This window comes from Mobula birostris, chromosome 11 (genome assembly GCF_030028105.1).
Source record: "Mobula birostris isolate sMobBir1 chromosome 11, sMobBir1.hap1, whole genome shotgun sequence".
NCBI lineage: Eukaryota > Metazoa > Chordata > Chondrichthyes > Myliobatiformes > Myliobatidae > Mobula > Mobula birostris.
The window spans coordinates 31,592,215-31,664,303 of record NC_092380.1 but is presented as its reverse complement, the minus strand read 5'-3'; positions in this window follow the sequence as shown (position 1 = coordinate 31,664,303).

Genomic DNA, 72,089 nt, shown 5'->3' with positions numbered 1-72,089 from the left:
ACCCACCTGGCTTCACTTACCACCTTCCAGCTATCCTCCTCCCTCTCCACCCACCTTCTTATTCTGGCATCTTCCCCCTTCCTCTGCAGTCCCGAAGAGTCTCAGCCTGAAATACGGACTGTCTATCCACTTCCATAGATGCTGCCTGAGCTGCTGAGTTCCCTCTAGCATTTTGTGCATGGTGCTCTGGACTTCCAGCATCTGCAGAATCTCTTGTGTTTGCCCTTTAAGCGTTGTTGTACCTGCCTCAACTTCTTCTGTCAGCTCATTCTCTACACGACACGATCAAGAACTTGCCCCTCATTTCACTATTAATTCCTTCCCCTCTTATCCTAAACCTGTGCCCTCTAGCACTTGACTCCCCAGTTTTCAGAAAAAGATAGTCCATATTCACCCTATCCATGCCCCTCACGATTGTATTCATCTCCGTAAGATCACCTCTCATTCTCCCATGCTACAGTGAGAAATAAGTCTCTTAACTCACGGAAGTTAAACTGCCTGCCTCACCGCTGCATTATGAAGTTTGCTTACTCTGTGACCACGTAGGCTTCCCCTGGCCACACAGGTTTCATCCCGCATCCTGAAGATCTGCTGGCAGATTAATTGGCTACTGTTAATGCTGCTCCTTCATGTAGGTGGGTAGGGAGTTGCTCGAACTGTGAGAGAGACATCAAACTGCAGAACCAGGGGAAGGGGGAGGAATCGGACAGATGGAGACATCATGGATTTGCAGATGCTGGAATCCGGAGCGAAAAAAAAGGAATGGTTGATGTTTCAGTTGGAGATCCTGCGTCAGAACTGAGAGTGTATAGGAGAGATGGCAAGAGGGAGGGGTTTACAGACAGGAGGTGGAAGGCGATAGGTGGAACAGGTAAGGTAAGGATTGATTGGCAGGTGGACCCAAGTTGGGGAGGGAGGGGTTTAGAGACAGGGCTTGGTAGGTGATTGGTGGAACAGATAGGTTGGGGATTGATTGGCAGGTGCTGGTGGGTGACTGTCTTCTACAGGAGACAGCATGGACCCAACTGGCTGAAAGGCCTCATTGTTGTTGTATACCTTCCTTTGGCTCCTTCCTCTGGATTCTCAATGTAAAATGTTTTGATGCCGTTAGAACCACTTTCTTTGTTAGCTCAGAGCTGAGAGCACACAGGCAGCTATTGTATCTCCAGTACAGCAGAGTAATTAGATCGCTCTCCCTGGCTCCACCTCGCAATAGCAACAAAGGCAGTGTTGTAATTCTGGAATCCCCATTAACATTCAGAATGACCGCCGGTCACAAGTTCCAGAGCTTTGCAGCTACGGTAATATGAGACATATTTCATAAAAGTGGCTGCAATTTTCCAAAATGAGATTTTGGGAAAACAGGGAGAAATTACTGAACTAGAATAATAGAACAAAGTATCTCATTAATATCAATTCTTGCCCAAAGGTATTGGTGTTAAAGCTTTAGAGAGAGAATTGTGAAGTAATCTTTGATTCTTTATCATCAGAAATGGAAGGTACAGCCGACCACTCCTCACTGTACATACATGGCTCCTTCTCTGTGGAGAGAGTTAGGAGCACAAAGTTCCTAGGAGTGCACTGAATGGATGATCTCACCCAGTCCCTCAACACCAGCTCTTTTGTCAAGTAAGCACAACATATAACCATATAACCATATAACAATTACAGCACGGAAACAGGCCATCTCGGCCCTTCTAGTCCATGCCGAATGCTTACTCTTACCTAGTCCCACGGACCTGCACTCAGCCCATAACCCTCCATTCCTTTCCTGTCCATATATCTGTCCAATTTAAGTTTAAACAACAACACCGATCCTGCCTCAACCACTTCTGCTGGAAGCTCATTCCACACAGCTACCACTCTCTGAGTAAAGAAGTTCCCCCTCATGTTACCCCTAAACTTTTGCCCTTTAACTGTCAACTCATATCCTCTTGTTTGAATTTCCCCCACTCTCAACGGAAAAAAGTCTATCCACGTCAACTCTATCTATCCCCCTCATAATTTTAAATACCTCTATCAAGTCCCCCCTCAACCTTCTACACTCCAAAGAATAAAGACCCAACTTGTTCAACCTTTCTCTGTAACTTAGGAGATGAAACTCAGGCAACATTTTAGTAAATCTCCTCTGTACTCTCTCAATTTTATTGACATCTTTCCTATAATTCGGGTGACCAAAACTGTACATAATACTCCAAATTTGGCCTCACCAATGCCTTATACAATTTCAATATTACATCCCAACTCTTATACTCAATGCTCTGATTTATAAAGGCCAGCATACCAAAAGCTTTCTTCACCACCCTATCCACATGAGATTCCACCTTCTGGGAACTATGCACCATTATTCCTAGATCCCTCTGTTCTACTGCATTCTTCAATGCCCTACCATTTACCATGTATGTTCTATTTTGATTAGCCCTACCAAAATGTAGCACCTCACATTTATCGGCATTAAACTCCATCTGCCATCTTTCAGCCCACTCTTCTAAGTGGTCTAAATCTCTCTGCAAGCTTTGAAAACCTACTTCATTATCCACAACTCCACCTATCTTAGTATCATCTGCATACTTACTAATCCAATTTACCACCCCATCATCCAGATCATTAATGTATCTGACAAACAACATTGGACACAGTACAGATCCCTCAGGCACACCACTAGTCACCAGCCTCCAATCTGACAAACAGTTATCCACCACTACTCTCTGGCATCTCCCATCCAGCCACTGCTGAATCCATTTTACTACTTCGATATTAATGCCTAATGATTGAACCTTCCTAACTAACCTTCTGTGTGGAACCTTGTCAAAGGTCTTACTGAAGTCCATATAGACAACATCCACCGCTTTACCCTTGTCAACTTTCCTAGTAACCTCATCAAAAAATTCAGTAAGATTTGTCAAACATGACCATCCACGCACAAATCCATGTTGACTGTTCCTAATCAGACCCTGTCTATCCAGATAATTATATATACCATCTCTAAGAATACTTCCCATCAATTTACCCACCACTGACATCAAAATCACAGGCCAATAATTGCTAGGTTTACTCTTAGAACCCTTTTTAAACAATGGAACAACATGAGCAATACGCCAATCCTCCAGCACCATCCCCGTTTCTAATGACATTTGAAATATTTCTGTCGGAGCCCCTGCTATTTCCACACTAACTTCCCTGAAGGTCCTAGGGAATATCCTGTCCAGACCCGGAGACTTATCAACTTTTATATTTCTTAAAAGTGCCAGTACTTCCTCTTCTTTAATCATCATACTATCCATAACTACCCTTCTTGTTTCCTTTACCTTACCCAATTCAATATCCGCTTCTTGAGCAGAGTGAGGCGAGTGAGGCATCCCCTTTTTCCTACCAGTCTAACCACGAGGGTGCCCTGCCCAGCTGTATCACTGTCTGGTATGGAATTTCCAAGGCATCTGGGTGCAAGTCCCCACAGAAGATTGTGAGGACTGCTGAGAAGATCATTGGGGCCTCTCCTCCATCCATTAGAGATATTTTTCAGGAGCACTGTGTACGCAGGGCCCTTAGTGTTGTCAATGATCCCTCTCATCTCTCCAACAATCTCTCTGACTCCCTACCATCAGGCAGGAGGTATCGTAGCAATAGGACCAGAACTGTTAGGATGGGAAACAGGTTCTGCCCCCAGGCCAGAAGACCACTGAACCCCCTGGTCTCATCATGTATGAAGTGCCAGTAGCGTTATGCTGTTTACTTTTTAACTTGCACCTTAATATTTGTAAATTTATTTGTAGAAATATTACTTTATATGTTATGTGTGTGACTTATATGTACTGTGTTGTGCACTTTGGCCCAGAGGACCGTTGTCTCATTTGGCCTATATATTACATATATTGAATGACTATAAACTTGAACTTGAACAGGAGATCAAAAACTCATCAAAGGCTTAGAACAGGGGTTCCAGCCTGGGGTCCATGGTCCCCTTGGTTAATGGTCGGGGTCGATGGCATAACGAAGTTGGGAACTCCTGGTTTAGAAAGTGCTAAGCCTGATTCTCAATGCTGGGCTCGGTTTCAAGTGGGGAGCTCATGACATCAAACCAGCTTGGCTTCATCTACCAGCTTCTGGCCTGTCCTCCTTTCCTCCTCCTCACCTTTTTATTCTGGCATCTTCCCCCTTCCTTTCCAGAGACGAAGAAGGGTCTCAGCCCGCAACGTTGACTGTTTATTCATCTCCACTGATACTACTTGACCTGCAGAGTTTCTTTTGCATTTTGAGTGTTGGAATATTTTCATTCTCGAGTCTCAGTAACACTCGTCACGGTCTGGTGCAGCACTCAAATACGCTTGCACTTCAGAGTGTCGGAATGCAGAATGCTGTGAGCCCAGAACTAGGAAGCAGAGTGTTGTGAACCCAGCTGAATATATCACCAGCGCATTCCTCCCCACCATCCAAAGTACCTAGATAAAGTGCTGCTTTGAAAAAGCAGAATCTGTCAACAAAAGTTCCTAACATCTGGTCTATGCTTAGTGGCTTCTTCATTCCTAATACAGTGGCCAGTGAGTGTGTGTTCATGGTCTTCTGCTGCTGTAGACCATCCACTTCAAGGTTCAACATGTGTGTTCAGAGATGCTCTTCTGCACACCACTGTTGTAACGTGTGGTTATTTGAGTTACTGTCACATTGAACCAGTCTATTCATTCACCCCTGACCTCTCTCATTAATAAGATGTTTTCACCCACAGAACTGATGCTTACTGGATTTATTTTTTTGTTTTTTTGCATCATTCTGTGTAAACTCTGGGAGATATTGTGCAAGTTTGGTCTGAACAACAGCTTGACCTCCTGACCATGTCAGCATGCTTTTAAGCATTGAGTTGCTGCCGCATGATTGGCTGATTAGATATTGCATAAACAAACAGGAGTACGAGAGTAACAGATAAAGTGGTCACTGGGTGCATTTTACTACCAACAGGCAGGAGGTACAGAAGGCTGAAGTCCCACATCACTAAGATCAAGAACAGTGACTCCCCCCACCCATTCTTGGATTAATGTGTGCAATTATAATCATTACCTCCGTGTAACAATACCATAACCATTATGGACTACAATGGACATGTTTTTTGTGTTTGAATTCTGTCTTTTAATGAAACAATTATGTATAACTAATATTTAATTGATTTTTATTTTTACTAAGCGATACAGCACTGTAACAGGCCAATGAGCTCGCACTGGCCAATTAGACCCATGTGATCAATTAACTTACTAACCCGTACATCTTTGGAGTGTGGGAGGAAACCAGAGCACCCAGAGGAAACCCAGGCAATCAGGGGGAGGATATACAAATTCCTTTTTGACAGCAGCGGGAATCGAGCTTGGGGTGCTGACAATGCAAAAGCATTACAGTAATTACAGCACTATTGTGCCGCCCAATGGTTCTCTAGTGAACATTGCATCTCTAATGCTGTGTGCTTATGATGCAGCTGCCAGCAAGTTTTACATTGCACTCGTGCACACATGTATGTACATATGAATGTGACAATAAATGTGACCTGACTTTGAGTGAGGCAGATAAGGTTGAGTTGAAGGTTGGCTGAGAGTCACCAGTTAACTTCCATCTACCTATCTGTTGCTTCTTATCATTGTCATCAATTGAATTGCAGAGGCATGAGCCAGAAGAGCTGGCCAAAGTTGACTGGAAGGGAACACTAGCAGGGATGACGGCAGAACAGCAATGGCTGGAATTTCTGGGAGCAATTTGGAAGGTGCAGGATAGATACATCCCAAAGATGAAGAAATATTCTAAAGGCAACCATGGCTGAAAAGGTAAGTCAAAAACAGCATAAAAGCAAAAGAGAGGGCATATAATATAGCAAATATTAGTAGGAAGTTAGAGGATTGAGAAATTTTTAAAAACCAACAGCAGGCACTAAAATTCATAAGATGAGAAAGGATGAAATATGAAGGTAAGCTAGTCAATAATATCAAAGAGAACACCAAAAGTTTTTTTCAGATACATAAAGGGTTAAAGAGGGGTGAGAGTAGATATTGGACTGCTGGTAAATGATACTGGAGAGGTGGTAATGAAATAGCAGAAAAACTTAAGAATTTTGCATAGAAATTCACTAGCTTTATACCAGAAATTTGAGAGTGTCAGGGGACAGAAGTGAGTGTAGATGCTATTAGTAAGAAGGTGCTTGGGAAGCTGAAAGGTCTGAAGGCTTATCTGCCTTAAGACTTATCTGTCACTTGGACCAGATGGACTACATCCCAGGATTTCGAAAGAGGTAGGTGGGAGATTGTGGAGGCATTAGAAATGATCTTTAAACAATCTGGAAAATTGCAAATGTCACTATGCTCTTCAAGAAGTGAAGGAGGCAGGAAAAGGAAATTATAGGCCAGTTAGTCTGACTTCAGTGGTTGGGAAGATGTTGGAGTTGATTATTAAGGATGAAATTATGGAGTACAAGTTATTAAGTGTGTTTGAAGCAGAAGTTGATAGGTAAGGGTGTCAAAAGTTATGGGGAGAAGGCAGGATTGAGAGGGATAACAAATCAGCCATGATGGAATGGTGGAGCAGACTCGATGGGCCGAGTGGTCTAGTTCTGCTGCTATATCTTATGGTCTCATGGTTTTTGGGTCTGGTAATCCTGGCAATGATGCTACGTAGCCTCGTTCTTGATGGGAATGGGACAGACAGTCCAAGAGTAGAGTCTGTGAGTTCCTTCATGATGTTACTGGCCCTTTTCCAGCACCTTTCTGTATATATGTCCTTGATGGTGAGTAAGCTGGTGCCAGTGATACATTGGGCAGTTTTGACCACTTGTTCCAGAGCCTTGCTGACCGCCACAGTGCAGTTTCCGTACCAAGCTGTATTGCAGCTTGTTAGGATGCTCTCTACTATGCATCTACAGAATGAAATGAGTATGTATAACCGTTTCTCTTCAGAAAGTGGAGGCTTTCCTGATGAATTCCTTTTGCCTGTATTTTCCATGTATCCCTTTAAACCTGTCCTATTCATGGATTTGTCCAAACGCCTTTCAGATTTTGTTATTGTACCGGCCTCGACCACTTCTGCTGGCATCTCTCTTCATATGTTGTACGCACTACCCTCTGCATGAAGAAGTTGCTCTTCAGGTACCTGCAGTCCTGATGAAGGGTCTCGGCCTGAAACGCCAACTGTTGACTCTTTTCCATAGATGCTGCCTGGCCTACTGAGTTCCTTCAGAATTTTGTGTCTGTTGTAACCTCAGCCAGTTCCATCATGGACACAAGCTAACCCACATCGAGCACATCTGCAAAAGGCGATGCCTTGGGAAGGTGGCATCCATCATTAAGGACCCCCAACAACACATACAAAAACTGCTGGTGAACGCAGCAGGCCAGGCAGAATCTATAGGAAGAGGTACAGTCTACGTTTCGGGCCGAGACCCTTCGTCAGGACTAACTGAAAGAAGAGATAGTAAGAGATTTGAAAGTGGGAGGGGAAGGGGGAGATCCAAAATGATAGAAGAAGATAGGAAAGGGAGGGATGGAGCCAAGAGCTGGACAGGTGATTGGCAAAAGGGATACCAGACTAGAGAAGGGGCATTATTGGAAGCTGGAGAAGTCAATGTTCATGCCATCAGGTTGGAGGCTACCTAGACAGAATATAAGGTGTTGTTTCTCCAGCCTGAGTGTGGCTTCATCTTTACAGTAGAGGAGGCCGTGGATAGACATATCAGAATGGGAATGGGACGTGGAATTAAAATGTGTGGCCACTGGGAGATCTCCTCCCCCCGCCCCCATCACCCAGGACATGCCCTCTTTGTATAGCTGCTATCAGCGACGAAGTACAGGAGCCTGAAGGTACAATCTCCAGGTTTTGGGAAGAGCTTCTTCCCCTGTGCCTATCAGATTTCCGAACAGGCCATGAACACTGCCTCACTTTTTGCTATAAGTTATTTTTGTTTACTTATTTATTTTTAAAATGTATTTCTTATTGAAAGTTATATCACACTTTTTAATGCATTACACCGCACTGCTTTCGTAAAACATCTAATTTCACGACATGCCTGTGATTTTAAACCTGATTCAGATTGTGCTGTTGAGAATGGATGGAGGGGTGTCGACGTGACCTAACTTTAGATGGTACAGCTTTAAAGGGTGTTGGCAGTACAACAGGCTGCGTGGGCAAGTTTCATTCAGAACCTCAGTGTCTGAATTAATCAATCCTCCTCCCTCCGCTCCCACCGATCGATATGCCATAAACTTGCTACTTATAGCCAGCAGTTAATAAGGAGGGAGCCTTACAACGTTGCGCAAGTGACATACAATATTAAGTAGCTAAAGCCTCCTATAGATTGCCTATAATTGGTTTGCAAAGATGTTGAATGTAGCGTGCTACTCCCGAGGAGAAATCACAGCAACCCGTCTGCGGGAGTTCGCCAGCATTTCTGCGGCAGCCTGACAGTGACGGATGGAGCAATTTCCGCAGACGGAAGGCAGCTGCGAGTCCTGCGGTAGACGCGTAGGCAGTGAACGGGAGAGGAGGCGGAGGCGGGCCGGGGCTGGGGCCGGTGTTACCCACTCCCTGCACTGTAGTACTTCAAAGCCGGTTTAGCACGTCAGCTCACGGTATTCCTCCTGAATCCTGTCTGTGCAGCGTGCTCGTGTGGCAGTGAACTGTCCTCGTTTATTTGTTGATTCGTGGGTTCAGTGATAGAGACAGACAGAGTGACAGAGTGTTCTCCCTCTCAATATCAGACTGACGAACGCAAAACTCTATTTATCGGGATATAGCCAGGAATCGACCCTTCGATCCTCGCCGCTCAGCAACCTCCGATACAACACTAGCCCAATAAAAAACCCGATTTAACCCTTGCCTAGGCTGATCACAGGACAATTTACAACGAATAATTAACCAACTAACTAACTTTGGACACAAACTTCCTACAGAGGATGCTAGAATTGAACTCTGAACTCCCAGACCCCGAGCGGCGACAGCGTAGAGCTAACCGCTGCCCCACCGTACTACTCAAAGGCACTTAAGTGTCTTTGAAAAGGACTGACTGGGATCCCACAGGGTATCCGTCTTGTTTGTTGGTCTATGGCTCATCAAACGCACAGCACAGAACAGTATAGCCCAGGAACAGGCCCTTCGGCCCACAGTGTCTGTGCTGAATTAAAATGAAATCTCTTCTGCCTGATTCATATCCCTCCAGTCTCTATCGTGTCTGTTTCTGTCACTCCCCCACCCCCCACGGCCCACACTGGGCAGTTACCACCCTCTGTGTAAAATGACTTGCCCCGCTGGCACATTTTTATTTTATTTGGAAATACAGCGCTCTAACAGGCCCCTGTGCCCTGACACCTCCGTTTCTCTCTCCACAGATGCTGCCTATCCTGCTGAGTCTTCCCAGCACTGAAGCTATGTTGTTCTTGAAATCCGTTCTTGGCTGATTCAACAGGACAAAAACAAAATCAGCCACAGACTGAGAAACGTCTACTCACATTCTGGCTTGGTAGCCTCCAACCTGATCTCTAACTCACACCCCCCACTCACCCCGACTCCCCCACCATTCAGATGATTCCAAACCATCCCTTGAGGGTCCAGAGGGGGATCTTTTGCAGGGCCATAGAGGTGGGACTGATGGAAGTCAAATAAGCAGAAAAGAACTCCATGGCCTCCTGAGTTGTAAGGGGATTCACCAAGGTAAGGAAGGGGGAAGAAGTCCTTACTTTTACCTTTTCCACCTCCCAACTTTCCACTTCATTCCATCCTCACTTGGCTTCACCTATCATCTGCCAGCTTGTGCTCCTTCCCCTCGCCCCTTTTGGCTTCAGCCCCTTCTCTTCCAAAGCTGATGAACGGTCTCCGCCCAATAAATTGTCTGTTTATTTCTCTTTTTCCTCGTGCAGGACACCCTAAAGGGTAATTTGCAGGTAGAGTCGGTGGTGAGGAAGACAAATGCAATATTAGCATTCATTATAAGGGGACTAGAATATAAACGCAAGGATGTCGTGCTGAGGCTTTACAAGGCCCTGCTGAGGCCTCACTTGGAGTACTTTGAGTAGCTTGGGGCCTATTATCTAAGAAAGAATGTGCTGACATTGGAGAGGCTTCAGAGGAGGTTCATGAGAATGATTCCAGGAATGAAAGGCTTATTATATGAGGAGCGATTAACGTCTCTGGGCCTTTACTCGTTAGAATTCAGAAGAATAGAGCGGGATCTCATTGAAAACTATCGGATGTTGAAAGGCCTAGATAGAGTGGATTTGGAGAAGGTGTTTCATGTAGTGGGGTAGTCTAGGACCAGAGGGCACAGCCTTAGAATAGAGGGACATCCATTTAGAAAGGTGATGGGGAGAAATTTCTTCAGCCAGAGTGTGGTGAATCTATTGCCACAGGTGGCTGTGGAGGCCCAGTCATTGGGGATATTTAAAACAGAAGTTGATATTTTCTTGATTGGTCAGGGCCATGAAAGGTTAGGGGGAGAAGGCAAGAGAATGGGGTTGTGAGGGAAATGGATCAGTCATGATGAAGTGGCAGGGCAGAATTGATGGGCTGAATGGCCTAATTCTGCTCCTGTGTCTTATGGCCTGTAAGTGCTGCTGAGTTCCTCCAGCCTCATGTGTGTGTGTTACTCTGGATCTCCAGCATCTGCAGAATCTCTTGTGTTTACCAGCGTGAGGGGCTTCACATTGTAAACATTGAAAGCCTTTACAGCTGCTATTTGTCCTTTATTGTATTTTAAGCACCAGCTATTGTTTCTGTTTTACTAAAGATTAAAATTTATCTACCTATTTCCTCTCACATTTGCCAGACATAGCTGCTGAATCTGTTGCTGCTACAAGATATATGTTATTAAGAAGATATATTGACATTATTATTAATAAAAATTAAACATGTGTCCTGCAGATCCCCGTAAAATTCTCTCTGGCATCAAGCAATTACAGAAGGCTGAATAGATGTGTTATCTTAACTATTGATCCATTAAACATTCTTTTCGTGTTTACCATGAAGCTGAATGCCATTCAAATTACAATACAAAGGAATAATAGAGTTCATAAAGGGAAGATTACACCACCTATAAGTTTCAAGATTGCAGTCTATTTTTATTAAATACATTTTTCTCAACCCTGATGTTTCAACGGACAGTGTAATTTGTGCTGGCTTATTTTCCTGCGGTTTTTAACAGGATGAAAGAAGTAGGTGTCTACAAATTGAAGCTTGTCCTCCGTCCGTGTCCAAGACCACATGCTATGTAAAACACTAATGCTCAATTCAAAATTCAAAGTAAGTTTATTATCACATTGAATACTGTATTATATATAGGCATCCGTTAGTCTCGTGAGACCATGGATTTGCACCTTGGAAGGTTTCCAGGGCGCAGGCCTGGGCAAGGTTGTATGGAAGACTGGCAGTTGCCCATGCTGCAAGTCTCCCCTCTCCACGCCACCGATGTTGTCCAAGGGAAGGGCACTAGGGCCGATACAGCTTGGCACCGGTGTCGTCGCAGAGCAATGTGTGGTTAAGTGCCTTGCTCAAGGGACCAGCACACAGCCTCAGCTGAGGCTCAAACTAGCGACCTTCAGATCACTAGACCAACACCTTAACCACTTGGCCACGCGCCAATACAAAATACTGTATATGTCACCATATACAACCCTGAGATTGATTTTCTTGTGCGCATTCACAGTAAGTACAAGAAACACAATAGAATCAATGAAAGACCGCACGCAACAGGACAGACAAACAACCAATGTGCAAAAGATAACAAACTGTGCAAATAGACGAAAAAGAGAAAAAAATAGAAAACCATAATAATAATAAATAAATAAATAATAAATATCAAGAACATAGGATGAAGAGCCCTTGAAATTGAATCTATAGGTTGTGGAATTAGTCGGTGCTGAGGTGAGTGAAGTTATCCGCACTGGTTCAGGAGTCTGATGGTTGAAGGGTAATAACAGTTCCTGAACATGGTGCTGTGAGTCGTGAGGCTCCTGTACCTTCTTCCTGATGGCAGTAGCGAGAAGAAAGCATGACCTGGATGGAAGAGGTCTTTGATGATGGATGCTGTTTTCCTGTGATACTGAGAAATTTTTATAATTGGCCATAAAATTCCTTAAAAGCAGAACCATGATTGTCAAGCTTAGCTTGATTAGCTTTATCTGTGACATGTGCATCAAATTATTGAAACATCCGGTGCATCAACGTCTACCACAGCCCAATTATGTGCTGGAGGCAGCCCAGTAAGTGTCACCATGCATTCAGCGCCAACGTAGGATGCCACTTTCTGAACAGAATCACTTGGCAAGAATGAGTCCTAATCAAAGGAAATCCTGCAGGTGCTGGAAATCCAGAGCAATACACACAAAATGCTGGAGGACAACAGCTTGTCAGGCAGCATCTGTGAAGGGGAATACTCAACTGATGTTCCAGTCTGAGATCTTCATCAGGACTGGAAAGGGAGGGGCCAGGAACCAGAATAAGAGGAGGAGGTGTACAAGTGGTTGGGGAAGGTAAAGAGCTGAAGGAGAATGAATCTGATAGGAGAGGACAGTGGACGATGGAACAAAAGGGAAGAGGTGAGGAACTAAAGGGAAGAAGGTGAAGGTGAGGGGTAGGTCGTAAGGGTGGGGCAAGGGAAAGAGAAAAGTAATGAGCTATAGAGGTGAAGAAATGCAGGAAGGGGATGGGGAACAGAGATATGGGGGCCAACGGAGGGGGATTGATATCAGAAGTTGGAGAAATTGATGTCCATGCCATTAGGTTGGCAACGATGAGGGCAGAGTATGAGTTACTGCTCCTCAACTTGTCAGTCAATGTATGCTTTTTTTTGGTCCTGTTTAATCAGCCAAGAATAGATTTCAAGAGCAACACATCTCCACTAATGTGAAGAGAAAATGCTGGAAACACTCAGCAGGTCAGGCAGCATCTGTGGAGAGAGGAATGAAAACAATGTTTCCAGTTCCGACTGTAGTAGTCAGTTCTAATGCAGAATCTCCCACCTAAAGCATTAACTCCGTTTCTCTCTCCACAGATGCTGCCCAACCTGCTGCTTACTAGCAGTAATTTTATTTCAGGTTTCCAACATCTGCATCTTTATTTTCTCTATCTTTAGTGAGACATTCAGTAGAACAAACACAGTGATAAAGGGAGGATAAATCTGCACTCAGAGGCCTCCTGTACCTAATAAAGTGGCCGCTGAGGGTATGCTCATGGTCTTCTGCTGCTGTAGCCCATCCACTTTATGGTTCGATGTGTCGTGCATTCAGAGATGTTCTTCTGCACACTATTGTTGTAAAGTGTGGTTATTTGAGTTACTGTTGCCTTCCTGTCAGCTTGAATAAGTCTGGCCATTTTTTTTCTGACCTCTCTCATTAACAAGGTGTATTTTCCTACAGAACTGTTGAGGGATGTTTATTTTACATTTTTCACTCTAGAGACTGTTGTATGTAAAAATCTCAAGAGATCAGCTGTTTCTGAGATACTCAAACCACCCCGTCTAGCACCAACAATCATTCCACATTCAAAGTCAGCTACAGTAGATCACATTTCTTCCTCATTCTAATGTCTGGCCTGAACAACAACTGAACCTCTTGACCATACCTACATGCTTTTATGCATTGAGTTGCTGCCACATGATCAGCAGATTAGATATTTGCGTTAACAAGCGGGTATACAGGTGTACCCGATAAAGAGGCCACTGAGTGTATGTTGAACGCTGTAGGTAAGGTGCTAATCAGCCAGCGACTGCTGCTGAATTCTATGCCCCAAGTTACAAATCGCCATAGCTCACTGGTTGATTTATTACAGTTACCTTTTGCTTTTCCCAACCTCTCAGTCCTTTCAAGGACTTTGCTTGACATGTGCTTTAATTTCCTATTAATCAACGCAGAAAATAGGGCTGATAGTTAACAGTATAAGCATCTTTTTAATGAGAAGATAATTGCTAATACAATGCTAATCAACTGTTTCCAGCAAGTCAGGTATTAAAATTACTTTTTGCCTCAACATAGTGAAGTGTAACTTAATTATCACATGTTCAGAGACTTGCACCTTAGGTCCCACACCACCAAGTTCAGGAACAGTTGGTTCTACCTCAATGCACTGAAATGCCCCAAATATATCTTTCTCTACCACCATCTCTGGCAGCGATTTCACACACTTCCCATCTGGCTGTGTAAAGGCTTTAGCTCTGACACTCCCCCTATACTTGCCTCCAATCACATTAGAATTATGCCCCCTCATACTTCCCTCCTGGTTGTCTACTTGATCTATATATCTTTTCTGTAGGCACTTCTATCCAGTCACCTCTCATCCTCTTTTGCTCTAAAGGGAAAAGACCTAACTCACTCAACCTCTCCTCATAAGAGTCACCAGATTCAGGAAGAGTTATTACTCTACAACCATCAGGCTCCTGAACCAGTGTGGATAACCTCACTCTCCACAAGACTAGGAAGTAGCCCAGTCTAGGATGTAGCAAAGCTTTCTCCATTACTGAGCACATCTTCATGGAGTCATACCTCCAGAAAGCAGCATCCATCTTCAAGGGCCCCCACTATCCAGGCCCTGCTCTCTTCTCGCTGTTACCATTGGGCAGAAGTTACAGAAGCCTTCGGTCCCAGACCACCAGGATCAGGAAAAGTTAGTACCCTTCAACCATTGGGCTCCTGAACCAGTGTTGGTAATTTCACTCACCTCAACACTGAACTGATTCCACACACTATGGACTCACTTTCAAAGACTCCACAACTCATGTATACCAGTATTATTTAATTTTTTAAATACGTAACTTGTCTTCTTTTGCATACTGGTTGTTTGTCAGTATTAATGTATATTCTATTGTATTTCTTTATTTTTCCATAAATGTGTGCAAGAACGTATACCTCAAGGTAGTATACGGTGATGTATACTTACTTTGATTCTAAATTTTACTTTGACACCAATTCACTGATTGAGCTTGATAGATCGGTCTGACACACTAACCGTGTTTCTCTATCCACAGATGCTACCTGGATCCGATCCGTATTTCCTGCACCTCCTACTTTTATTTCAGATTTTGAACATCTGCGTCATTTTGCTTGTTGGTCCAGCCTAAGGCCTCCAAATGCTGGATGTCAAATTATTACACAATGCATTGAGGTAGAGCACGGTAAAGTAATCACAATGCAGAGTAAAGTGTAAAAGCGACTGGAAGAGTGCTGTGTGGGTAAACAAGGAAGTGCATAATCATAATGAAGTAGATTGTGAGGCCAAGGGTCCACCTTATCGTCCAGGAGGCCCATTCAAGTGTCTGATAACAGTGGGGTAGAAGCTGTCCTCGAGCCTGGTGCTATGTGCTTTCAGGCTTTTGTTTCTTCCACCCATTGGAATATCTGGGGTGGATGGAGTCCTTGATAATGCTGGCTGTCCTACACAGACAATGAGCAGACAGAGACAATTTCTGTGGTGTGCTGGCTCACAACTCTCTTAGTTTCTTGCAGTTGTGCAGAGCAGTTGCCATTCCAATCCATTAGATTAGATTATGAGGACACGCAGTCCTCTTTTATTGTCATTTAGTAATGCATGCATTAAGAAATGATACAATGTTCCTCCAGTGTGATATCACAGAAACACAGGACAAACCAAGACTAAAAAAACTGACAAAAACCACATAATTATAACATATAGTTACAACAGTGCAAAGTAATACTGTAATTTGATAAAGAACAGACCATGGGCACGGTAAAAAAAAGTCTCAAAGTCTCTCGAAAGTCTCATCATCTCACGCAGATGGTAGAAGGGAGAAAACTCTCCCTGCCATGAACCTCCAGCACCGCAAACTTGCCGATGCAGCACCCTGGAAGCACCCGACCACAGCCGACTCTTGAGTCCGTCCGAAAACTTTGAGCCTCCGACCAGCCCTCCAACCCCAAGCACCAAGCACCATCTCTGCCAAGCGCGTTGACCCTGGCCCCAGCAACAGGCAGTAGGCAAAGCCAAGGATTTGGGGCCTTCCCCTTCGGAGATTCTCAATCGCACAGTAGCAGCGGCAGCGAAGCAGGCATTTCAGAAGTTTCTCCAGATGTTCCTCCGTGCTTCTCACATCTGTCTCCATCAAATCAGGATTGTGCACGGTACCTACTTAACAAATATAATATCATTTCAGAGCGGCCACGCACGCTGTGTTGGGGAAATGCCAAATGTCTTTAGGCTCCCGAAGAAGTGGACATTCTTGACCATGGGCTAGGACCAGGACAGGCTATCAGAGATGTCCAGTGCTAGAGACTTGAATATCTCAACTCTCTCACCCTCAGCACCATTGATATTTTCAGGAGCAGGTGCACCACCCCTCTTCCTACAGTCAATGACCAGCTCGCTTGTGTTTCTGACATTGAGGGAAAAGGTTGTTGGCATGAGACCAGAATCAGAATCAGAATTAGATTTACTGTCACTGATATATAGCATGAAATTTATTGTTTGCTGCCGCAGTACAGGGCAATATATTAAAAAAACTATAAATTGCAAGAAGAAATATATTAAAAAATAAATCAGTGGTGCAAAAAGAGAGCAAAAACAGTAAGGAAAGTGTTTATAGCTTCATTGTTCATTTGGAAATCTGAACGGACGAGGGGGAAGAATTGTTTTTAAAACATTGAGTGTGCCTTCAGGCTCCCTAACCCCCTCCCTGGTGGTCATAATAAGAAGAGGGCATGTCCTGGGTGTTGGGGGTCCTTAACGATGGATTCTGCCTTTTTGAGGTGTCACCTCTTGGTGCTGGGGACTCTTGTGCCCATAATGGAGCTGGCTGAGTTTACAACTTTCTGCAGCTTTTTCCAGTCCTCTGCAATGGCCCCTCCATGCCAGACGGTGATGTCACCAGTTAGAATGCTCTCCATGGTACATCTGCAGAAATTTGCTGGAGTCTGTTGTGACGCACCAAATCTCCTCAAACTCCTCATGAAAGATAGCTGCTGATGGGCCTTCTTCATAATTGCGTGGATATGTTGGGCCCAGGATAGATCCCCGGAGATGTTGACACCCAGGAACTTGAAACTGCTCGCTCTCTCCACTTCTGATCCCTCTATGTGGATTGGTGTGTGTTCCTTTGACAATCATCATTATGCCATGGGATTAGTAGGCAGCCGGCGATCCCAGGGGATCATGGGTTTGTGCCGCTGGTGGACTGTGTCCTCTCCTGGGCGGGAAGGTTTGAAGAGCCGGCTGTTGCCCTCGCAGCGGGCTCCCCCTCTCCACGTCACTGATGTCGTCCAAGGGAAGGGCAGCTTGATACTGGTGTCATCACAGAGGTTGCCAGAGTGAAGTAGTAAACAACAGCGCACTGCCATGGGGACCCCGGCTCCGGACCCATGGGTGGGTAGCGGCGGCGGTTTAAAATCAGAGTTCTCCTTCTCCTAGGCGGGCTGCCGTCCAAGGCTGACCAGCCGCACCTGCCCGAGCCATGGAATACATTTCTCAATAGCAAGCTGACTTACTTCACTCCTTCGCTCCATAACCGGTGCAGCATCTGAGAAATAATCGCAAGTATTGACCGTGTCCTTAAAAATCCTCGCGGAAACTTTGGTGTCCGTTACTTGAGGAACAGCCTGACACACGTTAGCGTACTTCGAACTCATCACCGTCCAAGGAATGCAGGCTGCTCAATCTTTTTTTAAAATCTCAAAATACAGTACTGGAGTAAATGAGGTTGAAGGAAGCATAACTGGATTCTGGGAAGGGAGCGGAGTATTTCAGCTCGGGCTGGGAAAGTCTTGGGACTAAGTAAGCGTCTCAGCGGAAGAGAGGGGTAGTTCTCCGCAGTGGAGAAACACAAACATAATGAACAATGGAAACTTTGGCAGGGCTTAAACCAATAAAACTCACGATCAATTATGATGCTTCGCAAACATCCTTTCGCCATTACTGCGGCCCACGGGCTTCGGAATGCCCAGAGCCGGTACAGCTTATTAAGTTCCACACTACAAGTCACATTTCTTAGAAATTCAATTTGAGGTTTAGCGTTGATGCCATGAAAGGATGTATTGTGAATACTAACGTAAAATGACAAACCTGTCTGTATCAAGTTCTTTTGTTGCTCTTTTTGCTGGAGCTTCTGAGCACTGGTAATATCACATTTCACAAGTCCAATTCCTAAAGGTAATTTTCTCTTACATTTCCACATAATTGAGATTTCTTACCTTTTTGAATATTTTTTATTTTTCCCCATGAGATGCAAGTTCCCCAGCCAGGCTGGTATTTATTGCCTGTTGCTTATTATCCTTGAGAAGGAAATAGTGAACCGTCTTTTGTGAATGGTGCATGGTGGAGCCAAATCCCTCTCCACCATTGAACACATCTACAAAGAGCACCGCCACAAGAGAGCAGTGTCCATCATCAAGGACCCCCACCATTCACTGCTGCCATCGGGAAGGAGGTACAGGGGCCTCGGGTCCCACACCACCAGGTTCAAGAACTCTTATTACCCTTCAACCATCAGGCTCTTGAACTGGTGTGGATCTAACAAACTACGGACTCACTTTCAAGGACTCTGCAACTTATGTTCTCAATATTACTTTTTTAACTTGTTTATTTTTAAAAATTGCTCAGTTTGTCTTCCTTTGCACAATGGTTGTTTGTTCACCAGGACTGCAGTAATGCTGTCCTGGAGGCTCACCACCCCACAACAACCCTTGTCCAGGGGTAATTAGGGATGAGAAATAAATGCTGGCTTGGGCAGAGACATCCACACCCAGTACATGAATACATCTTTTTTTTTTCTCTCACAGCAACACCCAAGATGCTGGAGGAGCTCAGCCGGTTAGGGAAATAGACAGTCAATGTTCCAGCCGAGACCCTTCTTCAGGACAGGTGAACATTTTTGATAAAGTCTTTTCATTGGCACTTTGTCCTTTTTCCTCCATAGGTGTAATTGCCATTGTGAGCTTTATTCGCAAGTGTGTCGAGGACTGCGTATCTTTATGTTTCCACCTACACTGTGCCCTTCCCTCAGTACTGCCTCTCTGACAATGCAGTATATCCTCAGCACTGGAAAGTTAGATACTCTTCAGTCTTGTACTTTTTCCTGGAATGGATTTGAATTCTTGGCTGAAGGTGAAAGTTTTATCCATTGTGTGGGCTGATCTCTGTCCTAAACGTGTCATGTTCCTGACTGAACAGTTACAGGCATCCAAGATCCAGCACTCCAATTCCCCAGGGTATGGTTAGCTGTTACTGTCCCTTAGAGTCTCAGACTGCCAATTATTGCCGGTCACATCCCTTCATGGAAAGTCTGTACTTAAAGGCCGCATGCCGAGCACTCAGTGCTCAATCATAGGAGTTCCATTTCTAGTACTAGTGCTTGTGATTTCATTTGTGTCATTTTGTTTATTTCGAGCCTGAGTCACAGTTAACTCTAAATGTTACTGTGCACTTGGGTTCACTTCCATCCATAGCTCTCCTGTCACATAAATGCATCTCACTACTTACTCATTATGATGGTATTAGGTTCACTGCCTGCAAATCCCTAAGCTCAAAAGCAAATTTTAAGCCCCATCTGCTTTAGGTATCCACGAGTCTCCTCATTATAGGAAGGTAATACTGTAATTACTTACTCTTGAAAGACTAGCTTTCTTCCCTGAAGGTCACTATGGCAAAGTCTAGCTTCCTATATCCACGCGGGAGTGGTGGGTCTCCTCTCCCTACCACGGAAAAGATATTTCTAGCTAACAAAGTGGTTTAAACACAGTTTATTTTATTTTTAAGGATACATGTTTAAATTTCAACAAATAATTCTTAATAAACATTTAACACTCACAGAGAATTCCTGATTTATGAAAGATTTCTGAATTACAGAAGATTTATAGACTTCAGAGGATTTCCAAACACTGGCACAACTCTTACAAACTAAAAGAACATTTTTTTTCTTTATTTATTCATTTACAGGATGTGGGCATTTCCAGCTAAGCCTGCACTTATTGCACATCCCTAGTTGCCCTTGAGAAGGTGGTGATGAGCTGCCTTCTTGATCCGTTGCAGTCCCTGAGGTGTAGGTACACCCACAGTGCTGTTAGAGAAATAATTCCACGATTTTGACACAGTGACAATGAAGGACTGGTGATATGTTTCCAAGTCAGGATGGTGAATGACTTAGAGGGGGTTTCCCAGTGTTGGTGTTCCCAGGTACCTGCTGTTCTAATCATTCTAGATGGTAGTGGTTGTGGGTCTAGATTGTGTTGTCTTAGGAACTTTGGTGTGTTGTTGCAGTGCATCTTGTAGATAGAACACACTGCTGCAACTATTCGTCAATAGTGGAGGGATTGGATACTCGTGGAAGAGGTACCAATCAAGTAAGCTGCCTTGTACTGGATGGTGTCAAGCTTCTTGAGTGCTGATTGAGCTGCACTCATCAGGCAAGTGGTGAGTATTCCATTACACTGATGACCTATTGACAAGTTGTAGATGAATGAGTAGTCCATTGCAGAAACCGAATCCTAGTTCTCACTTCCATCACCCCATCTTTCTGTCATTCCTAACAATCCCCAATGCTTTCCATTCCAATCCCCAATGCTCTCCATTCCAGTCTCCAATGCTTTGTAACATTTATACTGCTTTGCCACTAGCTGATGTTATCTGCATGCGATGATTCATTTCAGATACTTTGGCTGGGACAAAGTAATTCACATTGATGGTCTAAAAGCTTCTGGGGACAGAGATCCCAGACATCCAAAATTAATGCTGTGAGCGCTGACTCCCTGTATGCACAAATATTTCAACTGTTTATTGATCATCTTTACCTGTGATCATGTTTGATGTGGAAATGGATAAAATCAATCTGGTCTGCAAGCTTCCTGAAACTCAGTCACAATGGTGTAAATAACATAGCCAGTGTCGTCTGGTTTGATGCAAGCCAGTTAACATAACCTCATTGTCTTATGTTGATTAGACATGGGCCTACAAAACCTCATTATTTACTTGTTCACAAGAAATGGAACAAATAATACTGGTTGGAAGTTTAACTTTGTCACAAAGGACTCCGACGCTTTGGAAAGGTCATGCTGCTGTACTAGAGAGCTAAGGGCAGCAATAAACACCTCAGGCCCTACACTGCAACCTTACCAAGGCCCCATGAATGAAACAGGGCAATACAGAAACAGCAGGCAGACATTTAGCCCCTCACACCTGTTCTATCATTCACTAAGAATTGTCCAATACCATTACTGCCTTTCCCTTCATCCCTTGACTTACTGGCAACATCTCCAAGTTAGTAACCAACTCAACATCACCTTCAGAAGCATATGTTCATTGTGGAAATGATACTCCAGAAACCCTGCATCTAACTTTCAAAGTTAAAGGTCAAAGTAAAATTTATTTTCAAAGTGAGTATATGTTACATATTACATATATTATACTACCTTGAAATTAATTTTCTTGCGGGCATTTACAGGAAAATGAAGAAATACAAAAGAATTTATGAAAAGCTACACAAACCATACATAAAAGTTCAAAGTAAATTTATTATTTCACACAAAGTGGTGGATGCAGATACAATAGGGTCTTTTAAGAGACTCGTAGATAGGTACATGGAGCTTAGAAAAATAAGAGGGCTATGTGGTAGGGAAATTCTAGGCAGTTTCTAGAGTAGGTTACATGGTCAAGACAACATTGTGGGCTGAAGGGCCTATAATGTGCTGTAGATATCTATGTTATGTGTTCTATATCAAAGTACCAATATGTCACCATATACCCTGAGATTCACTTTTCTGTGTGCATACTCAATAAATCCATAATATAATAACCATAATAGTATCAATAAAAGACTGTACCAACTTGAGCATTCAACCGGTGTGCAAAAGATAACAAACTGTGCAAATACAAAAAGAAATAATAATAATAAATAAATCAGCAATAAATATCAAGGTCATGAGATGAAGAGTTCTTGAAAGTGAGTGCACAGGCTGTGGGAACATTTCAATGATGGGGCAAGTGAAGTTATCCCATCTTGTTCAAGAGCCTGATGGTTGAGGGGTAATAACTGATCATGAACTTGATGGTGTGGGACTTGAGGCTCCTGTACCTCCTCCCTGATGATAGCAGGGAGAGGAGACCATGACCTAGATGGTGGGGTCCTTGATGATGGATGCTGCTTTCCTGCAAAAGTACTCCATGTAGATGTGCTCAGTGGTGGGAGAGCTTCACCTGTGTTGGCTGTTTCCACTACTTTTTGTAGGATTTTCCATTCAAGGGCATTAGTGTTACCATACCAGGTGGCAATGCAATTGGTTAATATACTCTCCACCAACATTTATAGAAGTTTATCAAAGTTTTAGATGTCCTGCCAAATCTTCACAAACTTCTAAGAAAGTAGGGGTACAGCCATGCTTTCTTTGTAATGGCACTTACATGCTGGCCTCAGGACAGGTCCTTTAAAATGATAGCAATGACAACACTGAGCAATTTGAAATTGCTGGTCCACTCCATCTCTGATCCCCTGATGAGGACTGGCTCAGGGACCTCTGGTTTCCTCCTTCTGAAGCCAATAATCAACTTATTGGTCTTGCTGACGTTGTTGTGGCACCATTCAGCCAGATTTTCAGTCTCAGGCCTATGTTGATTCATACCTGCTTTGATTCAGCCTACGATGGTGATGTTGTTGGCAAACTTAAATATGGCATTGGAGCTATGCTTAGCCTCACAGTCAAAAGCATGAAGTGAATGGAGCAGGAGCTAAGCACACAGTCCTGTGGTGCACCTGTGCTGATGGAGATCGTGGAGGAAATGTTGTTGCAATCCAAACTGACTGGGGCTTGCAAGTGAGGAAATTGAGGATCCATTTGCACAAGGAGGTATTAAGGCCTAGATTTTGAAGCTTATTGATTAGTTTTGAGGGGATGATAGTGTTGATGTCACAGTGGGGGCATTGGGAATGGACTCAAATGCAAGATACAGACACTGAAGTACTAGGAACAAGACTTGACTAGGGTAGAGCCATGACAGGATACAGACAAGAAGCAGGGACAAGAATGCAGACTTGGGCCAGGACATGGACTAGACAGGGAACCCGGACAAGGAACTATGAACTAGGAGCCTGTGCTTGGAGTCTGAGCCAGAGACTAGACAAGGACCCAGAATCCGAGTCTTGCCTTGGGCTCGGACCCCAGAATCAGGCAAGGACATGACATGGCTACAGGACAGGATGTGGCTGGGGTTTTGGCTCTTGAGGCTTGAGCCTGGGGTCTCAAGGCTTGAGCTTGGAGGCAGGCTGGGGTCTTGAGGCTTGGAATGCAGAGGCTGATAATACGGAGGCTGGCGCTCGGAGACAGACTGGGAACTGAACATCAACTTAGAGCCAGGACTTATCCTTCAAAAAGCCAGGACTCATCTTTAACACGACACCAACATGAGACAGGACAGTACATAGACATAGAGCCAGGACTTATACTTAGACAAGCCGGGACTCAACTTCTTCTCCACACCAAGGTGGGACAGGACCATCCATCAGGTAATGGCAGAACAGCCAGACTTACCCAACAGAGGCAAAGACAAGACAAGACAAGACAGCTCCCCCTGCAGAGCAATGGCAGAATGGCCTGACTTACCCCCCCCCCCACCCTTCCAGAGGCAAGGACAAGACAAGACAGATCCCCCTGCAGGGCAACAGCAGAATGGCCTGACTTACCCCCCCCAGAGGCAAGGACAAGACAAGACAGATCCCCCTGCAGGGCAACAGCAGAACAGTCTGACTTATCCCACAGAGGTGAGGACAAGAAGAGACTAACACCAAAGAACAACAGACAGTTCCATCTCTGCATCGGGGTTGCTCCAAGTCACAGTTACAGCCAGCAACCTCGGCTGGATACAGAAACAGCTGGATCCCTACCTAGCTTGAAGTGGCTGACAGCCACTCAACTGGCCCAGGAAACGGCCGAATCCATACCGCAAAGACAGCTCTGATTACTGGCAGCAAGGCTCCATGAGGGGATGGTTCCCCAACGTGCCCTAAAGATGGCAAGCGGCTACTCTAGCCTTCCACCAGCAGGTTGCTCCTATGGGGATCTTGACAAGACAAACTAGCAGCCCACACTCAACCCCAAGGCTACTTATATTCCAAGCCTCTAGATGGGAATCAGGTGCCTAAGATTAACTCAAACAAAACAAGGGACAGCTGGAAGACCCGGAATCCTGAGTCCACGGACCGGACCGTGAACCGGACTGTGGACTTCACAGACCGGACCATGACAGTTGAATGCCAAACTATAGTCAATGAATAACATCCTGATGTATGTATCTTCACTGTCGAGATCTTCCAGGGTTGAATGAAGAGCCAATGAAATGGCAGCTGTTGTTGCATAAACTATACAAGTGCTCATCTTAAGTGACTTGTCCAACAGAAAATAGTTTCCCTTCTCACTCCTTCTCCTGGCTCATTTTGTCTGTGGCTTAGTCAAAAATGAAACAACTTTACTCCAGACCAAGGTGCACAACACAGAATATATAACTCTCACACAATACATAAAGTAATATTGCCACAAATTAATTAACAAATAATAAATTATATTCCAGAAGACTGACATTTTGCATAAGATGCATTAATGACACAAGTTCAAAAGTAACCAGTGTGACGCTACAGATGCTTCACATGTGATGAGACCCGGATGGTGGCAGGGAGTTCAGTAGTCTCACGGCCTGAGGGAAAAAGTTGTCTCCCATCCTAATAATCCTTGGCCTGATGCCATGGGACCTCCTGTCTCTCTGACCCCCTACCATCAGATTGTGGGATGGATGGGAGGAACCCTTGACAATGCGAAGGGCACTTAGCGTATGCAATGCTCCTGATAAATATCTCTGACGGCTGGAAGAGAGGGCCGTGATAATCCTCTCAGCAGTCCTTGAAATCTGTTGTATGGCCTTGCGGTTAGATAGCTTACAATTCCCATAGCAGCCGTTGATGCAGCTGGTCAAGACACTCTCAAAGGTGCTCCTGTTAAAATTGATTAGAATGGGTAGGGGACTATAATTAATTTAATTATAATAATAATTACTTTCATAATAATGATAATAATAATTATATAATTATTGATTCTAATAATAGTTATTATTTTACTTCATTCCTTGGTGTGTAAGAGACTACCAGGTGGCCTTGAGGCCCTCTTTTGCTCAGTGCTGACCACTAGCTGTCTATGTTTGATACACAAGCCTGGGCAGTGCAATATTGAGAGCAAGCTGTTGCCCATGCAGCAGGCTTCCCACTCCATGCAGCTGATGAATCCAAAGCAACGGCAGAGACTGATACACTTTAGCACCAACGGTTTTGCAGGAGTTGCCAGTCAGTGTTGATCTCAACGTAGGAGTGACAACCACAGGTGACAAGCCCCATCTGCCTGGGTGGTCTTAAAGAGGGGCATAAAATCATGAGGGGCATGGATAGGGTGAATGCACACAGTCTTTTTTCCGAGGTTTGGTTAATCAAGAACTTGAGGGCACTGATTTAAGTTGAGAGGGGAGAGACTGAATGGGAACATGAGGGTCACATTTATCACCAACAGGGTGGTCAGTATGCAGAACGATAAACGAGAAAATCTGCGGATGCTGGAAATCCGAGCGACACACGCAAAATGCTGGAGGAACTCAGTAGGTCAGGCAGCATCTAGGAAAAGAGTATGGTTGATGTTTCGGGCCGAAACTAGTCCTGCTGAAGGGTTTTGGCCTGAAACGTTGAATGAGGATATGGATAGTTTAGATGGTGGTCAGTTCACTCAACCTATTCTCATAAGGCATGCTCCCCAATCCAGGCAACATCCATCCTCGCAAATCTCCCCTGCACTCTTTCTATAGCTTCCACATCCTCCCTGTAGTGAGGTGACCAGAATTAAGCACAGTACTCCAAGTGGAGTCTGACTAGGGCTCCATATAGCTGTAACATTACCTCCTGGCTCTTGAACTCAATCCCATGGTTGACGAAGGCCAATACACTGTATGCCTTCTTAACCACATAGTCAACCTGCACAGCAGCTTTGAGTACCCTATGGACTCAGACCCCAAGATCCTCCTGATCCTCCACGCAGCCAAGAGTCTTACTTATGTGACGACAGACCAAATTATCAGAAGATTGATGCCGATAAGAGGACAATGGAGGAACATTCAGAAATGTTAATGAGAGACGAGAGGGATTAGCGAAAAGGAGACACAGTTCCGAGTATTGTCAGAGACCGGTGGCTTTGAACCTGAATTGTTTGAAGTTTGATGGGCAGGCGATACCCCAGCAGGGGGATAAAAAGGGACAGGTTCGCTAAAGCAACAGACACACGACACCACGAGGTAACGAGACCCTGGAAGCGGTGTGCCCCCACAAGTTGGTGGGAGTTTTAGAGGTCTGGTTGCGGGACCAGCCATAGACGCACAGGGTGGAAAGATACGGTCGGGCGGGAACCTGGTGTGTGTGTCCGCCCTTGCCTGGGTGCCGGGTTCACCGCAGAAGAATGATCGTATCTGGAATGGAGGGGTCACAGTCGGTGACCTCAGAAGACATTACAAAGGGCTCGCCCGAAAGCTAACTGCGAGGAATATCGAAGGTCTGTTTGGAATCCGATTTGCATATTCATTCGTTCTCTCTCTTCTCCCCGCCCCAACGGCACAACAGTGATTACTGCGAACTGAACTGAACTAAATTGAACTGAACTTTGTGTCACTTGAAACTGATCATTTACCCCTAGACTGCAATAGAGCTTGATTGATCCTATTATCATAGTTCCATGTACATGTGTGTTTATGCATTGCTAACCTGTTGCATTTATATCCTTACTATTAGAGTATTGTGTTGCTTATTTCTTTAATAAAACTTTCTTAGTTCCAGTAATCCAGACTCCAACTAAGTGGTCCATTTCTGCTGGTTTGGCAACCCAGTTACGGGGTACGTAACACTTACTATTAGTACTATATTCTGCCATCATATTTGACCTACCAAAATGAACAAACTCACACTTATATGGGTTGAACTCCATCTGCCACTTCTCAAACCAGTCTTGCATCCTATCAATGTCCCACTCTAAACTCTGACAGCCTTCCACATTATCCACAACACCACCAACGTTTGTGTCATCAGCAAATTTACTAACCCATCCCTCCGCTTCCTTATCCAGGTCATTTATAAAAATCACGAAGAGAAGGGGTCCCAGAACAGATCCCTGAGGCACACCACTGGTCACCGACCTCCATGCAGAATATGACCCGTCTACAACCACTCTTTGCCTTCTGTAGGCAAGCCAACTCTAGACCAACAAAGCAAGGTCCCTTTGGATCCCATGCCTCCTTACTTTCTCAATAAACTTTGCATGGGGTACCTTATCAAATGCCTTGCTGAAATCTATATACACTACATCTACTGATCTACCTTCATCAATGTGTTTAGTCACATCATCAAAAAATTCAATCAGGCTCGTAAGGCATGACTGGCCTTTGACAAAGCAATGCTGACTATTCCTCTCCAAATGTTCATAAATCCTGCCTCTCGAGATCTACTCCATCAACTTACCAACCACTGGTCTGTAATTTCCTGGGCTATCTCTACTCTCTCTCTTGAATAAGGGAACAACATCTGCAACCCTGAAATTCTCCGCAACCTCTCCCATCCCCATTGATGATGCAAAGATCATCGCCAGAGGCTCAGCAATCTCCTTCCTCGCCTCCCACAGTAGCCTGGAGTACATCTTGTCCGGTCCCGGTGACTTATCCAACTTGATGCTTTCCAAAAGCTCCAGCACATCGTCTTTCCTAATGTCTACACGCTCAAGCTTTTCAGTCTGCTGTAAGTCATCCCTACAATCGCCAAGGTCTTTTTCCGTAATGAATACTGAAACTAAGTATTCATTAAGTACCTCCACGACCTCCTGCAGTTCCATTGACAGTTTTCCACTGTAACACTTGATTGGTCCTATTCTCTCACGTCTTGTCAACTGCTCCTGGGTTGAGCTGTGAGCCTGCTGTCCACTGCTCCTGGGTTGAGTCAGTGTCAGTGACCCCCTGTGACTGAGAAAGCAGGCCATTTCACCACACTTGAGTCCAGTGCTGTGAGAGATGAGGATATGGATAGTTTAGAGGGTGGTCAGTATATGGAATGAGCTGCCAGAGGTAGGTACAAGGATATGGATGCTGTGCAGGGATAAGGACCAAATGCAGGAGATTGGATCAGATGGGAGTCTAGGTCAGCATGGACTGATTGGGCTGAAAGGCCTGTTTCCGTGGCATGTGACTCTTCAACTCTGTGACTGTGTAGACAGTGGCATTTGGTACACTATTTAGCCTTGAGAGAGAGCTGAGATCCAATTTTAATCTTACATGAGGGTCCCAAAGTTGTGTTCCTGGTTGATATTTTCTATTCATGAAGTCAGACCCCAAGATGGAAAATAGCATTCTTGAAAGGAGAGAGTTATCAGACCTTTAGCAACAAGATTGAAGATATTGATTAATATCTATGAAGCAAAACTGCCCAATGTATCACCAGCACCAGCCTACCTGCCATATACACAGAATGGTGACGGAAAAAGGCCAGTAACATCACAGAGGATCCCACTGCTAATAGACTGTGTCACAGTGTCGCTCACAGGACTGGATTCAAGTGTGCTGAGATGGCCCGCTTTCTCTGTCACGGAGCTTGCCCGCACTAACTCAACCCAGGAGCCACAGGCAGCAGAATCACAACTCGACCCAGGAGCAGTGGACAGCAGAATCACAACTCGACCCAGGAGCAGTGGACAGCAGAATCACAACTCGACCCAGGAGCAGTGGACAGCAGACTCACAACTCAGCCCAGGGAAGGAGGAACGGCAGAATCCCCATGAAGTGAGGTGGAGCTCAGATGCTAGGAATAGGAATACTAACTCAGATGGACAACTGAGTGACACTGTGCGACAAATTGTTCTCTCCAACACAATGACTCTGCTCAGGCACTGAATGAGAGTCCTCTTGTGGGAAAGTCATACCAGTCACAATTAACTTGACAAGATCAAACCAAAAGAACAAGGACTTAACGGCTCTAGTTTAGATGAGGCTTAGTAAATACAGGTACCCAAGAAACCTGCTGTCGATGCTTCATGCTCTACAGGATGCTGTAGAGAACCACATGTCTCATGACAGTACCTCCCTCCCTAAGGTCTGCACCTGACAGCCCAGGAAGGCCAGAGAACTCGAGACAGGGCTGGAAAAATTAGGAACAGATCTGAGGGGTGAGTGGGCGAAGCAGTCCTGACCCTCCAAGCAGACCATTGCCTTTGTCAGAGCTGGGGAGCAGCCAATACCCGCCAAAAGAACATCTGCAGGCATCCTGACATCTACAAGGGACTGGCAGCTGTTGGTGGACCTCAAACGGCAGCTGAAGTTCCCCAACCATATCGCAGCCACCACCCTGTGACCAGACATTGTCCTAGTGTCTGAGTCTACTAAGCAAGTGGTGCTGCTGGAGCTGATAGTCCCATGGGAAGATCGCTTGGAAGGGGCCTTTGAAAGGAAGCTCTCCAAGTACGCAGGACTGGTCAGCAACTGTCAGCAGGCTGGATGGAGAGCGAGGTGTCTCCCAGTGGAGGTTGGTTGTAGGGGATTTGCAGCCCGTTCCTTAGTCAGAGCCTTCAGCATTTTGGGCATCGAGGGAGAGAGGAAGAGGAGAGCCATCCGCAGTACGACTGATGTGGCAGAGAGGGCCTCAAGATAGCTGTGGCTCAAAAGAGGGGAGCCATGAAGTTATAAGTAGCTAGCCATCTGGACACAAGCTGGGGTCTGATCAGCCCTGACTGGGTCACCTGGAGGAGGTTGTATGATGTTGAAAGACACGAAACACCCGTAGATTCCAGGAACATCACTCAGAAACATAGCATGTAACTTGGAAACATTGCATATAACTCGGAAACATTGCATATAACTTGGAAACATTGCATTTGACTTGGAGACATAGCATATAACTCCGAAAAAAACATAACGTGGGAGACCTTATGAACTTCGGAAAAAATTTTGAAGGTAGACTGGAGAAGCTCCGAGTACACTTGGAGCCTAGACTTAGTGCACTCGGAATCACTGCTGGGCCTGTGGTTAGTGGAATCATTCTGTCACAGATTGGACCAAAGTGTGGAGGAACAGCAGGCTTTCTCTGTTATGAGTGTCGCAGGCACCGACTCAACCCAGGAGTGGTGAACAGCAGACTCATGACTCAACCCAGGAGCAGAGGAATGGCAGAATCCACATGAAGAGATGGAAACAAGAGGTTAGGGACAGGAATACCAACAGAGTCCTGGAGTGACGACTGAGTGACACCGTGAGACAAATCAATCTCTCCAACACAATGATTCCGCTCAGGCACTAAACGAGACACCCCTTTAAATAATCACAGAATGCAGTAAACCCGTGCCAGTCACAATTAGCTTGTCGAAACTAAACCGAAAGCACAGGGGCTTAATGTCTCTCGTTAAGATAACAATTTGTAAATACAGATGCTCAGGGAACCGAGAAGATCAATGTTCTATGGAAAGCTGCAGATGCTGCAAGGCTTATGACAGATTGTTTGTCCCACTCCCATCAGGGAGGAGGACATGTAGCATCCATGTCTGGACCATTAGATTCAAAATCAGTTACTGTCCCCAAGTAGCAAGGCTGATCACCCCTCCACCCACTAACTCCACCACTACTTCATTATTTTCTGTCAGTCACCTTATGTATAGCCGAACATCACTTTATGGACAGACAATCCATCTATGTATATAAGCTATCTTAAGTATTTATATTTATTGTGTTTTATTATTATTGTGTTCTTTGTCTTATTGTGTATTTTTTGGACTGCATCGGATCTGGAGTAACAATTGTTTCATTCGTTTTTACACTTGTGTACAGGAAATGGCATTAAACAATCTTGAAGGTGCTGTATCAAACAATTCCAGGAGACATACATAACAGCAGGGAACAGCAAATATTAGTTTTCTGTCAACACCACAGGCCATTTGTCATAAAGCTACTGAAGCGAGGAAGGATGGGTTGCATGAGTAACAGTGAAGAGCGATTTAATTGGATAGTGAAGACCCTTCTTACATTCTAATTGGTCCAGAAGGACGGATGTGTAGGATGACCAATAGGGGAAGGGCAGATTAGAAGATCATATGATGGAACGTCTGGGAACATCTCCAACTCAAGGCTGAGCAATCCAAATGTACTGACAGACTTGGGACCAGTCCTGGGAAAAGTCTGCTGAGGTTGTACAGGAAGAAACTCAGTTTAGTAAAAATCTGCTACCCACACTTTCATGTGTGACAGAAAACCAATAAAATAACTCCAGTGCTGTAGGGTTTATCATCATTCTCCCTTGCCTTTGTAACATGAAAAATATACACTCAATGGCCACTTTCTCAGATACCTCCTGTACCAAATAAAGAGCTGTAGCCCATGCACTTTAAGGGTCGATGTGTTGTGCATTCAAATATGCTGTTCTGCACACCGCTGTTGTAATTCGTGGTTATTTAAGTTACTGTTGCCTTCCTGTCAGCTTGAACCAGTCTGACCATTCTCCTCTGACATCACTTATAGACCGGACTTTTGCGCCCACAGAACTGCCGCTGGATGTTCTCCACAACATTCTCTGTAAACTCTAGAGAGATGTCAAAATCACAAGAGATCAGCAGTTTCTGAGATACTCATACCACCCTGTCTGGCACCAACAATCATTCCACAGTCAAAGTCACTTAGATCACATTCCTTCCCCATTCCGTTGTTTGGTCTGAACAACAACTGAACCTCTTGACCATGGCTGCATGCTCTTTTGCCGTGAGTTGCTGCCACATGATTAGCTGATTAGACATTTGCATTAATGAGCAGGTGTACAGGTGTAGTTAATGAATTAGCTGCTGAGTGTAAACTGGCTTAATAGTCTTTGACCTAGGCTTATCAACCTGCCTCCCTGGGTGGATTAAAATAAAACACAAGTGCAGATCAATTGCAAATCCCTGTTGAATTTCCTTCGGAATGTTTCTTGTTGTGTTGTAGGAAGACACTGAAGACACACGTGAGAAGCCATATTCAATAACTGATTCAATTACGCAACAAACATCTCAACAGAGTGCACACCATTTGAGCGTGTAGACTGATGGAATTTAGAAATACCTATCTTGGAAGTTCTTTACAGAAATACTGTACAAGGACGGCTGGATGAGTGATGTCGCAACAACCACCTTCAGTTTAACATCAGCAAAACGAAGGAATTCATTGTGGACCTTAGGAATGGGAAGTTATATTATACAAACCAAAGTCAGGATAGTTTCCTCAAGGGAAAATCTTGCCTGACAAATCTGTGGGAATTCTTTGAGGAAATTTGAGGAAATCTGAGTCTTAGAATTAGAGGGTACCCATTTAAAACCGAGATGAGCAGAAATGTTTTTAGCCAGAGGGTCGTGGATTTATGGAATTCGTTGCCACATACAGCTGTGGAGGCCCGATCATTGAGGGTGTTTAAGGAGGAGATTGATAGGTACCTAATTAGTCAGAGTATCAAGGGATATGGGGAAAAAGCTGGAAATTGGAACTAGAGGGGAGAATAGTTTAGCTCATGGTGGAGTGGTGGAGCAGACTCGATGGGCCGAGTGGCCTACTTCTGCTCCTTTGTCTTGTGATCTTGTGAAAGAACAAGTAGGATAGACAAGGGAGAATCGGTGGATGTTGTGTACTTGGATTTTCAGAAGGCCTTCGACAAGGAGCCACACATGAGGCTGTTTAACAAGGTACGAGGCCATGGTTTTACAGGAAAGGTACCAAAATAGCAAGAGGCAAAGAATAGGAATAAAGGAAGCCTTTTCTGGTTGGCTGCCAGTGACTAGTGGTGTTCTGCAGGGCTGGTGTTGTGACCCATTCTTTTCATGTTATGTGTCAATGATTAACATGATGGAATTAATGGCCTTGTGGCCACCTTTGTGGATGATATGAAGGTAGGTGGAGGGGCAAGTAGTGTTGAGGAAGCAGGGGGGGGCTGCAGAAGGACTTAGACAGATTAGGAGATTGAACAAAGAAGTGGCAGATGGAATGGTAGGTAGGCAGGCAGCCGTCGATCCCAGGGGTTCATGGGTTTGTGCCTCTGGTGGACTGTGGGCTCTCCAGGATGCAAGCCTGGACGGGAAGGTTTGAAGAACTGGCTGTTTCCCAGGCAGTGCGTCCCCCCTCTCCACGTCACTGACGAAGTCCAAGGGAAGGGCAAGTGCCGATACAGCTTGTCACCAGTGTTGTCATAGAGGTTGCCAGAGTGAAGCTGTAAACAACATTAAACTGCCTTAGGGCCCTGGCTCCAGATTTCTTCCTCGGGGTTTACTCCCGAAACTTCTCCCATGGGTGAGTATGGCCGCAAGGCAGCGGAGGTTCAAAATCAGAGTTTTCCTTCCCCTAGGCGGGCTGCCGCCCAAGGCCGACGAGCCCACCTGCGCAGATGGAATATAGTGTAAACAAGTGAATGCTCACGCACTTTGGTAAAAGGTGTAAAGGCATAGACTATTTCTTAAATGAGGAGAAAATTTAAAAATCAGAAATGCAAAGGGATTTGGGAGTCCTTGTGCAGGATTTTCTAAAGGTTAACTTGCAGGTTGAGTTGGTTCTAAGAAAGGCAAATGCAGTGTTAGCATTTATTTTCAGAGGACGAGAATATAAAAGCAAGGATGTAATGTTGATGCTTTATAAGACATTGGTCCGACTGTAATTGGAGTATTATAAGCAGTTTTGGGCCAGTTATCTAAGAATTGGAGAAGGTATTGGAGGAGGTTCTTGAGAAGTCTGAGAATGAAAGGGTTAATGTAAGGGTAGTGTTTAATGGCTCTGGACTTGTGCTTGCTGGAGTTTAGAAGAATAAGGAGGGAATCTCATTGAAACCAATTGGATACTGAAAGGTCTGGTGTAGTGGATGAGGAGAGGATGTTTCCTATAGTGGGTGAGTCCAAGACCAGAGGGCGCAGCCTCAGAATAGAGGGACATCCACTTAGAATGGAGATGAGGAGGAATTTATTTAGCCAGAGGGTGGTGAATCTGTGGAATTTATTGCCACAGTTGGCTCTGGAGGGCAAGTTATGGAGTACATTTAAAGTGGAGGTTGATAGATTCTTGATTAGTGTGGGTGTCAAAGGTTATGAGATAAAGGGTTTGAGAAGGATAATATCTCAGCCATGATTGAATAGAGGAGCAGACTCAATGGGCCAAAAGGCCTAATTTTACTCCTATGTCTTATTGACATAGTCTTATACACTTATATATGCATTAAGGAATGTTCTATAAAATATACAGTACAGTACAGAAGTCTTAGGCACTCTAGCTATATATATGCCTAAGATTTTGCATAGTACTGTAGTGATTTTATGTATTACACTGCTGCTGCTGCAAAAACAAAAACAATTTCATGATATATGTGAGTGATGTTAAACCTGATTCTGATATGGGTCTCCATTGTAGGCCGAGAGTGGGAAGAGAGGCAGGGAGAGGGGAATCGTGTTTGGGAAAAGGGGGAGGGAGAGGGAAGGGTGAGGGGAGGGAGTCGGAAGCACCAGAGAGACATTCTGTAATGATCAATAAACCAATTGTTAGGAATCAAGTGACCTTGCCCAGTGTGCCAGGGCTGGGTGTGACTGTGCCTGTGCCACCTCCTGCCCCTGGTACCCCTTCTCTGCCACCTGTCCCACATCCCTCCTGCGGCACTCCACCCTCACCATTTCCAGCATCCTTTGCTCCCACCAGATTTACAAACTCACTCTCTGCTCCAAATACAGTACTGTGCAAATGTCTTAGGAACTTAGCTATATATATGTACCTAAATCAGAAGTAAAATATGATTTCTATTGTATGTATATAATATTTCCTGAAGTAAATTCCCAGGCTTATTTTATTTGCACAATACCGTCACAAGCAGACACCTTCCTCTGGCAGCGGTGACAGGCTGGGAGATGGCGCTGAATACCCGCTCATCTACTGCTCTCGCCTTGCTGATTTCAACTTCAGGCGCAGTGTTCGCTGGTGCCATCTTCTAAAGGTAGTATAGGGCAACACATGGTCAATGAAACTACTTTGCCTTTGACTTACTATGACCTTGAACTTGACAAGGAGTTTGAGGCAGGGAGCTGTTGGGGCTCAGGAGTACCCCCTTGCCACCACTGGAAGGGGCAACTTGTCCTTCTTCACCCCTGTACCATTCCAGTCCCAAGGACCTCCTGTGAGCCTTATTGCTGTTGAAGGTTTCGTGCTCTAGACTGTGTGTGAATCCCGAGAGAGACCAGGCATCATCTTGGCAGCTAAATGGGGCTTGCTCCATTCAGCAAGACACAACTCTGCTGCCTGTCTGTAAATCGGGCTAATTCTGTCAGCAGTCTGACAGAGCATACTTACCTCGTCATGATGTGTTATCTGTAAGGACTGTTAGTGCACGCACTGATCCTCTCTTTAATAAGCACTTATGGCGCTCCTTGGAAGCATTACCTCTCCAAGTAGCCTTCCTCTTAGAAGGTACATATTTGACGTCAAATAAGGAGGGTCTGACCTTGCCTGGGACTGGGTCAATCTGTCTGTCACCTCATCAGACCCTTGTTATAGAGTCAGAAACCGGGCCCTCAGCCCATCTACTCTGTGCTGAGCTGTTATTCTGTTGAGCCCCACTGTCCCATAGCCTCCATATCCCTCATATCCAGGTACTTTCTCAAACTTTCTCAAATTCTGTAATTAACTCCACATCCACCACCTCCACTGGCAGCTTGTTCCACACTCTCATCACCCTCTGCATGAAGACATTTCCCCCTCATGTTCCCCTCAAATATTTCACCTTTCACCCTTAACCCATGACCCCTAGTTGTAGTCTCACCCAACCTCAGTGGAAAAGTCCTGCTTGCAATACCCTATCCATACCCTCATTATTTTAGAACAGCTCAGCTCAGGAACAGGCCATTCGGACCACAATGGCCAGCTAAAAAGCAAATCAAAAGCACCCACTCATTCCTCCTACCGACACATGTCCATATCCCTTCTTCTTCCTTACATCCATCTACCAATCCTAGTCTCTTAACAGCCTCTAATGTAGCTGTCCCACCACCATAGCAGGTAATGCATCCAGGCATCCATGACCCTCCGAGTAAATAACTTACCCCTCACCTCCCCCTTGAACTTACCGCCTCTCACCTTTAATGCATCCCCTCTGGTATTAGACATTTCTACCCTGGGAAACAGATACTCTCCGTCCCTCTATCTAACCCTCTATCAGATCTCCCCTCAGCCTCTGCAGCTCCAGAGAAAACAATCGAAGTTTATTCAGCCTCTCATGATAGCACATGCCCTCTAAACCAGGCACCATCCTGGTAAACCTCCTCTGCACCCTCTCAGTATCCTTCCTATCGACCCACACCTGTCCATAGCCTCCATACCTCTTCCATCTATGTATGTATTCAAACTTACTTAAATATTGAAATTAAAACACATCCACCACTTTCACCAATATCAGGCCATCTCCGAGCCTCTGGCCGCCTGTCCTTAGCCTCAGGCTCTTAGACTCAGAAAGATCAGGCTTCCCATCTCCAGTCCTTGACCTGGACTTGCAGACTTGTAGACCTCTGATCTCTGGGCATGCTGACCCAGGGGATTTGACTTTCGGACCGCGACCTCTGCACTCACCAACCTTGGCCTTCGACTTCAGGGCTTGATCACTGAACGTTATCAACCCCTGGATATTAACCCCAGAGATCGCCGATCACAGCACTTTGATCTCTGGGCCTCAGTCTCTGGACTTGCATGGGTCTTGACTGTTTATTATTTACTAGACGTTGACCAACCATGCCCAAGTAGCTTTATTAACCTCGAGTTAGGTTGCGTCTGGAGTATTGCATATAGTTCTGCTTTCCCCATGATAGGAAGGTTGTTGAGGCTTTGGAGAGAGTGCAGAAGAGGGTTACCGGGATACTGTCTGGATTAGAGGGCATGTGCTATAATGAGAGGCTGGACAGACTTGGATTATTTTCTCTGGAGCAGCAAAGGCTGAGGTGAATCTTTTTTTTAAGCATGTTGTACCAGATATTCAGCCATTCTTGTCTGGCACATGGTGTCAGGATTAACTGGGTCACATTATGAATTAACCTGACTTGACCCTTGTATTTTTTATGAGGCCGAGTGGCTAGCTCGACACTCAACTCGGCACAGATGGAAAGCATGCTCGGGGGGGCGGGGGTGGCCCAGCCTGGATTCGAACCGGGAACCTTCGCTATGGAGTCCGGCGCTGATCTCACTGATGAATCTGACAGAGGTTTATAAGGTTATGAGGAACAGACATGCAGTACTTTTCCCCAGAAATGTCTAATACCAGAGGGGAATTCATTAAGGTGAAAGAGGGCACTTTGAAAGGAGATGTGAAGGGCAAATCTTTTACCCAGGGTGGTGGTGCCTAGAATGTGCTGCCTGAGGTAGTGGTAGAGGCAGATACATTAGAGACTTCCAAGAGGTGGTTACATTGGCACATGAATGTGAGGAAAATGGAAGCATATGGACATTGTGTAGGCAGAAGGGATTAGTTTAGTTGGCCATTTGATGACTAATTTATTTGGTTTGGCACAACACTGTGGGCTGAAGGGCCTGTTTCTGTGCTGTACTGTTCAAAGTTCAATGTTCTAACCAGTGACCAGATGCCTATATGATATTTATTATTCTGGCGATTGTGAAGCTCATTGCTTGGAGAAGAAAAATCAACAAATTTGGTCAACGTAAGGGGCAATAAGAAGAAAAGAATCAAAAAGTATGGGGAGAGGAGGAGAGATTCGAGATTCAAGATTGTTTAATGTCACTTCCTGTACACATGTAAAAGAGAAGGAAATAATTGGTACTCCGGATCAAATGCAGCCCAAAAAAAAGCACAGAAGGTAAAGAACACAGTAATAATTATAAAAATCACACCATAAATATAAATACATGAGATAGCTTATATACCTTTGACTGTATGTCGATAAAGTGATGCTAGGCTGTATATAAGGTGACTGATGGGAAATAGTACTGGTGGAGTTAGTGGGTGGAGGTGTTGAGCAGACTTACTGCTTGGGGAAGGTAACAGTGTTTGAGTCTGGTAGTCCTGGTGTGGATGCTTCCTGATGAGAGTGGGACAAACCATCCATGAGCAGGGTGGGTTGGATAGAGCTTTAATTCCAGTCCTCGCCATCAGGTCATTCTGTTTAGGTCCAGTGGCCACAGGTCCATGTATTCAAACTTTCCTAACCTCTGCCTATTGGGAATGGCGAGAAGGAAGAACGTCCGGGGTTCTGATTACGTTGTCTCTGAGGCAGCAAGAAGTGTAGACAGAGTACATTGAGGGGAGGATGTGCTCAGTTGTGCCTACAACTCTCTGCAGTTACTTATAGTGTTGTGTGGAGCAGTTACCATTCCAACCTGTTACGCATCCTGATAGAAGCCTTGTATGGTGCATCAATAAAAATTGGTGATAGTCAACAGGGACATGTCTAATTTTCTTAGCCTCCTGAGGAAGCAGAAATGATGGTGAGCTTTACTGACCATAACACCTACATGGATTTAATTTAACAGGATTAGGATCAGGGCTATCTCTGGTATGTGTCCTGTGTTGTGAAATTTGTTAACCTAGCAACAGCAGTACAATGCAATATATGATAACATAGAAAGAAGAAAAAAATAAATTTGTAAATCAATTACAGTAAGTCAATATGTCTATGTCATGTATCCCGTGACAGGTTAAAGAACCAGCAGAAATGGAAAACACTTTGGAGTCCAGTATTGCTATTAACTGATGGTATTTATTAGTAACTACACAATACAGTAATATAAAATCAGATATATAAAACAGGTAGGCAATGATTAGAAATGTATGCTTGGTTTTCATATATTTCCATATATGTGTGGAAATATATGAAAACCAAGCTTCTTCAAGTCTAGGGGTAAGTAGATAGTCTTACGATGATGAGTAAAGTTCAGTTCAGTTCGTGGTGTTGAGTTGAGTAGTGCTGGAGAGAGAGAGAGAGATTTGAGTCTTCAGGTGAACTGACGCAGTCGATCTTCCCATCATTCTCTGAAATCCTTTAGAAGTCACTGACTGTGACCACAACAAAGGGGACCGTTCTTCTGTGGTGGAATTATCAATCCAGGCGAGGGTCAGACACATGAATAACTCCCCACCGGTCACACTCTTTTCACACTGCAAGAGCCACTGATCGATCCTCCAAAACCCATCTTTTCTGTGGGCACTGTCCAAAACCATGTGTCTGTAGGTCTAACAGCTGACCTTCTATTTATCTCACCGTGCTGAACACCAGCTGTCCATCAAGTAGCCCCTCCCTTCTCTCTTTGTAAGAACTTGGAAGCTGCCAGTGTCCTTGCAAAGTATAAACATGCTGCAGAGAAACCATAACACCATCTCCAAGCAGTTTTCTCCTCTCTCTCTCTTAATAACAAGGTGTCTGGTGTTGAACAACTCTCTCTCTCTCTTTTCAAAAGCACAGTTCACAGGGGTAATTCAGGACCCCGTCACAATCTATCTTAAATAGATTAAAAAAGTGTAAAAAGAGAAGTAATATATATTTTAAAAAGTGAGGCAGAGTTCATGGGTTCAATGTCCATTCAGAAATCAGATGACAGAGGGGAAGAAGCTGTTTCTGAATCACCAAGTGTGTGCCTTCAGGCTTCTATACCTCCTTCCTGATGGTAACAGTGAGAAGTAGACATGTTTGGGGTGATGGGGACCCTTAACAATGGACATCACTTTTCTGAGGCACCATTCCTTGAATACGATGGAGGCTAGTACCCAAGATGGAGCTAACTAATTTTACAATGTTCTGTAGCTTCTTTTGATCTATTTGCTGTTAAGGAGGGAGATGATTTCCCAACAAAGAAAAAATTATGGCAGCATTTGTTCAAGCAGGTGGCCTCACCACTATCCTTTGATAAAGGAAGGTCAATCAATGCTGGCCTAACTCGTGAGGGCCAGATCCAGAAATAATTAACTGAAGAAAGAGTATCATGAGAGTGGAGCATAGCAGAGCTTTCTGATGGCCAAGTCTGAAAAAGTGGGCTGAAAAAAGGTAGCGCCTGTCATTAAGTCCCCTCATAACCCAGGACATGCCCTCTTCTCATTGCTACCATCAGGGAGGAGATACAGGAGCCCGAGGACTCACAGTCAATATTTCAGGAACATCTTCTTCCCCTCTGCCACTGGATTTCTGTATGGACATTGAACCCAAGAAAACTTCCTCAGATATTTTTCCTGTCTTTGTACTACTTATTGAATTTATTATTTATACATATATGTGTGTATATATATAGTTCTTATTGTAATTTATAGTTTTTATTATTACTTATTGCAATGTACTGCTGCCTCAAAACAGTAAATTTCATGATATATACCAATGATAATAAACCTGATTCCGTTTCTGAATGTGTTGTGAAAATGACTGGAAATGTTTGAGTGGGCGACTGTTTACACTGACAATCCACTCATCTCATCTCTCACTTAAATTTTCAGACAGGTTTGCCAATGTTACTGTAGAATCCTGCCGGGTCAGCTGAGTCCGCAGCACTCGTGCCACCTCTGCCTCTGCAGCAGGTTCAGTCCCAGTTGTCCACCAAGTTGACTCCTTCCACGCGAACACTAACAGAAGTGACTCTTCAGACTGAGTCTGATCTTCACCTCGGTATTCCGGATTACTTCGATCACCCAGAAATTTTGCTTTGATTCACCGAAGAAGGGTTCAGGCACTTTGAGCTGGGAGGGTGTGCCTACAGTGAAAACATTGGTTCTGAGTATTTAAATGACACCCTGTTGATTACTTGGATGTTTGTGATCTAGACGCGACCAGGATGAAATCCTGAATGAGCAGAGTAAAGTGTGAGCTTGGTGTTGCTGGAGACTAGAACACCAGCTGTGTACGCCGTGGAAATGTGATGTTTAGGAGGTAGATGACAGATGCAATTGATGGGGTTATCAAAATGGCTCTAACAAGCCTGTCACAAGGTGACATAACCCTACTGTAGAGTTACACAGTCACATTCCTCTATAGTATGGTAACTAGAACTAAACCCTCCCCCACTTCCCGGACATTCTCTCTTCTTACCTGTTCCATTGGGTAGAAGATACACAAACCTGAGAGCATGGCCCATCAGACTCAAGGACAGCTTCTATCCCACTGTTATCAGGCTCCTGAAATGAAACCTTTTCCATACACTGGAGTCATGATCTCAGAAACTTGCTCATTAAAATCTTGCACCTTGTTGTCTGCCTCTACTGCACTTTCTCTGTAACTGTAACACTATATTCTGCATTCTGATATTGTTTTACCTTGTCCTACCTCAATCCATTGTGTAATGATCTGATCTGTATGAAGAGTGTGCAAGACAATTTTTTCACTCTATCTTGGTAACAAACTAATTCTAATACTCTGGGTGGGTCTTGCCAACGTCTGGTGCAGGAGTAATATGACATCACTCCCCTGTGCTCAATGCACTGATGGATGAGGGCAATCATGCCAAATACTCTCTTCACCATTCTCACTACCTATGTTTCAACATTCAGGCAGGAATGTACTTGACCTCGAGGTCTCTGTTCTGCAACACTCTGCAGGGCCATACTATTTATTTCAAAGAAACCGATAAAAAATGACTTCACAGAAGCATATTAAAAAACAAAGCTCTATTCTGAGGATATTTCTCATTAAGTAAGTAATTTTTTTCATGGTGGTGTGTATATAATTTCTTTTTGGCACCGCTGATGTCACAACAGTGGTTGGCCTCATCAACAACAACGACGAGACGATGTCCAGAGAGGAGGCAGAGTGGCTGGTAGAATAGTGCGAGCACAGGTTGAGTCTCAATGAGACAAGACCAAAGAGATGATTATGGACTTTAGGAAGGTGTGAGCTGACCACTCCTCACTCCACTGTGGAGAGAGTTAGGAGCACCATGCTTCCGTGAGTGCACATAACAGACAATCTCTCCTGGTCCCTCAACACCAACTCTTTGAACAACAGCATGTTCACCTCCTGAGGAAATTGAGGTGAGTGAGGCCCCCATTCTAACCAATTTTTACAGGAGTAGCATTGAGACTATCCTGACAATTGTTTCCTTCTCAATCACTTTTTTTGACAGCTCATTTCACACACCCAATTCCCTCTGCGAGAAAGTGTTCCCTTCAGATTCCCTTTAAATCTTTCCCCTCTCACTTTAAGTTTATGCCTGATGACGTACAATAGCAATATTTAAGATGGACACATCCTACATAGTCAGGAAAGCTCACCAATGCCTTTATTTTCTGAGGAGGCTGTCGAGAGTTGGACTTTTCACATCCATACTCATGTCCTTCTACAGAGGCTCTGTAGAGAACATCCTGCATCACTGCTTGGTATAGAAATTCCACTGCAGTGGCCAGGAAGACTCCACAATAGGTAGCCAAAACTGCCTAATACATCATCCACACCAGTCTACCCACCATCAAGGACACACAAACAGAAAGGCACTGGAAAAGGGCCAGTAACAACATGAAGGATCCCGCCTGCCCTGCTCATGTTTGTCCCACTCCCATCAGGTAGGAGGCTATGTAGCATCAACACCAGGACCACCAGACTCAAAAACAATTACTTTCCCTAAGCAGTAAGGCTGATCAACATCTCCACCCATGAAACCGTCCCTCCACACCCCCAACCACCACTGCTTTATCATTTCCTGTCAGAGTTACATTATTTACAGAGACTCCAGTCATTAGCGTCACTTTATGGACGTAGAATCAGTCTATCTATATAACTTATGTCATATATTTATACTTATTGGATTATTATTCTGCTCTATAACTTCTGTGTTTTTTTGTGCCCCATCAGATTTGGAGTAACAATTACTTTCTTCACTTTACACTTGTTACAGGAAATGACATTAAACAATTTTGAATCTTGAATAAATGTGCAGGGAATGATGCGATAGAGATCATGTACAGGGAATGGTTGGATAGGGACCTTGTACAGTCAGGGAGTGATGGGATATAAACCATGTACAGGGAATGGTGGGATATAGAACATGTACAGGGAATGGTGGGATATAGATCATGTACAGGGAATGGTAGGATATGGACCATGTACAGGGAATGATGGGATGTAGACCATGCATGTACAGGGAATGGTGGAATATGGACCATGTACAGGGAATGATGGGATATAGACCAAGTACAGGGAATGATGGGATATAGACCATGTATGGACAGGGAGTGACGGGATATAGACCATATACTGGGAATGATGGGATATAGACCATGTACTGGGAATGGTGGGATATAGACCATATAAGGGGAATGATGGGATATAGACTATGTACAGACAGGGAATGATGGGTTATAGACCATTTGCAGGGAATGGTGGGATAAGGGCCTTATACAGGGAATTGTGGGATATGGACGATATGCAGAGGATGACGGGATATAGATCAAGTGCAGGGAATGTGGGATCGAGACCATGTGCAGGGAATGTGGGATTGAGACCACGCGTAGGGAATATGGGATTAGAAACCTAGAAACATAGAAAATAGGTGCAGGAGTAGGCCATTCGGCCCTTCGAGCCTGTACTGCCATTCAGTATGATCATGGCTGATCACCTAACTCAGAACCCTGTACCTGCTTTCTCTCCATACCCCCGACCCCTTTAGCCACAAGGGCCATATCTAACTCCCTCTTAAATATAGCCAATGAACTGGCCTCAACCATTTCCTGTGGCAGAGAATTCCACAGATTCACCACTCTCTGTGTGAAGAATTTTTAAGACCATAAGACCATAAGACCATAAGACAAAGGAGCAGAAGTCGGCCATTCGGCCCATGGAGTCTGCTCCATCATTTTATCATGAGCTGATCCATTCTCCCATTTAGTCCCACTCCCCAGCCTTCTTACCATAACCTTTGATGCCCTGGCTACTCAGATACCTATCAATCTCTGCCTTAAATACACCCAATGACTTGGCCTCCACTGCTGCCCGTGGCAACAAATTCCATAGATTCACCACCCTCTGACTAAAAAAATTTCTTCGCATTTCTGTTCTGAATGGGCACCCGTCAATCCTTAAGTCATGCCCTCTCGTACTGGACTCCCCCATCATGGAAAACAACTTTGCCAAATCCACTCTGTCCATGCCTTTCAACATTCGAAATGTTTCTATGAGGTCTCCCCTCATTCTTCTAAACTCCAAGGAATACAGTCCAAGAGCGGACAAACGTTCCTCATATGTTAACCCTCTCATTCCCAGAATCATTCTAGTGAATCTTCTCTGTACCCTCTCCAACGTCAGCACATTCTTTCTAAAATAAGGAGACCAAAACTGCCCACAGTACTCCAAGTGAGGTCTCACCAGTGCCTCATAGAGCCTCAACATCCCATCCCTGCTCCTATACTCTATTACTCTAGAAATGAATGCCAACATTGCATTCACCTTCTTCACTACTGACTCAACCTGGTGGTTAACTTTAAGGGTATCCTGTACGAGGACTCCCAAGTCCCGTTGCATCTCCGAACTTTGAATTCTTTCCCCAGTTAAATAATAGTCTGCCCATTTATTTTTTCTGCCAAAGTGCATAACCATACACTTTCCAACATTGTACTTCATTTGCCACTTCTCTGCCCATTCTTCCAATTTATCCAAGTCTCTCTGCAGACTCTCCATTTCAATGACTGGTGTATAATGACACCCAGGTCTCGTTGCACCTCCCCTTTTCCTAATCGGCCACCATTCAAATAATAATCTGTTCTCCTGTTTTTGCCACCAAAGTGGATAACCTCACATTTATCCACATTAAATTGCATCTTCCATGAATTTGCCCACTCACCTAACCTATCCAAATCACCCTGCATCCTCTTAGCATCCTCCTCACAGCTAACACTGCCACCCAGCTTCGTGTCATCCACAAACTTGGAGATACTTCATTTAATTCTCTCGCCTAAATTATTAATATACATTTGTATATAGTAAACAACTGGGATCCCAGCACTGGGCCTTGCGGTACCCCACTAGTCACTGCCTGCCATTCTGAAAAAGTCCCGTTTATTCCCACTCTTTGCTTCCTCTCTGCCAACCAATTCTCTATCCACATCAACACCATACCCCCAATACCGTGTGCTTTAAGTCTGCACACTAATCTCCTGTGTGGGACCTTGTCAAAAGCCTTTTGAAAATCCAAATATACCACATCCACTGGTTCTCCCCTATCCACTCTACTAGTTACACAAATCCATGCTGACTTTGTCCGATGATTTCACCGCTTTCCCAATGTGCTGTTATCACATCTTTGATAACTGACTCTAGCATTTCCCCCACCACCGATATCAGACTTACCGGTCTATAATTCCCCGGTTTCTCTCTCCCTCCTTTTTTAAAAAACCGGGTTACATTAGCCACCCTTCAATCCTCAGGAACTAATCCAGAATCTAAAGAGTTTTGAAAAATTATCACTAATGCATCCACTATCTCTTGGGCTACTTCCTTGAGCAGTCTGGGGTGCAGACCATCTGGCCCTGGGGATTTATCTGCCTTTAATCCCTTCAATTTACCTAACACCACTTCCCTACTAACATGTATTTCGCTCAGTTCCTCCATCTCACTGGACCCTCTGTCCCCTACTATTTCTGGAAGATTATTTATGTCCTCCTTAGTGAAGACAGAACCAAAGTAATTATTCAATTGGTCTGCCATGTCCTTGCTCCCCATAATCAATTCACCCATTTCTGTCTGCAGGGGACCTACATTTGTCTTTACCAGTCTTTTCCTTTTTACATATCTATAAAAGCTTTTACAGTCAGTTTTTATGTTCCCTGCCAGTCTTCTCTCATAATCTTTTTTCCCCTTCCTAATTAAGCCCTTTGACCTCCTCTGCTGAACTCTGAATTTCTCCCAGTCCTTGTATTTCCCTCAGTTCCTCCATCTCACTAGACCCTCGGTCCCCTACTATTTCCGGAAGATTATTTATGTCCTTCTTAGTGAAGACAGAACCAAAGTAGTTATTCAATTGTTCTGCCATGTCCTTGTTCCCCATGTTCAATTCACCTGTTTCTGACTGTAAAGGACCTATATTTGTCTTAACCAATCTTTTTCTATTCACATATCTATAAAAGCTTTTACAATCAGTTTTTATGTTCCCTGCCAGCTTTCTCTCATAATCTTTTTTCCCTTTCCTAATTAAGCCCTTTGTCCTCCTCTGCTGGACTCTGAATTTCTCCCAGTCCTCAGGTGTGCCGCTTTTTCTGGCTAATTTGTATGTTTGAGACCACGAGTAGGGAACGTGGGATTGAGACCATGCGTAGGGAATGTGGGATTAAAACCACGTGCAGGGAATGTGGGATTGAGACCATGTGTAGGGAACGTGGGATTGAGACCATGCGTAGGGAATGTGGGATTGAGACCACGTGTAGGGAATGTGGGATTGAGACCATGTGTAGGGAACGTGGGATTGAGACCATGCGTAGGGAATGTGGGATTGAGACCACGTGTAGGGAATGTGGGATTGAGACCATGTGCATTGCTTTACCTTGGCATCATGGTCTGCACGGACGTTGTGGGCTGAGGGGCCAGTCCACATTCCTGTACCGTTCTAAGTGACTGTACTCTGGGAGAACATAGAGACTCCACAAAGGCAGCACTGGAGGCCAGGACTGAATTAAGTTGCCTGGGGCATGAAATTGGCAGCTAAACCAACTGCAACATGATGTGTTTCCAAACACCCGGTAAATATCCACTCTATCTATCCATCTTGATTCAACCAGTATATACCCACTCTATATACCCCCAGTATATACCCACTCTATATACTCCACCATATATATCCACTCTATATACTCCCCCCATATATAATCACTCTATATACTCCCCAGTTACAAAATACACTTGGACTAAGATGTTAACTGTCCTGTGCTATCACCAGTGGGATCATCAGTTGATCTGCCACCTGTCTTCAGGAGTTTCGGCCCGCTTATGATCAAGACTCCTTCGAGGTGGTGGGCCAGCAGTGCTAAAGCACCACCTCTCACTGGTGAGCTTAAAAACTTGGCATCTGCCTCTATCAGAGTAGTTGGTCACTTCCATCCAACAGATAGTCTACTCTTCAGGTGTCTATGCAACTACTGAAGGGTTTGCAAGATATGTATACACTGTCTGACTATCTGCCCCTCTGGACATACTTGGTCCACACCCATGCTGATCCTTTCTCTGCTGCCTCAGCTACAGCTCTGCTGGTTGACTTGATCTCTCTTCTAGTGAAGGCAAGGTCACGCAGCCACTTCTGGAGAGTGAACACAATAAACCCACGGCAGCCTACTTCGAATGGATAGCATGAGACCTTCCACCTTCTGTCTCTGCACTCTGATCTTAATTCTGCATACTTGGTTAACTTGCGCTCTTGGGCTTCGTCGATGTTGTCTTCCCAGGGGACTGTGAGTTCACCAATAACCGCTTCTCTACTGGTGTCAGACCATACAATTATCTCTCAATGCAATGTTGTGAAAGCTATTTGCTCCGGGAAACTGCCTTTCCCATCCAGGTCGGCCTTGACACACCAGTCATTGGCTGAAGACAGTATGCTTGATCGTGAGCCTGTGCTGTACACCCTTGACTTGGAGCCTTCTTTCACAAATGATATGCGATGTTCTGTGCAGCATGGGGCATGGGATAAGTTGTGCTGCAGTACTCTCTGCTCAACCGCTTCTGTTACAACTTTGAGAACGTTGTTATGTCTCCAAGTGTACATGCCGTTGGAAAGATTGACTCTGCATGCGCTCAAAATATGTTGAAGTGTTCCCTTCTCGCCACAAGCAGCACACCTGTCTGTCTTATCTTCATACCAGGTGCTGAGGTTGGCAGGTGTTGGGAGCAGATCGTAAACTGCTCTGCATAAAAAAGAAATGCGGAGCGGTTCCATCTGCCACAGAACATTCCAAGATAGATGTCGTTGTTCAACACACTCTATACCCACTTCATACCCACTCTATATACTCCCTCCGTATTACCCACTCTATATACTCCCCCTGTATATACCCACATTATATACTCCCCAGTATATACCCATTCTATATACTCCCCCAGTATATAACCACTCTATATACTCCAACATGTTGGGCACATGGCCAAGTGGTTAAGGCGTTTGTCTAGTGATCTGAAGGTCGCTAGTTCGAGCCTCAGCTGTGGCAGTGTGCTTATGTCCTTGAGTAAGGCACTTAGCCACGCATTGCTCTAGTCTGTGCGAGGAGTGGCACCCCCACACAGACTTCCAAATCTGCACCTTGTAAGGCATGAAAATGCTCGACGCAGGCCTCTCATGGTCTGAGTCGACGTTCCCTCCCCTCCTCTCTCTATATACTCCCCCAGTATATACCCACTCTATCTCTCCATCCAGATTTACAAACTTGATTGAAATTTGTTTATTGTGTTTACATCTATATTGAAATGAATTGTTTGCATTAACAACCAACACACCAAATGACATGTTGGGGGGCAGCCCGCCAAACTGTGTGGCGGCAACATAGCATGCCCATAATGCTTGGCAGAACAGCACGGAATATAACAAACAACAAAACAACAACAGTGAAACAAGTCCCTTTCCTGGCCGCCCCCACCCACACACAAACACAGTCCTCTAACTCCATGATAGTCCTTATTCTCCGGCCTCGAGCCTCCAGCGGACTCAGACACACTGACATTGAGCCTTTGATTACCCCTGCGGAATCGCAGGCCTCTGGCAGAAGAGTGGAGAAGCAAACATACCGTGAGGCACAGACTCAAAGCTGGAAAACTTACTAACACAAAAATACTCCAGAAATGAACACAGCATAACATCCACAGGCAATCACCTGATGGCGCGTGACGCCATTCCTCACCGTGACCTCCTTGCACAGCGTAATGGGTACAGGCACTGGGAAAGCTTCACTACAGAGAGAGCCGGTGGCATGTCTAGCAGGGCTGCTAGATCTAGAGTTAATACAGCGACTTAACACGCTAGCAACGTGATTAAACATTATTCCAATTTTGTTTCAGTCACACGATTATTAATTAAATTGGCTACAGCACCAGCAACTGTCGCAGCGCATCAGATCCAAGGAAGCTCTAAGCCAGACTGAGAATGACAAAGCTCATTAAAACGACTGTGACAGTGAGACAGTATATTTCCCTCTTGGGCAACTTTGCGGCTTTCTAACAGACTCAGACATTTCTGACCACCGTGGCAGATCTACTTTATATAAATGAAGAACCACACACCCTCCAGCACCTCAGCCTGAAATACTGAAGGAGTGGGTAATGGAGAGTGCGTTGAAGGAAGATCCAAGCCATTCTCCTGCGTTTCAATGCACTAGATTTTCAGCAGATGTTGGAAATCCAGGGCAACACACACAAAATGCTGGAGGAACTCAGCAGGTCAGGCTGAATCTATGGAGAGGAATCAATGTAGGAGCCGAGACCCGACATCAGGGCAGGAAGGGAAGGAGGCCGAAGACACCTCACTGCAGACTTCCTCCAGCATTTTGTGTGTTTCTCCTGTATCTGAATCTCCATAAGACCATAAGACAAAGGAGCAGAAGTCAGCCATTCGGCCCATCAAGTCTGTTCTGCTATTTTATCATGAGCTGATCTATTCTCCCATTTAGTCCCACTCCCCCACCTTCTCACCATAACCTTTGATGCCCTGGCTACTCAGATACCTATCAATCTCTGCCTTAAATACACCCAATGACTTGGCCTCCACTGCCACCCATGGCAACAGATTCCATAGATTCACCACCCTCTGACTAAAAAAATTTCTTCGCATTTCAGTTCTGAATGGGCGCCCTTCAATCCTTAAGTCATGCCCTCTCGTACTAGACTCTCCCATCATGGAAAACAACTTTGCCACATCCACTCTGTCCATGCTAAGATGTTCAGTAAGTAACTCTTGAAATTATGCCCCCCCCCCCGTATTAGTCATTTTCACCCAGGATAAAAGTCTCTGACTGTCCACTCAATCTATACCTGTTATCATCTCGTGCACCTCTATCAAGTCACCTCCTTCACTCCAACAAGAAAACCTATCTTCCGAAGACACGTTCTTTAGTCCAGTCAGCATCCTGGTAAGTCTCCTCTGCACCCTTCCTGTAATGAAGAGACGGGAACTGTGTTGGGAAATTTGGTGTTTCGCAGCAGCAGTACATTGCAATATATAATAATAAAAAGTGGAAATTACAATAGGAAATATATCTAAAAATTCACCACTCTCTGGCTAAAGAAACTACTCTTCATGAAGCAATGATTTGACAAGTACTGTGCAGAGAACCTAATTAAATTTCTAATTGTCGTGCCGCTTGATGAAGGGCTGTTCTCACTTGCTACTCCTTTGAAGATAACAAAACTCCACCCTCGGGGTCGAGGAGCAACACCTCATATCCCATCGAGGTAGCCTCTACCTGATAACATGAATATTGATTTCTCTTTCCAGTAATTTCTACTTTTTTATGTTTTTTTCTTTTCTCCTCCCCATTCCCTCTTCTTCCATTCCCACTCAGGCGTCTTACCTCAGCTGACTTTGCTTATCACCTCCCCCCAGTGCCCTTCCTTCTTCCTTTTCTCCCATGGTCCACTCCCCTCTCCTATCAGATTCCTTCCTCTCCAGCCCTTTACCTTTCCCACCCACCTGGCTTCATCTATCACCTTCTAGATTGTCCTCCTTCCCCTTCCCCACCGTTTTATTCTGACATCTTCCCCCTTCCTTTACTGTCCCGATGAAAGGTCTTGGCCTAAAACATTGACTGTTTATTCATTTCCGTAGCTGCTGCCCGGCCTGCTGAGCTCCTATGGCATTTTGTGTGTGTTGCTTTGGATTTCCAGCATCTGCGGAATAATTTGTGTTAAGGACAAAATCTGACGAAGCAGTTCCTAATATGTTGAGGGTGTGTCCCTCTTCCCTGATGGTAGCAATGCAAAGAGACAATTCGGAGCAATGAGGTGGGTGTCCTTAATGATGGATGCTGCCTTTCTGAGGCATCCTCTGTTTTCGAAGGTGTCCTTGATGCTAGTGAGGTTAGTGCCCATGGTGGTGCTGGCAGAGTTTACAACTTTCTACAGCTTTTTCCGATCCTGTGCAGTGGCCCCTCCACACCAGATGGTGATGCAACCAGTCAGAATGCTGTCCACGGTACATCTGTAGAAATTTGCCAGAGTCTTTGGTGACACACCGATTCTCCTCAAACTCCTTATGAAATATAGCTTCTTTCTAATTGCATCAATATGTTGACCCCAGGACAGATTTTCAGAGAGGTTGACACCCAGGAACTTGAAACTGCTCACCCTTTCCATTGCTGATCCCTCGATGAGGACTGGAGTGTGTTCCCTCGACCTCCCCTTCCTGAAGTCCATGACCAGTTCCCTCGTTTTACTGACTTTGAGTGCAAGGTTGTTGTTGCAGCAGCACTCGACCAGCAGATCTACCTCGCTCCTGTACGCTTTCTCATCACCATCTGAAATTCTGCCAACAATAGTTGTGTCATCGGCAAATTTATAGGTGGCATTTTGAGCTGTGTCTAGCCACACAATCGTGAGTGTAGAGAGTGTAGAGCAGTGGACTAAGCACGCTGCCTTGAGGTGCATTAGTGTTGATCGTCAGCGAAGTGGAAATGTTATTTCTGCACAGACTGTGGTCAAGGATACCTTTGCAGAGAGAAGTTACAGAGGCCCAGGTTTTGGAGTTTGTTGATTAGAACTGAGGGTATGATTGTGTTGAGCGCTGAGCTGTGGTAAATAAGCAGTAGCCTGATGTAGATATTGAGATTATCCAGGTGATCCAATGTGAGCAGAGAGATCACTGCTCTCACTGCAGCTTTGCCTTACGGTCGAGCTAATGAAGAATGGATCCAGCCAACACCCAAATGCTACTTCATTTAAAACACAGTGTATGAAGACAAAGCTTCCCTGGGCACCTACATCAGTGCAGCTGGGATAACTATAATAACATGACTCCTCCATAAAAAAAAACAGATTTTGTCCTTAACATGTCCTCCCTAAACATGTTTCCAAGAATTGTCTTTCAATTAAAGTTACAATCCATGGTCCTGCTGTGACCTGAGCAAGTTGGGGTGCTGTGCATCTGAACATAACTGTCTATATTCTAATAAGGGCTGTATGTTTTGAACCACATTCTTGTGACTTGGGCATATTTGGTCCATATCCTTTCAAACCTTTCCTGTCTGCACTACTCTGTGACTTATCTTCCAATACCACGGCGATGCTGCAACTAGCTTAAGGCGTCATCAAAGTAAGGTGAGTGAGGAAAGATTTAAAAGGAGGAGCACATACAAAATGCTGGGGGAACCCAGCAGGTCAGGTAGCATCTACAGAGACTGTTGTGTATTTAATATTCTAGCTGTATTTGAGTATTATAAAACATAGAACATAGCAGCGTACAGCACAGGAAAAGACTATTTGGCCCACAATAATGTGCCGAATCAGCTAAAAAGCAAATCAAAAACACCCAAACACTAATCCCTCCTACCTACACATGTCCATATTCCTCCATCATGTGCTTATCCAAACGTTTCTTAAAAACTTCTAATGTATTTGCCTCTACCACCATACCAGCCCGTGCATTCCAGGCATCCACCACTCTCTGAGTGAAAAACTTACCCCTCACATCTGCCTCTCACCTCCAATGCATGCCCTCTGGCATTAGACATCTCAATCATGGGAAACAGATACTCTCTGTCCATTCTGTCTATGCCTCTCATAATCTTGTAGACCTCTATCAGATCTCCTTTCAGCCTTTGATGCACTAGAGAAAAAAAACCCAAGTTTGTGCAGCCTCTCATGATAGCACATGCCCTCTAAACCAGGCAGCACCCTGGTAAACCTCTTCTGCACCCTCTCTAAAGCCTTAACATTATTCCTATAGTAGGGCGACCAGAACTGTATGCAGTACTCCAGATGTGACCTAACCAAAGTTTTATAAAATTGCAACATAACCTCCTGAACTTTGAACTCAATGCCCAGCTAATAAAAGCAAGTATTCCATAAGCCTTCTTAACTGCCTTATCAACCTGTGTAGCCACTTTCAAGGAGCTTGCCCTTAACAGTGTACTATCTCCTTGCATTTGTCCTACCGAAATATAACACCTCACATTTACCTGGGTTAAACTGCATGTGCCGTTTCTCAGCCCATATCTGCAACTGATCTAAACTGTGCTGCATTGTTTGCCAATCTTCTACACTATCCACAATTCCACCAATCTAGGTACATCTGCAAATTTACTAACCCACCCATTTACATTTTCATCCAGTTCATTTCTATATGTATAGTTTGATTAAATATTCTTGTTTGCTTAAATAATTCATTATGGGTTATATGTAAAAATAAGTGAATTGCTTGTGCTATGACACTATCATGTGATACATGGGCACTTCACTTAAAGTGATAAACAAAGTTATGACCCACATTCCTGGCTCTGTGTTTATGCTTTAATTAGTTTTATGTTTTGAAGTTACAAAACAGATGCTGCCTGAGTTCCTCCAGCATTCTGTGTGTGCTACTCCGGATTTCCAGCATCCGCAGAATCTCTCATAGTTAAGATTTGAAAGGAGACTTGAGGGACAATTTTTTTTCACATAGAAGGTTCTGGATATGTAGAATGAGGATGAAATGGCAGGTAGAATTACAACCACCTAAAAGAGTTTTAGACAAGTGCATGGATAGGAAAGGTTTACAGGGATGTGGGCCAAATGCAGACAAATGGGATTGGCTGAGATTGACACCTTGGTTGACTCGGACAAGTTAAGTCGAGGGGCCTGTTTCCATGTTGTATCCATCCCTCTCCGTTGACAACTGATGAGATATGGTACCGTGCAAAAGTCAAAATATATGAGCCCAAGGCTTTCACACGGTACTGTAGACAGAGTGGTGGGTGAGTGGAACACACTGCCAGGGCTGGTGGTAGTGGCAGATAGCAGTCATTTAGGAAACCCTTAGATAGGTATATGGATGATGGCAAAATGGAAGGCTATGTGGGAAGAGAGGATTTGATTGATCCCATTGTAGGTTAAAAGGACAACACATCGTTGGGATCTCAAGAATGTAAGGGTTAATGTATGAGTAGCATCTGATGGCTCTGGTCCTGGAGTTCAGAAGAAACTTGAATGTTGAAGGGCCTATTTAGCCTGGATGTGGAGAGGATGCTTCCTATAGTGGGCGAGTCTAGTCATAGCCTCAGAATAGAGGGACATCCATTTTGAGTGGAGATGAGGAGGAATTCCTTTAGCCAGCAGGTGGTGAATCTGTGGAATTTGTTGCCACAGAAGCCTGTGGAGGCCAAGTCATTGGGTGTGTTTAAGGCAGAGGTTGATAGGTTCTTGATTGGCCAGGGCATGAAGGGATACAGAAAGAAGGGCAGGAGGTTGGGTCTGAGAGGGAAAATGGATCAGCCATGATGAAATGGTGGAGCAGACTCGATGGGCCAAATGGCTTAATTCTGCTCCTATATATCTTATAAGATTGTAAGTCACAGGGACAGAATAAAGCCATGTAGCCCATCGAGTCTGCTCTGCCATTCTGTCATAGATGCTATATTATCCCTTTCAACTCCATTCTCCTGCTCTCTTCTCTTCACCTTTGACACCCTTATTAAGCAAGAACATATCGACCTCTGCCTTAAATATCCCCAATAACTTAACCTCCACAGGCATCTCTGGCAATGAATTCCATAGATTCACCATCCTCTGGCTAAAGAAATTCCTCCCCATCTCTGTTCTAAATGGTCTTACTGTGCCGTAGAGTTCTATGTTCTATGCTCTAAATGAGAGAAAGGTTAGATTTAATTAGGTCTATGTTTTGTGAATCATCGTGAAAGGATAACTCAGGTTCTAACATCTGGTTTGTTTTTAATACTGCTGATGTAAGGTTTTGATTTGGCAATCTGCGTGCAAACTGAAAATGTCAGAAGCCACTCCATTGACCAGGAGAGTCAATTTACCTCAGACCTGGCAACAGTCTGAAGATTAATTGCAGTGCAATTAAAAGAGAAATGAGAACAATCTCTTGTTCGAATCTTGAATCCTTATGACATTTCATCATCTAAACTAGCTTGCAGGAACTACTGAATTTGGCAATGCACCAGGGAGTTTCAGAGATGAAGTGACACACTTACTGAGACAGTGTGAGGGAATGAATTTATCTACCACTGTGAATTCATTCCCTCAATCAGACTCACTCCTCCCGCAGTACTTAAGGCTTCCGTCAGTGCTGCCAGTTCGCAGGACCCTGCTGCTGTTTTGCCATGGCAACACATCCACATTTCTTCTCTTTGACTTGACATCTTTCCAGGAATGGGGTAATTCTGGGAAAGGAATAACTGCAGAATCCAGCGGCAGGGTAACATGGTGGGTCGTGCAACTGCTGCACAGTGCCACCGAGCACCAATCAGTGTTAAATTCCCGTCGAAGTCTGTAAGGGACTGTAGCGTTTAGGACGATTATTTTACAGTGCTAGTGATCACCGGTCGGGATTCAATCCCCACTGCTGTCTGTAAGGAGGTTGTACGTTCTCACCTTGACAGCGTGGTTTCCTCTGGATGCTCTGGCATCCTCCTACAGTTCCAGAGACGAATAGGTTGGGGTTAGTGAGTTGCGGGCATGCTCTGTTGGCACCAGAACAGTGGCAATGCTTACGGGCACAATCCTCACAGATCTGATTTGACGCAAACCACGCATTTCACTGTGACGAATAAAGCTAATCCTTAAAACCAGGACACGATAGAACCGCTCAGCAGGCCAGGGAGCATCTGTGGAGAGTTTAAAGTTCAAAGTAAATTTATTATTAAAGTACGCATACCATATACAACATTGAGATTTGTCTTCTTGTGGACAGCCACAAAACAAGTAAGTACAATAGAGCCCATTAAAAATCTCCACACAACAAAGACCATCAAATGCCCAATGTTTGAAAAAAAGAACAAATCATGCAAACAATAAGAAGTAAATGAATAACACCCACACAGGACGCAGGGTCTCCAGAAATGAGTCCACAGCCAGTTGAGCACGAGGCAAAGGCCAATGGCTGCAGAGTCAGTTCAGTGCTGATGTGAGAGAGAAACAGTATTAGCATTGTGGGTTGATGACTACCAGAAGCAAAGTTGACATTTCAGAGATCCAAGATTCGAAGTTCATTTATTATCAAAGAATGTATAAATTATACACCTTGAGATTTGTTTGCTTACAGGCCGCCACAAAGCAAGAAACCCACTGAACACAATTACAAAAGCAAAAAACCATAACCACTGCGCTGAGAAAGCAGAAAGAAAAACACACACACATCATGAAAACAATAGAAGCAAACAACAGCATTCCGTACCAGACTGGGTCCTTAGATCGGCTCCTCAGTTCATCATATGATTAGATTAGATTAGATTATGAGAACACTCAGTCCTTGTTTATTGTCATTTAGAAATGCATGCATGCATTAAGAAATGATACAATGTTCCTCCAGAGTGATATCACAAAAAAAACAGGACAAACCAAAGACTAACACTGACAAGACCACATAATTATAACATATAGTTACAGCAGTGCAAAGCAATACCATAATTTGATAAGGAGCAGACCATGGGAACGGTAAAAAAAGGTTGCAAAGTTCCAATCGACTCCCGATAGTTCCCGATAGCGGGCGGCAGAAGGGAGAAACTCTCTCTGCCATAAACCTCCAGGCACCGACAACTGTCGATGCATTGGAAGCACCTGACCCCAGCCGACTCTGAGTCCATCTGAAAACTTCGAGCCTCCGACCAGCCCTTCGACACCGAGCACTGAGCACCATCATTGCTGAGCACTTTGACCCCGCCTCGGCTGCTGAGTGGGGCAAAAACCTGCAAAACCCGCAGAGAAGACAGCTGCCGGAACAGTCAAAGCCTTGGCGCTGCGGAGAGGAACAAACATCATGAAATCAGACTGGCCCTCCCGACACTCCATCTTTCCTGTCTATCTGGGCTGGAGTTTAAATTATCCAAGCACCTGCGACCCTGACTTCACTCTAGGAACCTCACCCTAGTGCAGCAACGTAGCCTGAAGCTCGGAGCAATCCAACCTCCCACCTGGGCTAGGTGTACAGGCATTGAAACTCTTCCACATCGACTCTGCTCGAAATCGCTCACTCCAACAATGGCAATGAACCAACTCCTCCTGCGACTCCATCTTGAATACATTGTGTTCCGGCTTTTCAATGCATCAGCACAGCTCATCCTTCGAATCAGCTTCAACACCACTTGCTTCTTCATTGTTTGCGGTGATAGTCGACCATAGTTTAGTTAAGAAAAGGTGTTATTAGTAATGTTTTTAGTTGTATTTCTTTCCTTTTGAACTACCAGTAAACTGTCACACAAGTTCAGTAGCTCCATCCTAAAGCAAAATAGAGAGTTTTAACCTGAAATATCAGCTCTCCTTCTCTCTTCATAGATGCTGCCTGATTTGCTGTGTACTTCCACCATTTTGTTTTTTTAATATTTCATTGAAGAGGTTGTTCATTGAGGAAATGATGAAAGTGTCTTGTCTGATTAGACAGTGGACGATTGAACCATGAACAAAGCTGAAAGACCCATTCACCTGGAAATGAATATGGCAGATAGACCTGGAATTAAACTGGGAGAGACAGGCTTACCAGCAGCTATACATCATTAGGAGTCTGAGGAGATTTGGTATGTTACCAAAGACTTAAGAACATTTCTACAGATGTACTGTGGAGAGCATTCTAACTGGTTGCATCGCAGTCTGATACGGAGGCTCCATTGCACAGGATTGGGAAAAGCTGCCGAGGGTTGTAAACTAACCCGGATCCATCATGGGCTCAAGCCTCCCCATCGTCGAGGACATCTTCAAAAGGCTATGTCTCAAAAAGGCAGCACCCATCAATAACGACCTCCATCACCCAGGATATGCCCTCTTCTCATTTTACCATCAAGGACGAGGTAGTGGAGCCTGAAGACCCACACTCACAGTTTTAGAGGCAGCTTCTTCCCCTGTGCCATCAGGTTTCTGAACAGCCCAGGAACCCATGAACACCAACTTGCTAGTTTGCTCTCTTTGTGCACTTTGTGATCAGTAACATCATCAAAAGTTACAGGGGGAGGACAGGAGAAACCTAATTCTACTCCTATATCTTATAGTCTTACAATTGCAGGTATTTGTAGTATACATGTGCAAGGTGTTGTGTGCTCATTCGAGCTGTTGTTGTACAGGCATTTGAATGATTGTATCTCATGCAAGATGCTGTACCCTCATGCTCTCTACTCGCTGCTGTCATCAGGAAGAAGGTACAGGAGTCTCAAGTTCCACACCACCAGGTTCAGGAACAGTTATTACCCCTCAGCCATCAGGCTCTTGAACCAGTGTGGATAACTCACCTCAACACTGAACTGATCCCATAACCTAGGGACTCACTTTCAACTCATGGTTTCAGTAATATTTATTTATTTATCTATCTATTTATCTATTTGCTTGATTAAAAAAAATTGCATTTGCATAGTTTAGCTTCTTTTGTACGTTAGTAGTTGGTCAGTCTTTGTGTGTAGTTTTTCATTAATTCTATCACATTTCTATGCTCTACAGTGATTATCCACAAGAAAATAAATCTCAGGTTTGTATATGGTGACACTTTTAATAATAAATTTGTGTCAAACTTGTTGAACATTTGAACGTATTTAAGTCCCAAAACGACATCCCGTTGACCGGAGAAGAATTGCCCCTGGTTGATGGATGCCACCACCTTGTTTCCAGTCCTGGCTGAGCTGGAACAGACCACAGCTACTGTTTTAATCGCGCTGCCCAGCAATCTAAATCACAGCGGCTTCCCCGTCTTCTCCTCAGCCTTATTCCAAAATCAGGTTCAGAATCAGCTTTAATATCACTGGTGTATGTCATGAGATCTGTTGTTTTGCAGCTGCAGTGCATTGCAATTCATAGTAATAAAAACTATAATTAAGCACAATTAATGATGTTTTAATTGGGACACATCAGGACCAATGCACTTTTGCCCAATTAAGTAGCTGCCCCAATTAATTGCTTATGAAATACACACTACTGTTTAACTGAGTAACAAATTATGTATTTAAATGAATTACAGAACAAATAAGAACGCTATGAATAGTACTACAGTACTATTAAACTGTGTATTAGTTCCTAGTCATTACTGCTGGAGGAATTCATTCAGTGTACATAGCCATTTTCTCTTGATCAACTGCAAATGAGCAACATCAACACAGATACCTAGTGCAGAAAATAGACTGCCTTCATTGCCTTCCTGCATGAAGTAGTGTCAAAAGTCACCGCTTCTTAATTCAGCATGGGTTGGCCAAATAAATAAATAACATAACACAAGAATACGCAACTGATGCTAGTTATAAACTGCTCCCTCTACGTCCGGTGTAGTGTCAGTCATAGTGCACATGACTGATGTTAGTGAGAAACTGTTGCATCCCCCAAATCTTCATTTTCATTGTAACATTCAAGATGATTGTCGATACCTTCAAATTCTCAGCATTGGAATCAGGGTCCTGAACCTGGTGGAGTGGCACCCAAGGCTCCTGTACCTTCTTCCCACTGGCAGGGTCACCATGAAACTATGTACGGGCAGCCTTCAATCTGTGTAGCTGGGGAACCTTTCTGAGGATCAAATCAAAGGGAAGCTGTTTGTGCTGTGATTAATCTTAGCTTGTAAATAAAAGGAAAAGGTGGAGGGGGTTTAGTGCAGTCTGCCAACACTGACCTGTCAGCTCCGGAGAACAGACCATTTTAGAAAATCAATATCTTCCAATCTTCTCTGAAGATTCAATTTTTTTTCCCAGTGAACTGTCAGAACACGGACTTTACAGGTAACAAGATATCACGCTTCCACTTAATCAAGTTCCCTTGAAACTTGACACTTCAAATCCCCTTTGAAGAATTAAGCCGAGAAATGGGATCGTGTGGTAGCCCCTTTATCTTGTGCGGTGAACAGTCCAATTTTGACTTAATCTGCGAGACGTGCCGCTGGGGACTGTTTCTGGGTGGAATTACGGCAGTCGCAGAATTGGAGTGTGGCACTTCTGTACTCGATCAAGTTATTGATTTTATTTGAGTTAGCGATACAGAGTAGAACAGGGCCTTGCGGCTGTTCCTGAACCCCCGACAACCCCGATTTAACCTTAACCTAAGCACAGGACAATTTACATTGACCAGTTAACTTAGCTGGTACATATTTGGAATCTGGGAGGAAACAAGAGCACCTGGAGGAAACCCACATATTCCATGGGGAGGATGTAAAATCTCCTTACAGAGAGCACTGGGATTGAACTCTGAGCTCCTACGCCCAGCCTCTAATAACATTGCACTAACCACTAGTTGACCATAGCGTCCATGTTAGTTGACCTGATGTTTACCTGGTGTTAGACACCCCACCAATAATGGAAATATGATGGACTGCACAAGCTAGATTCTGCAGCAACAAATTCTATTATCATATGCACAGGTAAAATTCTGTAAATTGTATTTTCACAACCTGTAACAGGATCATCAACACTAGAGATTCTGCAGATGCTGGAAATCCAGAGCAACACACTCAAAATGCTGGGGGAGCTCAACAGGCCAGGCAGCATCTATGGAGAGGAACCTTGTCATTTTGGGGCGAGAAACAGGCAGCACCTATGGAGAGGAATAAAGAGTTGACATTTCGGGCCGAGATCCTTCTTCAGGACTGTAAGGAAGGGGGAGGAAGCCAGAATAAGAAGGTGGAGGAAGGGGAAGAAGTACAATCTGGCAGGTGATGGTTGAGACCAGGTGAGGGAGAAGGTGGGCTGAGAGGTGGATAAGGTAAAGGACAGAAGAAGAAGGAATCTTACAGGAGAGGAGAGTGGACCATGAGAGGAAGGGAAGAAGGGAGGTGATAGTCTGGTGTGGAGAAGAGAGGAGGTAAGAGGGGCGCCAGAAAGGGAGGTGGAAGAAGAGAGAAGGGGGAGGGGGAGAAATGACCAGAAATAAGAGAAATTGATTACTGTCAGGTTGGACAATACCTGGACATGAATATGAGATGTTGCTCATTATCACAGATACTAACTTCATATAAGCAGGGTTGACTAGAAGAACAAATAATTGAATGTATACCCCAATTTTAACAAAACACAACACAAATAAAAGAAGAAAAAATCCAAGAGGACTATTGTAGAGCAAAATGATTTAAGTCACGGTCTCACGCTGTCTGTATTGCTGTTCTCTCCTCCCTTATGGACTTACCTGGCATCACTGTTAATACAGTTACCTCAATCATTGCAACTTTGAGAGGAAGAAGTGTGTTCTTGTCAAGTTGTGTTTTAATTCCACGGGTGTTTGATGGGGTGGGTGATGAGAAGGTGTTTGCAGCTGTGGGAGAGCTGAACACTGGGTGGACAGCCACTAACAAAACCTCAAATTTCAAAATTTCAAAGTAAATTTATCATCAAAGTACATATATGTCACCATATACAATGCTGAGATTAATTATCTTGTGGGCATACTCACTAAATCTATAAAATAATAACCATAACAGAGTCAATGAAAGACTGTCTAAATGGGGAGTTCAATCAGAGTGCAGAAGACAACAAACTGTGCAAATACAAAAAAGAAGAAACTATAATATTAATAAATAAGCAATAAATATCAAGAACATGATATGAAGAGTCTTTGCAAGTAAGTCTATTGGCTGTGGGAATTTTTCAGTAATGGGGCGAGTGACATTGAGTGAAGTTATCCCCTTTGGTTCAAGAGCCTGATGGTTGAGGGGTAATCGCTGTTGGTGAACCTGGTGGTGTGAGCCCCAAGGCTCCTGTACCTTTTTCCTGATGGCAGCAGTGAGATGAGATCACGTCCTGGGTGGTGGGAGTCCTTGATGATGGATGCTGCTTTCCTGCAACAATATTTCATGTAGATGTGCTCAATGGTCGGGAGTGCTTTACCCATGATGTACTGAGTCACGTCCACTAATTTTTTGTAGGATTTTCTGTTCCTACAGGGAATTCAGGAGAAAGTTCACTAACCAAGGATGGTAGAATATGGGATTCATTGTCATTAAACAAATATTTTGTTTAATTATTTTAAGAGATGTGGACTATGCAGGCTGAGACAGTGTTTCATTGCCCATCCACACATACCCTTGTGGAAGTGGTGGTGAACTGCTGCAGATCTTGAGGTGTGGTTATACCCGCAAAGCTGCAGGGGACAAAACTTCAAGATATGAGTTGGAGTACAGAAGGGAGAGGGAGAGCTTAGTGACATGACATCATGGCAAAAATCTTTCCAACAACATCAGTTAAACAAAAGAGCTGGTCATAAGGCACTTGAAGGGATCTCCTGGTCGGCTTGTTCCTGGGCCTGGCAAAGCTGGCTGTCCATGGCTTTAGGTGGTGGGCAGTCACAAGCTCTACCTGAATTGACTTTGGGGGTACGCTGTACCCGGGCATTCATGGAGAAGGAGATTGAGATCTCCAGGTCACAGTGGGGAGTTCTGAGAATGGTGGGTCCCACAGTGGCTTAAATGTTTTATAGATAATTTGAAATTGTAAATAGTTTTGTGAACCCCTTGTTACAAGGATCTACCCCTTAGTAATAATGATCAGAGAGGCACAGAGAGAATATGTAATTATCAACAAGTACCTTTATTGTCTTTATGGAAGAACATTGAATTTACACAATCGATACCTGTGTGCATATCTATTAAGTTTCCCTGACCCTCCATGAATAATGAAAGAATAGAAAAGGTAATAGCACTAAAAAGGAGTCTCTTGTGATCCCATTCCGAATCTCTACATGTCTATGGGGCGCTCCACATCGATGATGGTGGATCTTTAGAGAGTCACCACTGATAGTACACCCGAAGCACCAGCTTTTATATTCATTCCTTATTAATTCAATGTTATTTTCTTCTGGTCATCTGACTGAACTTTAACACTTTCTTATTGGTTCTTATCCAAGCCAACATCCATTTATTGCCCTACTTCCACAAGTGACAATTAGTAATTTGCGACTCTTTGTTCTCTTCGACTCTGGTTCCAAGCAGCAGTCAAACCAGGTCGAATCACTCAGGGCAGACACAGACCACACCTGCATGTTAGATTATATCAAAGAACACCTCGCAAATAACCCTCTATTTGGAAATGACCTCTAATCCAGTGGATTACCTGGAGCATCATGGTGTCTACCTTAAAACACTGATCAAGCCAAGCAACTTCAGTTCACAAAATGGAGGATGTACAGCAGCCTCACAATGAGCCTTTCTCTCATTTAAGCACATAGCAAGAACGAGAATTTATTCAAATTCACTGATGTGTAGACTATAGTTATTTCTGGCCATCACTCTGATTATTGCATGTATTTTTGTTAGTGAATAAACTTTTGCATGTTTGTTAAAAAGAAAGAGCTGGTTATTGATTTCAGGGAAAGGGGTTGGTGCACATCAATGGTATTGAGGTTGAGAGCTTCGGGTTCCTAGGTGTAAACATCATCAATAGCCTGTCCTAGTCCAACGTTATACACACCATGGATAAGAAAGCCCAATGACATCACTACTTCCTCAGGGAGCTAAAGAAATTTGCCATGTCCCCATCAACCTTACCGATTTTTAGCAGTGCACCATAGAAAGCATCCTATCTGAATGCACCATGGTTTGGTAGGGCAGCCGCTCTGCATGTGATTGCAAGAGACTGAAGAGTTGTGGACACAGCTCAACACATCACGGAAACCAGCATCCCCTGTACGGACTCTGTCTACACTCTCACTGCCTCAGTAAAGCCCTACCCACCCCAGGCATTCTCTCCTCTCCCCCTCCTGTCGGGCAAAAGATACGACAGCCTGAAAGCATGTCCCACCAGGTTCAAGTCAGGATGGTGTGTGATTTGGAGGATAGCATCCAGATAGTCCGTTTCTCATACATTTGTTGTCCTTTGTATTTATACCTGGTAGAGCTCGTGGACTAGAAAATGCTGCATGTGGAGTCTCTGTGAATTTCTGCAGCCTGCAGATGGTACAACAAGGTGCTGGTATGGAGACGGTCCCAAGGAGGCTCACGGGAATGATTCAGGGATCAAGGTGCTGGCATTGGAGAGGGTCCAGAGGAGGTTCATGAGAATGATTCAGGGAATAAAAGAGTAAACATATGAGGAGATTTTGAAGGCTCTGGGTATTGTACTCACTGGAGTTTAGAAGAACGAGGGGGATCTCACTGAAACCTATTGAATATTGAAGGGCTTAAGAGCGGATGTAGAGAAGATGTTTCCTATAGTGGGGAAGTCTAGGGCCAAAGGGCACAGCCTCAGAATAAAAGGACATCCCTTTAGAACAGAGACGAGGAGAAATTTCTTTGGCCAGAGAGTGGTGATCTGTGGAATTCATTGCCATGGATCATTGTGGAGGCCAAGTCATTGAGTTTATTTAAAGAAAAGGTTGATAGGTTTTTGATTAGTCAGGGCATCAAAGGTTACGGAGAGAAGGCAGGAGAATTTGATTGAGAGGGATAATAAATCATCCATTATAGAATGCCAGAGGAGACTCAATAGGCCAAATGGCCTAATTCTGCCTCTAAGTCTTCTGAGCTTATGGACTTGTGGTGTAAGAAGACCAGTAATGCTGGGTCAGAGGCATACGTGGGGAGAATTGGGGCTGGTGATCTCCCCCCTGACCCCAGGTCACCAGGGTTGGAGATTCATGTTGCTGATGATGCTGGTGATTGTTATGCAACCAACTCGAACGTTCTCCACGGTAGAAATTAGCCAGTGTCTTTGGTGACGTACCAAATCTCCTCAAACTCTGAATGAAATGTAGCCACTGTCAGGCCTTCTTTGTAATTGCTTGAATATGTCGGGCTCAGAAAAGATCCTCAGAGCTGTTGATCTCTCTTCAGTAGCTTATGTGCTTAAGCATCTGCTCATTTCAGACTCCTCACTTGGGAGATTTGATACAGGGCACAAGAGTTTGTGTGTGTGTGTGTGTGTGTGTGTGTGTGTGTGTGTCTGTGTGTTCAAAGTCAAATGGACTGTCATCGTTAGCAATATCTTTACTATCTAGACCATCGTATCCATCATAACTGGATGACAAGTCTTCCAATATTAAGATTAATGATCCTGCAATACAGCTAATGAGACTGTCACTCGAACCAAGAACAGTGGTATTAATTATTGTTTTCTCAAGGAATTGTAGCCCAGGTATTCGGGTAGCTAATTTTCATTGATTAGCACATTTCACCATCTGCAAGCATTGAATGCCAACAGTTTATTTAATTACTAATTTTGTTGTGATGAGGCAGGTGACCAAATGCTGGATGTAACTCTGGAAGAAATGTCTTTCCACAGTTGCTTCCTATTCACCCTCTTTAATATGAAGCACCAAATCATCACTGGTGTAGTCGATGGGTTTTAGAAGTGTGCAGTCAAGGTGTTTCAATTAATTGGAGTAAAAATACACCCGGATCTGGAAGATCCAGCTGCTGGTGAGTCAGTATCTTGACAAAAACTACACCATGAAGACAAAAGCACACTCCAAGCAACTCCGCGAAAAGGTTATTGAGAAGCACAAGTCAGAAGATGGCTACAGGAAAATTTCCAAGTCACTGAATATCCCTGGGAGTACAGTTAAATCAATCATCAAGAAATGGAAAGAATATGGCACAGCTGTAAATTTGCCTCGAGTGGGCTGTCTTCAAAAACTGAGTAAGTGTGTGAGAAGGGGACTAGTGAAGGAGGCCACCAAAAGACCTATGACAACTCTGGAGGAGTTACAAGCTTCAGTAGCTGATATGAAGGAGACTGCACGTACAACAACTGTGTCCCGGGTGCTTCACCAGTTGCAGCTTTATGGGAGACTGGCAAAGAGAAAGCCACTGTTGAAAAATATTCACAAGAAATCTCAGCCAGAGTTTGCCAGAAGTCAAGTGAGAGACTCTGAAGTCAGCTGAAAAAAGGTTTTACGGTCTGATGAAACCAAAATTGAGCTTTTTAGCTATCAAACTAAATGCTATGTTTGGTGTAAGCCAAATACCTCAGATCATCAAAAGCACATCATCCTTACCGTGAAGCTGTATCATGCTGTGGGGATGCTTCACTGCAGCAGGCCCTGGAAGGCTTGGGAAGGTAGAGGGTAAAATGAATGCAACATAATACAGGGAAATCTTGGAGGAAATTCTGATGCAGTCTTCAAGAAGCTTGGGAGAAGATTTGTTTTCTAGCAAGAAAATGACCCCAAACATAAAGCCAAAGCTACACCGGAATGGCTTAAAAACAAGATTAATATCCTGGAGTGGCCAAGTCAGAGTCCAGACCTCAATCCAATTGAGAATTTGTGGCTGGACTTGAAAAGGGCTGTTCACTCATGATCCCCATGCAATCTGACAGAGCTTGAGCAATTTTGTAAAGAAAAAGGGGAAAAGTTGCAGTGACCGGAGGTACAAAGCTGATAGAGACCTATCCACACAGACTCAAGGCTGTAATTGCTGCCAAAGGTGCATCAACAAATACTGACTTTAAGGGGGTGAATACTTCTGCAATCAGCTATTTTGTGTTTTATATTTGTAATTAATTTAGATCACTTTGTAGAGATCTGTTTTCACTTTGACATGGAAGAGTCTTTTTCTGTTGGTCAGTGTCAAAAAAGCCAAATTAAATCCACCGTGATTCAATGTTGTAAAACAATAAAACATGAAAACTACCAAGGGGGTTGAATACCTATGCACAGTACTTCATGTCAGTGATAACAAACCTGATTCTGTGTCTGATTCCCCGGGCAGCTTGTTCCTTATGCCGACCAGCCTCTGTGTGAAAAACATGCCCCTTAGATTCCCTTTAAATCTTTCCACTCTCAACTTAAGCCTATGCCTTCTAGTTTTTGATTCTCCTACTGTGGAGAAAAGACTGTGAATATCTATCCTATTTGTGCTCCCTATGAAATTTAAAGCCACTCTTCCTCCATTGCTCCAGAGAAAACAGTTCAATCCTTTTCAACACATACCTACAGACAAACACACACGAAATGCTGGAGGAACTCAGCAGGTCAGGCAGCGCCTATGGAGTGAAATCAGTAGTCAGCGTTTCGAGATCCTTCATGTTCAGGATGTTTACTGTTTACATCTAGCGGCATCCATCATTAAGGAACTCCATCACCCAGGACATGCCCTCCTCTCATTGCTACCATCAATGAGGAAGTACAGGAGCCTGAAGAAACACATTCAACATTTTCGGACCAGTTTCTTCTCTTCCGTCATCAGATTTCTGAATGGACAATAAATCCATGTATACTACTTCAATATTTTTGCAACTCATATAGTTTAATTATATACAGTTTATTTATTTATTAACTACAGTATGTATACACTCAAAAGACTCTACCTCGGGTACACGTGTACAGCTGATCATTAACGCAAATATCTAATTAGACAAGCATGAGGCAGCAACTCAATGCATAAAAGCATGCAGACATGGTCAAGAAGTTCAGTTATTGTTCAGACCAAACATCAGAATGGGAAGAAATGTGATCTAAGTGACTTTGACTGTAGAATAGTTGTTGGTGCCTGATGGGGTGGTTTGAGTATTTCAGAAACTGATTATCGCCTGGGATTTTCACACACAACACTACCTAGAGTTTACAGAGAACGGTGTGAAAATCTAAAAACATCCAGTGATGAAGTATGGGTGAAAGAGTCTGATGTGGAAGAGAGGTCAGAGGAGAATGGCCAGATTGGTTCAAGCTGACAGGATAGCGACAGTAACTCAAATAACCACATATTACAACAGAACAGCATCTCTGAATTCATAATCGAACCTTGGAGTGGATGGGCTACAGAGCAGAAGATCACGAGCACACGTTTAGTGTCCACTTTATTACGTACAGGAGGTTCAGGTGGTAAATAATAAAGTGGCCACTGAGATAATTTCTTATTGCAATTTATAGCTTTCTGTGTATTGCACTGTTCTGCCATCTGAAAAAGCATGTTAGTGATAATAAACTGATTCTGAATCCAATTAAGCTGTTTACTGTAAACAGTGGCTGTTTACTCCCCTCCATAGATGCTGCCTGACCTGCAGAGTTTTGTGTGGTGTCTTTTTTCCCTGCACGTGCAGAATCTCTGGTACAGAGCCCATCCAATCCCTCTTTGCCACTGAAGGCCTTCAGTCCTGACACCATCCTTGTGGATCTGTCAGTCTGTGATGTCTGGTTGTTTTTTTGATATCACTCGTCCCTTGTAGGAGAAAAGCTGGGGAGTTATTGAACTCTACAATCTGCATCAGCATCCTGATCTGATCAATCCCATACTGCACTGGGATTGGTTTGTTATGGTCACATGTACCCAGATACAGTGAAAGTGTCTCGCCTACCAGTCAGACAGATCAAATCATTACACAGTGCATTGAGACAGAACGAGATAAAACAACTTCCACAGTTGAGTGTGCCACACTGACTGTGCACTGGATTGAGGGGTAGGGTGGGTTGGGGAATCTCAGAAGGGCTGAGGCTGTGGCGCTGAACCCAAACACATCCTTAGGTGTGTTGGTTCAAAGTTCAAAATAAATTTATTATCTAAGTACATATATGTGCCTATATACTGCCTTGCCATTCATTTTCTTGCAGGCATTTACAGGAAAATAAAGAAGTAAAGAAGAAAATCAGTACACAGTGCATTGAGGTAGAACAAGATAAAACAATAATATTGCAAAATAATATATAAAAACTGCCAGAAATGTGGTGTGTTCACCATGTGGCACCATACGGGCCCTTCAGCCCGCGATGCTGTGCAATCTAAGCCTTCCCTCCCTTGCACACAGCCCTCCATTTCTCTTTCATTTACCCTCACTGGCCACTTTTTTAGCTACAATGCTCTCTAGCAACAGAAGACAACAAACATACACTCAATTGGCACGTTATTAAGTGCGGGATTTATCAAATGGCCGACAGGTGTATTTAAAGTGGACATCGCTGGATTCTTGATGTCTTTTTTTGCAAGTTGTTTGTTTGCCAATCTTTACTTCTTTATTTTCCTGTAAATGCCTGCAAGAAAATGAATGTCACTTTAAACCAACACACCTAAGGATGTGTTTGGGTTCAGTGCCACAGCCTCAGCCCTTCTGAGATTCCCCAACCCACCCTACTGCTCAATCCAGTGCACAGTCAGTGTGGCACTCAACTGTGGAAGTTGCGGTAAGGCAAGGGTTAAAGCCAATGCCCAGGCAAAGGTAGCCTGGGTTAGTTGTAGCCAAGACAGGCCTTTGAAGTGAGACTGCCAGAGACACCTGTGCTTACTACAGACGAGATGGGGGAGTGACTGATGCGGTATGTACTCAAGCCAGATGACAGAGACTTTTCCAGAAAGGTCTTCTTAAACTGTAGTGTCATTAACACAGTAGGGGCTGCTGGAGACAAACGAGATAGGAATAATGGAAGGATGTGAAATACACCCAACAACGAAGAGACGATTGCTTTACTAACTTCAAAGTGTCATTGGTTGTCAGCAGACAGTTTCTATTAATTTCAACCATTCACAGTAGAGATGTTAAAATTAATAGAAACTATATGCTGACAATTGATGACAGTTTGAAGTTAGTAAAGCAAGTGTCCCTTGGTTGTTGGGTGCGTTTCACATCTTTCCATTATTCTTATCTCTGTTGTGGTGGTGGTGTAGTGGCATCAGCACTGGACTTCAAGGCAGATGGTCCTGAGTTCAAACCCAGCTGGGTCCCAACCTGGGCAGCAGCAGTATCTGCACGGAAGAAAGGCCTGGCAACCTGCTTCTGTATCTTGCCATGAAAACCCTGTGGACCCTATGGCCCATGAGGCCACAGAGAGTCGGACTCGACTTAATGACTGAACAACAACAACAAAATTGTGTTTGGAGATTGATCTTGCAAGTAAGGAATTCTGTATAAAAATAGGAGTTTTCTGATCAGAACAGTGTGGGTGACAGGAAGCCACACGGTTCCCCTTGTGCACAAGTCAAATATAAAGAATGTTTGAGTTGTAAGAGTGGGTATGCTTTGTAGCTCCAGAAACTAATTGAAAGAAAAACACAGGAGCCGGGATATTTGTCTACTTAGTTTTTCTATCTTTCCTTTAGTGGGGATGCTCTCACATGACGTGTTGGCGTAATAACGTATGCCATTCACTTACTTCTTACATATAAACCATAATGAATTATGTAAACAAACTAAGAATACTTATCAAACAACATACTTACATTTCACCTGCGAACCTGCTGGGATCGTTTATTGTGTCCGTTGCTCCCGATGCTGCATCCGCTACGTTGGTGAGACCTGTAAATTGGAGGTCCGCTTCATTGAGCACCCCTGCTCTATCCGCCACAAGCAGGACTTCCTGACGGCCAATCCTATCAACTCCGTTTCCCATTCCCATTCTGCCTGGGTATCTTCCACCTGATGGCATGTATATTGATTTTTCCTTCTGAAAAAAATCCATCCCACCACCCCCACCCCAGACCCCTCTGACCTTTTACTTCTCCTGCATCCCCTCCTTCTTTCCTTTCTACTGTGATCCACTCCCCTCTCCTATCAGATTCCTTCTTCTCCAGTCTTCGGTCTTTTCACCTGGCCTGAAATGTTCATTTTCATTGATGCTGCCCGACCTGCTGATTTCCTCCAGCATTTTGTGTGTGTTGCTTTGCAATGTATTTACAATATTACTGAAATATTGAATACACTACAGTGTGTGTCCTGGACCCAGTTATTTTATCTATTCAACCTTATTTTATTTTTGGTGACAACATAACCTCCAGGTGACCTCGTGCATGACCCATGATGGACAAGGCAGCTTTTTGGAGGGAGTTGAAACAGGGACTCTTCTCTCAGAACGGTATTCAAATGCATCCTGTCACCTCTGCTCATTAATATTCAAATTTAATGAGAGCAGAGCATTCTTAATGAGGCATAATTTGAATAACACTATGATAATTTTAAATATTGTTTCTCAGAACAGTTGAAGAGCCATTTGTTAACGAGATAATTTTCATTAGCTTGGACTTTTTTTTCTGCTTTCTTTTTAAAGGTCAAATCTCATTGATGAGATTTTTTACCTAATTGAGTTTCAGGATTCATTTTTATTATAACAATGATTTTCATTACTTTGATTCCTGTTTTTTTCAAATGTTGTCATCTCTAATTGCTGCAATAAAACAGATTATTTTTATAAATATTCATTCCCCAGTGCTGTGTCTTTGCTTGGACAGCTTTGCTGAGGAATTGAGAACTGAAGCTCGGTGTGAGATCATAAGCCAGTAATTTTTCCTGACTGGTTCTTAGTGAAATAAATGAACCTTTGCATCACCTGCTGCTGATATCCACATCTACTTTATTATTACCTCTAGATGTGTCTATAACCGTCCACACATGCAGTCTAGACTACCCCCTGTACCTAATAAAATGGTCACTGAGTGTATGTCCGCAGCCTTCTGCTGCTGTAGCCCATCCACTTCAAAGTTCGACGTGTTGTGCATTCAGAGATGCTCTTCTGTACACCACTGTTGTAACGTGTGGTTATTTGAGTTGCTGTTACCCTCCTGTCAGTTTGAACAAGTCTTTCCATTCTCCTCAGGCCTCTATCATTAACAAGTTATTTTTGCCCACAGATCTGCCGTTCACTGGATATATTTTTGTTATATTTTGCACCATTCTCTGTAAACTCTGAAGACCGTTGAATATGAAAATCCTATAAGATCAGCAGCTTCTGAGATACTCAAACCACCCCATCTGGCACCAACAATCTTTCCACAGTCAAAGTCATTCAGATGACATTACTTCCCCATTCTGATGTTTGGTTTGAACAGCAACTGAACCTCTTGACCATGTCCACTTGCCTTTATGCATTGAGTTGCTGCCACATGATTGGCTGATAGAGAGGTCACAGAGTGTAAGTGTGCTTAATATTCTACATTACACAATGGTTTGACAACACAGTGGTTACTGCCTTGTTTTCAAATCTTTCCATGCACTCGCTTTTCACTGCCTTTGTAATCCCTCCTTGTCTCTGTAACTCCCTCCAGCCCCTACACCCTTCCTCATCCCTAACCTCTCCAGCCCCTACACACCTTTCAAGTTATCTAACTCCGATCAGTCCTGTATTCCTAAGCAACACACACACACACAAAATCCTGGAGGAAAT